The sequence below is a fragment of the Lipophrys pholis genome (genome assembly GCF_963383615.2).
Source record: "Lipophrys pholis genome assembly, chromosome: 2".
Classification (NCBI taxonomy): domain Eukaryota; kingdom Metazoa; phylum Chordata; class Actinopteri; order Blenniiformes; family Blenniidae; genus Lipophrys; species Lipophrys pholis.
Genome location: NC_137636.1, coordinates 31,250,035 through 31,322,123, shown reverse-complemented (window position 1 = coordinate 31,322,123; position 72,089 = coordinate 31,250,035). Strand labels below are relative to the sequence as shown.

Sequence of the window (72,089 nt, the reverse complement as noted above, 5' to 3'; positions counted from 1 at the left end):
CTGACATGTTTTTCCCTGTGTTCACCCTTTGCACCGTACACTGTGTAATTTCTGTAATCTGTGTTTCCACTGTGCATTCATTGTGTCCATTGACCTGGTTGTAACAACCTTAATACATTAGAGACGCTTTGTGATATACTGCAGGCCATCCTTTCTTCCTGGAATTCATATTTCCAGTGACTCGGAATGAGCTTAAAAGTGAAGCGTGACACACACAAACTCCAGGATGACTTGGAGGAGCTCGATAACCCCTCAACCATAATGATTGGATATGGAAGCATCTGTCACTGATAAGTCTGATTCCTCTTTCTCTATCGCTTTTGTATGTGCAGAGGAGCTGGACTTTTCCCAGATGCAAGTGTTTATAGTTCTTCTTAGAACTCTTTTCTCCCAACAGAACTCGGTCTGAGGATTGAAAGAGCTCAGCAACTCTAAACAATTCCAGTGCAAAGCGAAAGCATCAAAACAAGCTGAGTAATTAAGAGTTGCCATTGTGCATGTTCTCCCTGCTCTCTTGCTTTTAATTGGAGGGGAGGAGAAGAAGGAAAAAAGAGCAGGGGTAGGGGCTGTATATAAACTTTGAGGTTTCAGAACACAAACTTTGCCAGGCATTCTTCGTTTGGCCAAGTCTGAATCAAAGCGAGCGGACAATCTTCCCTTTCATCTCTCAGAAGCCGTGAAGGAACGGACTGTGTCCTGCCATGGCTGTGAACTTGTTCAGCTTAGCACTGCGAGGGCCGTGGTGTTTTTTCTTTCTTTTTTTTTTTTTCTGAGGGTCGTCCTTTGAGTGTACCCCCACACACCCCCCCCACACCCCCCCACCCCAACCTTTTGATCTAAATCTTCTTAACTTTAAATGAAGTGCTTCACCATCTTGAAGATTCTGAGCTTTCATGTCACTGTTCGTCTTGAGATGTAAATCCTCTTGGAGACGTGATGACTTGACCACAGTGATGAAGTGCGGTTAAAACTTTAAGATTGGACATTTTCAATCTCTGCTTTTGTTCTGTCCCGTCTTACAGAGAGAAAACATAACATAATGGTTGGGTTTTCAGCAAAAAGCCACATTTAAATGACTGTATTCAGTCTCTCAACACTGCAATAATATGGTCTGATGGCAAAATGTGATGTTATACAACACTTGAGGATTATATTTGCCATACATCTCCAACATGGCTTGATGGAGAAAGAAAAAGCAAGAAACACTGCAATAACTAATTCCACTCTTTTTTTTGTTTGTTTGAGGAAGATTTAATATTGAATTCCATTTGACTATAATGCAAACTTGGGTAAAATGCTTGTCAGTGAGCGGTTCAAAATTGAAAATACAACCCAGCTTCCTTTTGGTTGAAATTATTTCCAATACTTGTAGGATCTACTCATTTGAATGTCAATGTATATTATGAAAATAATCCACAATATTTACCTGCAAAAAACTGTGAAGGAACATTCCTTAGAGAAACCTAATAAAAGCATTATAAAAACAAGGTAAGATTTAGTTCTAAAAGGCAGAACTGTTGACTCTGTTAGAATAACGCCCACACCTTAATCACCCAGGGAATGTATTTCTTATTGACTCACACCTACTTGTCCATTTTCTACTATCTTGTTGCACTTTGCATGCTGGTGAGACGAACGTGAGCTCAGTGGGAAACACTGCAGGTTTTCAGATTACCAGTACGACAAACAGTCGTCCTCAAGTAGCCAATCTGTTGGACAGTGGACCATGTTAACATGAACATATTATGTCTAGTGGGCCCAGGACTGAGCTGTAGGAAAAAAAAAAAGATTGAAATGCTAAAATCAATTTTGAGCAAATGAGACCTGAAAGCGACCAAACAAAAATAAATATGTCTCACATACTCACATACTTTACCTCATTGACAGTTCAAGTACTGGACAACAGCTTCATGATCATTCCGTTGTGGTAAAGAGTATAGTCCATGACGTGTTAGATGGGATATATGAAAACTGAAATATAGAAGTGCACCGTAGATGAATATTTCTCTTAACGCATTTCCTTTAATGCAGTGTCCTTTGAGAACATGCATCAGTACTTATAAACAAAAGAACCTAAGCTGATCATCAAGGTGGACAGGGACGAATCAGCTCAATCCCACCATTTAACAATCCAAACCTGTGTTTCTGGTAACAGCAACGTTTCCTTTATAACTTCAGATTAAATTTAGTACCTGCACATTGACGAGGTGGAGAGAAAACAGGTTAATAACCGATTACTACTATAACATTTCCGATGCAGTCACAAACATTCGTGGGCTCGTTGCTCATTATTCTTTTGTTCTGCATGAGATGAGTTTTGAGAACTGAAGAGCTGCTGTCTCGCTCTGTCCAGGCCAACGAGCTTATTGAACTCACCCAGTCCCCATGACAGAAACATAAAAAGAAAACTCTTTTTCTTTCAAGAAGTGCTGATGTTGCTCTCCCAAAAAGGCTCGACTCCCTTTTCTTTGTTTGGCAACTTTATTTGCCCTGGAACTGGATATTTTTTTGAATTTCTTTCCACATCAGTGGATGTGACTTTAATGCTTTACAAACCACGTTCCACACACGACAACTTTCGACTACCGTAAAACACATTAATGTTGTGCTGTCGCACTCAGAATAATATTTTTACAATTATTTTTAACCTAAGCCATTAAAGAAACACAAAAATATTTCTGTAATACATGTCTGTTAATACAAAATAAATACTAACATTTCCTATTAGATTTCCAGGTTGCAACGCTAACCGCTATATTACACAACATCTTCTTCCCAATAACTCATGCAATATTGGCTGAATCTGATAAATAAATCTATCATTCAATTGGTTCACACTCAGTAACAATACAATAGTACAGCTATATATGTATATACATAGGACTAATAAAGAGTTTAAAAGTAACATTAAAGTTACTTTCTCAAATAACTACTTACTTTTATATTTTTGGTAACATTTGAAGTGACTCCACTTAGTACTTACAGTAACTGCAATAAGGTAGATCTATTAATTTCTCCAAAACGAAAGTGTGCGCAGATCCCTCTCTTTCATCCTTCCACCATGCTTCCTGCACAGAACAGTGAGAAACAGACATTCCTGTACCCGGACCTATCCCGACCCGACCGTGCCAGTGTTTGTCCAGGCGGCCTGTGGAATAAAAGGAATCCCTGGTGCTCTGTGCTTAGTGCTGCTAAACAGGCTTTTGTATGTGCTCTGCACAATGCACCACCACTGGCACTCTGGACAGGGTGACAGCTCCGCTGCCAAGGGAGCTCCTCGCTGTTGTTCTTTTCATCTAAGTTAAGCCACTTGGCCCGCAGCAGAATGGACACAGGGAAGAAAAGATGAACAGAGAGGCTTGTGGGAGATGGCAGGATTCCTCCCTGTCTCTCTCTGGGACACATTTCCCCTACATTTCATCCTCGCACCCTTGGTCTGATTCACCATGAATTCTTTGGAACACTTTGGTACCGCTTAATTTACATGTATGCCAACAGGCTTTTAATGTATTTAAAACTTGGATGATGTTCAAAGGATGCTATAATTCCTCTGAAATAGGCCTTTTGAAGGCTTTATCTTGTTCTTTCTCTTCTGGCTAATCTTGGAGCCCCTCAGTATGCCAGAGCAATTTTTCTAATGCCAATTAAGCTTGACATTAGCATAAAACAGCTTTTAAAGTTTTTTTTCTCTCCTTTTTTTTCATTTGAATGAAAGACTAATGTTAAAGGGACACTTATTTACACTCCAGTCGTCTGTTTGTGGAGTTTCAACACTGAGTCATTTCGGTGAAATAAAGGACGCTTTTCCTTTTTGTCATGATATTAACAGATGGGAATATAAAGGCCCAGAATATAATAACAACAGAACGCATTTTTCTTTTGCAAATTACCGGTCCCTGTGGTACGACATCACACATTTCACTTTGTGTCCAAATGAAGGTTATGCCATTAATGCAGAGCATGTTGGCAGTCTCTCCCATTCCTCCCAAGAACTGGATAATTGCTACAGAGTGCTAGGAATCAATTAATTACCATTAAGGCTTCTTTCCAGAGAACTGCGAACCACACGGCAAACGGTTGTTCATTAGGCACAAATGTGCAAATGTGACCCAGAGGAGAAACATAAAATTCTTTGCAGATTTCTTGCATTTTTGAGTGGAAGTTAAAAGGCTTGTTCTTTCCACACATAGAGAGCTGGGACACATTCCACTCCCGGGGAAAAAGTGCAGGTCCCACTCAGGGGTTCGCTGTGGGGAAACTCAAGCTGTTGTCTTGCCGGGATCTTGTTTTTTTGGGGGGGGTTTTTCCACCCTGAGAACAATGGAACCAAATAAATATGCAGTGTCTCTTCTGTTACTTTGTGTAGATTGTTTAAATTATGATAAATGACTTCATTAACCAATCTCTTTGAAGAGAAACTGTTTACTTAGTAGACTTTCCAGAAGAGGCAACTGGAGTGGACAAGGCCACCGAAGACAGTAACTCAGAGTGAAAATCAAAGCTGCAGGCTCATACACGTCTGTGAACACTTTCTGCATGTTCATCTTGTTTTCTTATATGATACGAGTTCATTTTTTTCGATTATCTCTCTGTGTTTAATCCATCTCATCCATAATGTGACAGTAATGACTACAAATTAACTACCATAGGCGCCGGTATGTAACAACCTACCCGACGGACTCTAACTAGCACACCTTCAGCAAAGCTTCTATTGCCTTTGCGTCCCAACAGCTGCGACCAACACAATATTTTAAAGAGAAATTATTTGGTCAACCAACATCAACCGAAATATTCTGCTAATTCGCTACTTTAAAATATAAATATTTAATGAGTGTTGTCCAGTAAGTTTTTTAAAGAAGCTTTATTTACGGTAAGAAGCCGATCGATTTTATTCATCTCAAGAGAATGTCTTGATCAGGCATGAGCAGCCTCATTCCCACGCGAAAATCACAGTAACTCCATGTAAGATATTGTATTTTTAGGTATGCTTGGAGGACTTAAATGAATCCCCTTTTTACCCAAAACGTTTTATTGTAAATGATCCAACTATTATATCTTTTTTTTCTTCAACTCTTACTATATCTACTCAGCTTTCACTCACATTTCTTATTGTCAAGGATATTTCATGTTCAACTCTTGTAGGATGAAGAAAATTATAAGCTGCACATTCTACCCTGTAACTTCTTTTATCCCCGAATCTTCTCAGGCTTCACAGCAGTGTATTTATAGACTGGAGAAGCAATTTTATAATCTGTTTTGTTTAAGTTTTAGAAGGTTTTTTTTTCTTTTCTTTTTTTTTTAAATGATAATCTCTTCAAAGTCATGTGAACATGTAACTTGTATATTGTGGTGGAGGTAAAACTGGACATGAAACTGCAGCACCACTGCTTAAATCCTCCGGTAGTTAGTGGTTAAGTCATAAATGTATGTTTAGCTATTTATATTTGAATGCATTTCCTTAAACACTTAAGGAACAATTTCAAATCATTATAGTATTTCAGATTTAAATGAACGTTAGCTTGGTATATTTTTATGTGGTTTTCAGAGACACCGATGACCCATTTGATTGATTTAAGGCACAAGTGTGATATTTGATCAATTCTGGAAAACATATTAGCTCCTCTTGGTGGAGACACACAAGTCATAATGGTTAACAATCTGAAGAATCCCAACAAAGACTTGAAGGGGTCATATTATACAAAATTCTCTTTCTAATGGTTTTCCAACCGTAATAATTGTCCCCATACCTGGAATGATGTCCCAGAAGTGAACAAAGTCTGTCCTCTCTCTCGTTGGCTTGTTTCCTTTTTTTTTTCTTTTTTTTTGTTTTAAAGTCTGTGCTCCAACGAGCAAATCAGAAATCAAACCCTATACAATGTAGTGTTATTGGGGTTTAGCCAATCGCAATCAAGGTAGGCTCTCCCTTTGACCCTCCCACAATTAGGCAGATGTACAGTACGTCCAAATTGTCCCTCCTATCTCCTTATCTATCGACTTTTCTTTCACCCCGGAAGTGTTTTGTGTGGGGGCCATGATAAGGACTGTCGGAATTCTCAATAAGCAAAGGAAAGGAGGCTTGTTGCTTCCTTTTGAGCCTCCTTTAGCTGAGGAACCACCGATGCATCCTTTATCAAAGGAGGCAAGGTCAGGCTGCCCCACAATTCCTTGCGGCGACAACATTTAAAGGGACCCGCTCATCTGAGCGTTCAGGGAAACTCAGGATGTCAGAAAAAGGGAGCAGATCATGTAAGTTACCAAAGCAATAATCTGCCTTGAACAACTTTAAATAATCTAAAAACCAAATGCGCTTTTTGTAGTCCATTTTTCGGAAACTTGTAGTTCTTTCCCCCACCATGGCGGACGTCACTAACTTGTGTCGCCGTCGGATTATTATGACGTCACTAAGTGTTACTGCGGTCTGACTGCCACACCACCGTGATCGCCTTTCACTAACTCCTTCAAGAAGCCTCCGAACACCTTTCCGTTGCCCTGTGACGTCATCCACGGGGTTAAGGTAAAGTTGATAGATAAGGAGATAGGAGGGACAATTCAGACGTACCCGTACTCTGGCACATGGCACCACGAGAGGAAGTACTCCCTCCACTTCTCAAGATGTGCATGTGTGGGCGGAGCCAGTCCAGCTCACACCACATTCTGAATGCAGCTCCTATGATCCAATATTCAAATGGAGGAAAATCCAGGAAAAGCTGGATTAGGGGCAATAAACTTTGAATACAATGTTTTTTGACCAACGAGGCCCTAATGAAATCTGTATAATGTGACCCCTTTAAGATTCTCTAAATGTGTTAATGATATTATGTACTAGAGATTGTTGGATCATCAAATACAAACTGTGTAGTTACTATTTTAGTTGTGTATAACAACTCAGTGAAGATGGCCTTACAGCTGCAAGAAGTTGTATTGCATTATTTTGCCATCAGCTTAAACAAAAGAGACCACAAAGCTTCAAAATAAAATTGAAAGAAACAACATAACTGACAATTTATCTTTTCTTGTGCAGTTTCTCCAGTCGGTGGCATTTACTGAAAATGTGCTCCCTCTTACAAACCAGCCTCTTATACCTGAATAATAGTTGTTAACGGAAACTTTGAATAGTTCGTGATTTTGAATACTAATCATCTATTGGTCATCATAATCTACTAATGGTCATCATATTGACTGCTGTTGGACTTTGTACAGGTGGTTTCAGAGAGTAGGATATGGTTCAAACTGAAGTCTTGAGCAGTGACCCCCTCCATGCTGGAGCGCCTGCAGCTACTGACTCATTTTATATAGATGCACTGCAAATTGTCATATTGGATCCTACTTTCCTGTGGCAATCAAACTATATAACTTTATGTAAATATTGTCAAGCCCTTCTCTGCATACATATTATAGTTATTTATTTACAGTCAAACTTTAAGTGGTACATCATGTTTTTTACTTCACATTTTATTCCATCTTCTTATTCATTATGGTAAAATGTATTGATAGTTTATTGTGTTTACAGCAACAACAGAGTGCAAACTGCACTTTCTTTTTATCTGTTTATCTGTCTGGTCATGTGACTTACAAGAAATGACTTATATATCAAAATATATTGGTATATACCACCATGGACCACTAGAGGGTACTGTATGACAATAGCATGCCGCTACTCAACCAGTAAAAAACATCCGTTACTGCTTTAGTACATGTGGTACAGTCCAGACAAAATGTCAACAAGAAGAGAAAACTGAAAGAATAGAATTGAAACAAAAAGTAGAAAATACTGTACAGTAAATCATACTCTGTTTGGAGCAATGTGGTTAAGAATTTTGCCCGAGGACTAATAAAGTATTTCTTCTCTTCTCTTCTCTTCTCTTCTCTTCTCTTCTCTTCTCTTCTCTTCTCTTCTCTTCTCTTCTCTTCTCTTCTCTTCTCTTCTCTTCTCTTCTCTTCTCTTCTCTTCTCTTCTCTTCTCTTCTCTTCTCTTAGCCCTTTTCACTTCTTGGTTTATCTGGTTTGCCCACCTGCATGGATTCTCCCCACTGACAAACACATGGGAGGAAAATGCATTGGCTTGTTGTTTGTTAGAAGAGAATATTGACAAGTGCTGGTCCGGCTTGGAGGCCAAGAAACACAGATAAATTGTCAGCGTGTGGAGAAACCCTGCAGGCTCTGACTATATGTTAGAAACGTGGGCCTGTCAGTGTTTTCTGCTGTTTTCCCTGCCCTCCTTTTCACTGGCTTGTTGCTGACCTGATCTTGACAAACTCAAACTGCCTTTAAACTCTACCTGGAGTGTATTTTTCTGTGGCTGCCTGTTGTGTTACCTGCTGCCAGACAGACAGTTTGATCGTGCAGTATTGATCACACCGGCCTTCCAAATCATTTTTGAAGACTTGATGTGTTGATTTAGACAAAGACAGTGATGCAAAACTGTTGCAACCTTTGCATATTTTACGTCAGCTGAACGGCTGCTGCAGCGGGAAGCTGCTGTGCGAGGGATGAGTGTGTATGAGGTCTCATGCCAATGCAGCAGTTTCCTGCCAGACGTTTCCACAGCAAGTACAATGGCTTCATAAGCCGAAGCAGCCACTTTAGTGATTTCAGCAAAGTGGGGAAAAAGTGACCAATCCATCATCAACAAAGGATAAAAATATGAGTCAACTGCAGAGAGGAGCTGAAGTCGAAAGCTTTTATCCCCCTGGTTTTCTGAGCTAAGTAAACTCAGACAGAGAGCTGCTCGCACATCCCTGAAAGAAAGTTGTAGAAGGGAGCAGCGCTGACAGGGAACAGGTCTCCAAGTAAAGAGGCTTTGAGATCACTTCTGAAGAGTCCATGAACACGTCCCTCAACACTCTCTTGTGTTTCTGTCTCGTTATCTGATTCTTTAATCACGTTGCCGCTTCTTTGTGACGCCGCCGCGACAGTGCTTTGCCGCTGTCACCTCTCAGCTGCCGTGGGGTACCGTCTCGAATCCGAGCCGATTTAGTGCCTCCGAGCAGAGCAGCTGGAATCAGAGTAAAAGAGACTTAAAAAGCAGAGTCACATAAAGCAGGCTGTCATTCTGTCTCAGCAACAAACTGAAGAATACAAGAGCAAACAAGGTAATTTGCAGACTCTGTGAATCTCTTGAAAAGAAATAAAGGACCGCTGCCGCCCGTAAGTATCAGACAGACCACTGCCCCCCTCCCGAACCCCTCACCCCCCCCAAAAAAAAATGGGAGTGCAACCCATTAGCAGCAAGTCACTCGCACTGAACGTCAGCATTAGAAAGCGCTTTCAACTCTGCTGGCTGTCAGGAACTCTGGCAGCTTCGAAGAGCTTTAGCTCCGACTCAGAATCTCGGCGAAGGGGGCTGTGGTCGGCGGTGACAAAATCAGTTTGAACTTGTGCGCAGAGGATCTGTTAAAAGGGGTTTTGGATCAAAGCAGCCTAAGTGGGTCAAAATTACCTTGACCATCTGAGAACAGTCACATTTCGAAGGGGGGCGGAGGTAATCTGCAATGTAGAGGGTAGATTAACATTTCGCCGAGAAGATTCCTCCCGAAGACGTCAGATCAAAGGCGAGCGAAGCTTTTATTTCTCCTCTGCCGATGTTCCACTGCCTCCGTGTTAATTTGGTAATTTGGCTGCTGCTTCACTGCGCTTGCAGCAGGGCAAAAACAAAAAATGTGTTTACCTTTTCAGTGTTTGGAGAAATGTCTGGGGGCCTTTTTCGCTTCGCTTTTCATATGAAATACAACAAAGAAACCTACATCTGTTTGGGTCTTTAAGAACATGAATGTGTTCAATAACACCTCCAGCATGTGATGGTGTACACTTTTTAGAGTCAGAAATGTTTTATTGTATACATTAGGGAAAAATGAGGCCAGAGGGAACACAGTCTACTCTCTTTTGGAAACACAATTCGGATAAACATAATTAGACACAGGCCAGACCAAAGACAGATGGGTACAATTGATGCACTAAAGGCTTGAAAAGGAATTTTTATGTACTTTATGTTTTATTTCTTTATTTTCTTGGACTGAGTTCCGTGGTAACTCTCGGTTATTTGGAAGGTTTCATCACACTGTTCTCGACAGAAATATCTCAACTATACTCTGAGAAACTGACATTCAATTTTATTAAAACATTCATAAAGCACAATGGACTTTTTTTTTTAGATTCAGCCATGAGGTTAACTTCTCTATTTTGGAGGAGATGTGGAAGTCAGGCCTCCGGCTAGCTCAGTTGGTAGAGCATGAGACTCACAATCTCAGGGTAGTGGGTTCGTGTTCCCGTGGGCTCACCACCTGCAGGAAGGTTCTTAATCGGTGCATTGTGATCTGGGTGACGGTGCTCAGACTGTCACCCCCACGACCTGGAAACGGATAAGCGGAAGAAAATGAATGAATGGATGAATGTGGAAGTCAGAGTCAACCCATCAGGAGGCCAAATCCAGTCAGCAGGATAATCTGTCAATGTATGAAAATGACGAAGAAGACAATAACTTTGTTAGCAGTTTGTTGAAGAAGGTCACACGTTCTGTAAAGACTTTTTAAAACCCACTAATCTTAGTGTGAACCTGTTTAATCAGCACAGGGAGCCGACTCCGCCGAACTGTTTACCTTCCAGCAGTCAGTATAGGTCGTACTGTGAACAGTAGCTGGATGAACAGTGGATGCCGTCAATGTCAACTGTCATGTCAAAAGGTCAAAAGGAACCAAAAAATTGTGTTATAAAGAAAGAATGTGAAAAGTGGAAATTATGAGATTTAGTGGCGATTGCTTGACTGTTATAAACCTGCTGTCTTCTCTGGTGATGATGTCTCGAACATGATGCCGTCCAAACTTTTGCGCCAGGGGGACGTTGAGGGAAGCAAAGAGGTCCCTCTCTTGTAATTTGAACCCAGTTTAGCAAAATAATTGTCAAACGAAATGTGACACAAACAGGATCTGTTTCAAAAATTGTCTGAATTGAGCAGTTTCAGTGGAAAAATGTTATAATCTGGGATCCAAATTGAAACATCCGCTGGCAGAGAAGACAGAAGACCATACAGTTAGCAAAGGTACTTAAGCAAAAAATTCAAATTGTGACAGATCACCAACAGAACAGTGTCTTAGAACACTGTGGCAGACAAGATTTCAGATTGCACTTTTTATTTCACTTTGCATTTTGTTGTTGTTACAGCTTTATTTCCCTAAAGCTTAAACTTGGCTGTGTGTGTTCCCAGAACCAGGTCTATCTTTGACAACCCTGGTATGTTCAGCAACCTCTGGGTGAAATGTCATGATAAACTGTGACCTCCTGGCTTTCTGTCATTAGATGTCAAAAATGTAAATGAAATACTGTGATCAGGCTGATGCCATGGTTAACGAAGTTAACGAAGTTGGCGGAGAAGGTTATGACTTTGTTTGCGTGTATTTATTTATTGGTATGTATGTGTGTATGTATGTATTTTACCAACTTTTTGCAAAAAACTCCTCACCCGAATTGCATGAAATTTTCCAGGACGATTTGTCATCATCCGAGGACCAATGAATTAGATTTTGGCATTTTAACAGCTAACCTTTTCCGAGAACAGCATCTGTTGCCATGGAGACGCTCCCTGCTCAGAGTTTCACACAGTGATGTTCCTACCTGACGAGCCTAGTTAGCATCGATATGCGCTAACTGCTATCATGCTTGGTTCCACAAACGAATGTGGCGTTAGCGAAGGTCTGCTCTCTATCGAGTGTAGTTCTAGTTTTCTTTATTTTATCTCTCTTCTCTTGAGTTTGAGTGAAGGGAGATTACACCACTGCCAGGTAACCAGTTCACGACAGAACAATAGAAACAGACACTCAAATTCACACCTATGTGCAATTTGCATGAAAATTGTTAACAAATTATCCTCAAATGCATAGGTCTGGACCATTTAGAGAAAAACACACAATCACAGGGGAAACATGCAAACTTCACAGGAATTCCACCACATCGAACTCAATCTGGTGACACGGTCACTGTGAGGCAACAAGTCTGTCCACTGCACCACTGGACGGGACACAAGTGTCCCATCAGCTATGACATACTGATTCCAACCTGCAGGATGGCGTTTGCATGTTTTCCCTGTGCTTGTGTGTTGTTTTTTTTAATCCTCGGTTCACAAGTCTTTTTCTCCCACAAGCTTCTTTCCGCAATCCAAACCTGAGCTTGTAAGATAATTTGATGACTTAAATGTGTTTGTAGCTAATGTGCATGTAGGTAACGCTGTCGCTTTCGGTCCAGTAATGTGACATTTGTTTCCCATTTTCACTCCAACAAACCGTAATATCAAATGAAAAGGAAGTAAAGGGAGTAAGTAGGAAGCAAGCAGGACTCACCAAGATTTTCACAAATACTTCTAAGTGAAATATCTCCACAAAATATTTTGGATTCAATATCCAACTGGAATTTCTTATTTACCATAGTTTTTTTTTTTTAATCTTCCATAAACATTCTGGAGATTGTTTTGTGTTTCCATGTTTTATTGTCAATGAGAGTTTGTTTCTATATTTGGAATCGTGTGTGAATAAAGAACAGTGTTTCATTATATAGATAAAAGTTATCAGTGTGTGTCAATGTATTTATCTCACCCATACGTTCACATTAGCGGTGCTTTGCTGTTGCTGAGGATTCACCGGATGCTTTCTTAATTCTCTGTAATCCTGAACACTGAACAGTTTCAATGCCGCCTCTGAAGGATGCACCTTAATAAAAAATAAAAACACTTTGTGTTGAATTCCGGCCTCACTGAGCCTTTTGCCACTTTCCATGTTCTCATTTGAGTTGATGCAGTCATTCTTGTTGGGATTAAAAGGAGACTGTCATCCTTTTATTTCATTTTCTCTCGCCTCACTTTTTCCAGAGGTCAAGTGCATCCCTGGCTCTCACACTGCCGGCGTGAGCTGTGTCGAACAGACACGAGATCATCAGGAAAACCTAATGCAGCCTGCACAGGCAAAAAAAAAAAAAAAAAAGCATTGTGTTGAGGCAGTAATGAGCCATGGCAGTTACTCAATGGGAGCTCTGTATGAGCAAATGGACAAGAGTAGAGGAGCCATGATAGATTAAAATCAGACAAAAAAAAAGGCTATATTGACAAATCACGGCAACTCTTCCTGTGTTATTTTTAGCAAGAGGGAACAAATACCTGCTTACCTCCCCCTAAGGACCCGTCTAATCTGCTTTACTGTCTTCATCTATACTGTGGCTGTGAAACTTTGTTTTGAATTACGACGTCTAAAATCCATTCACTCATTTCTATTCTTTCATCCACATACATTTCTTTTCCCAAATACGGTCACAGAAAGCTGGAATCCCTCCCAGCTCATATTGGATAAAAGGAAGTGTACACTGTGGACAGGTTCCCTGTCCATCAGTAGGTGAGCAAACTCCATGTGGAGTTGGTGGTTAACTAGTTAAAGTCCTTTTATCTGGATTATTACAAACTGAACAACTTGCTTGTTGCAGACCACCTGGGGGCAAATCCATTTATGGTTTTATTAGTGAAATTATGGAGCACATACACATTCAACTGTAGCCTACTACAACCGGTGTTGGGAATAACACATCTCAAAGCAATGCATTATGGTTCAGAGGTATAGCACTGGTAATTTAGGGAGAAATTATCAGAAATACTCAGATTACTCAAATTACTTATGCATTTAATATATTCAAAGTATGTTTCCTCTGTGTGGGTATGACAAACTGGTCAAATGAGGACATTCTATAAAGACACAGATACTAGTTTAGAAAGACACAAAAACAAATAAATTGGTAAAACAAGCACTTTGGCATCTTGAAGCGCATATTAGAAGCAGTGCTGCTTCTAAGGCAACTTTCTGAACATTAGATTAACTATTTGTTAAATGGAGGTCACTTATCTAGCATTTTACCCCTCCTGATTTGACAGCCCCCACATTCACACATTCACACATATGAAGGTGGTTGTCATGCAAGATGCTCAGTCCATCCACTGAGAGCAGTGTTTTGATCAAAGACACTCCGACATGTGAACAGATGTGGGGATCCAACCTTCAACCTTCTGATTGAGAGACAACCCACTCTACTAATGGATCCATAACCGGCCTTGATGTCCACAATTCAGGCATCTGGGTACGACATCAGATGCAAGTAATTACTTATTGAATTAACCATGCACATTCTGGAAATGCATCAGTCGATGTCGTAGACATATCTCTTAAAAATGTGAAAAGTTTACAGTCCTATGCAGTCACCCTGAGAAGTCAATACTAATGCTCATGTAAAATTAATGCATTGACAATAACTGAAATTAGTTTATTAATCATTACTTGTGTAATACATAAAGCAGCACTGGAGCTACTGTCTGTCTCTCTCTTGTTCCTTGTGTCAGCTGAACCTTCACAGCAACAGTTCTGAAGTGACCCGCAGGTTTTGACAGGTAATATCAACAATAGCCTGTCGCACCACTACCTGTGTAAGACCTGTCTACATGTTGGCCGTTTATCTGTATTGTTGCTGCTTCTTTCACGAACAGGTGCTTTGCCAAGGTTTCCACCGCTGCCTCAATGTGGGACTCCCTTCGCGTGTGTGTGTGAATGCTCTGGAGTGGACGTACGGAGGGAATCAGTCATCAGACTGAACGACACAGTGCTGACAGTTCGGTTAATGCCACACAACAACACTGCAATGCAACCATATCCACATTATTAAGACATCCTAAAAAAGATAGGATAAGAAAGTGAAACATGAGATCTTTTTCATAGATTTATATTTTCAAGTTAGTAAATCAATGAGTTTTTTTTAATTGAAGTGGTTAGTAACTGTAATAAATAGGAGTTTTCTGTAATTTAGACAACACGTGTTACAGATAATGAACAGTATCTTGTAAAGATGTTTTAAATACAACGCATTGTCTTTGTTATGTTAAAATAGAAAAATAAGCAACTTGATATGAGTGTGCCATTGCCTCAAGCTTTCATACTGGACAGAATAATAATTCCACACATGTTTTTCCCGATAGAAAGTCAGAGGCAGTGCCTTCATTAACTGGGTTTTCTCTACCCTCACCAGTCATCTCTCCTCTTACTTTTCTTCAAGGAAATAATGCGGGGGGAAAAAAAGTAAAATAATTCAGCACACAAATGCTAAAAGGCATAGTTGCATGTTCACATCAGAACTTAACTCTTGCAGACTTGTTGTGGCTGTAAACTTTAACCGTCTCTAAGCACTGCATGTTACCATGGAAGACACTCATTTTCTTCTTGTTTAGATATATATGCTGTGTTACAATAACAAATAAACTATCTGAAAATGCTTTAATTTCCTCTCTTGACTAAGAAGGAATAAATGACACAGTTAAAATCTTTTGCTTTCAGAGGACTCGCTGAAATCATCTTTCATCTGGGTTCATTAGCAGAGGTAATTTCTGTTTTAACAGAGGCCGTGCTAATTCCAGCCTGGCCTTTGGTACGCGCGAGGCAGCCCTTTAAAGACGGCTCGCGTTTGAAGCCTGCTGGTCGAGCTGTTCAAAGCTGCAGCTGTTTTTGGTGGTGTTTGACAGCTTTAATTGATGTTTATTTTGGCATCGAGTTTCATTCCTTTCATGCAAATGTCCTGCATGCAGCGAAATGGGTCAGGGCAGCACTAGGTGGGCACAGTTTGTGTGTACTAGGATAAGAGCAAAGTGCTTAACGAATTTACATTTTAGATCACAGAATCTCAACAAGCGCAGCACAACAAAAAGCCGCCACACTAATGCCCGAAATGGGGAGGAAAAGCTTCACAAGTCTGCCTTTGATTAGATAATGGATGGCGTGAACACAGGAACGCATTTTGAATATGTCTTGCATTACAAAGACGCCTTCCAGCGCCAGATAACAGGACTGTAATCTTCACTTTCACCTTAATGTTTTCCTAGAAAATTAAATCCATCCTATTACTTTTGCTCAGGGGATGCTTTTGATTAAAAGATTTCTTGTTCAATCGAATTGCATGTTTGATATCAGTGGGAGCGGCTTGGCTCCGTTTTTTTTTGTCTGCCCACCTGTAGACCTTGCAGAGTCTGCTGCTTCTCAGACATTCTGGCTCACCACACGTAGCGACTACACCCCCTTCACCCACCCACACCCCTTCAACTCCCCCCCCCCACCCCCACTCCCCTTCCCCTCCACCAGGGCTGACATCACCACGGAGGCACGCAGGGGCCTCCTCATCTGCTCCCAATTACAGCCTCGCAAACCCCTCCGCAGCAAACACTCTGGAGCTGTTATGAAACCGAGAGGAACAACCTGAGGCCTCGGGGAAAGCCGATCGGTGACAAGGCTCGCCAGCAGCTGACAATGTGCAGACCCGCGCGGCAGCGTCCAGCGACACTCGGCTTCAAATTAAGGCATCGGCGGGGTCTAGAGAGTACTATTAGTGGCTGCTTGATGGCTGAAAGAATAGCTGATAGTTTAGTCTGTCCTCCCGCTCGCTTTCAATTCGTGTGAGAACAGACAGTCGGACTGACTTGAGTTTGAACCGCCTGCCTGTCCTGCGCTGTGCCAAGTGTGGGAGCCAATAAACTCCACAGAGGTCAGAAATGAAACGTCACAAATGGCCCTTTTCATATTTGTTGCTGTTTTTGGTTCCGCGTCAACATCTCTTTATCCTCCCAGACTTGCCCTGAGCCATTTCTCAATTTTTTTCAAAGGCATGTCGGCTTTGATAGATGGACCCAGATTTGTACTTCGAACTGAGAAAACATCTCTAATCTTGGATTAAGCTGCACTACCATTTTAAGGTCAGGAGGTCTGCTCGCAGTCACCATGCATCAAAGTCATGTACAGTAGCACAGAAACGACAGATAAAACAGCCACTCCTTTTCAGAGAGCTGTGGTCATTGTGATAAAAATAAAGGATGATAATGGATTTCAAAGCCAGTTCCCACCAAGTTTCGGCCATAAACGGTTCTTGGACACTCACTTGTCTCACATTAGTTAAAGAGTTAAATCACGTTGCTGTCAGAGACGGTTTGTCGGTATTTTTAACTCACTAAAACTCAAAGCCGTGGCAAAGCAGCTTTTTTCATGTAGTGCACGTCATACATAAGCAAATGAAACCTAGAACAGAGAGCCAGAAAATAAAGTACTATTAGTGTGAAATAAAAATAAAAAGTTAACTAATATGCATAATAAGAAGGGTTTTGGGCTCAGTCAAGTTCTGTTGGTACTCTATAGTTGTTACCTGACCTGAGCCTGTAGATCTCAGAGTCCTATTAGGTTAATATTTAATTATCATTTCAATAGTTTCTCATAAGCCTAAACCATCCAGTGATTTGTAGACCGGTAGCAAAAATAAGAGGTTATTTTATCTTTACTGCATTTCTGCAATATAAACATTAGAATCAATAAAAACTTTCAAACTTATTTGTATATTTCTTCTCATTCCTTAGTCGTCGGCTGTCTCAATAGAAAACTGTGCATTAAATAGTCTCCCTTGTATCAGCCGAGAATGCAACAAACTCAAGTTTTACCATTAAAATGCCAATAAAGTCATATTATGAAGAATCACAGAGCAAAACGTCACAGCAGCATAAGATCATTGTTGATGTCAGGAATTTAAATGCTTCTTCTTGTGGTTGTTTTAGATTTGTCCATGAAATGCTGCTTTTTTGTATTATTGTGAAAGGATCTGATTACAGTTATGAAAATACTGAAACTCTTACAAGTGTAAGTCATCACCTTTGTCTTATGTAGAAAGCTGTGAGAGCTGCTGTCTCACAATGTGTTACTATTTCACTAAACTCCTGTTTCCTGGCTGGAAGGGAAGTTCTTTGAATATATGTTTACATGACCTGTTGACTGCAGATGTTTATAGCATCTTCCCCCAACTAATTCTTGGAACTTGTGTCAAATCAGACATTAAACCGATAATGTAATGTGTTACAGCGACTGCACGTTAATGCTCTTATGAACACATTATTAGGACAGGCCTCTCTGAAGGAGACAGTTCGAAGTAACATTTACCTTCTCAAATGTTTTATTTGTAAAGTGTAAAACGTAACTAAAACAATTTCTCATTTTCACTAACTTGCACAACACTGGTGTTTACCCATTTTCTTCTCTGTGTGTCTGTATCATCATAGACCAAGGAGCAATGTGCACACTGATGTGCACAGCGGGGGGTTTTGGTGCTTTCATTGCAAGTGAAACCAAACGAGTGAAGCAGAGCCAGTGAGCGTGCAAGGTTTCAGTGCTGATGAGACTTACTGAGGCAATGAGCATACATCAAGCAGCTACTACACAAAGTTTAAACAGGTGATTATGATAGTGACACTGAATTTCAGACTCTTAGATGTGGTGATCGCTCACAAAGAGACATAGACCTGACCATGCACCATTTTACTTATTTCAGACAAGTAGAAATCACTCGTGGGGTGCATGGATTCACTCCAAATGTATTTTTAGGAGTATAATAATTATCTTACCCAGGAGAAAGCCATTATGATTTATGATGTCATGCCACGGTGTCAACACTACATGTAAATTAGTGTTATTTTATGAAATCCGATGGAATAAAAGCTGGTGTTTTCTCTCTTTGGCAATAATTACCCAAATACATCAATTAGTATTCATTAGTTTTCCTATTTCCTACTGTATGTGAAAAAGAAGTGAGAACCCAAATGAAACTGAAAATGATTTGAAGGTAATAAGTTAATAACCAATGGAAAGATCCTAGTTCCTGCTTCTCTGTTGAGTTTCTCCACCTCCCGTGAACAAAAGGCTCAACCTCCAGCAGAATGACATCAGCCCACAATGGACCTCCAAACACACCCATCCCCACTCCCCCATACCTTCATCCCCACCCCCACCTCCAGGGTCGGTCGATGGACCGTCAGCCGCCCAACCGACCAGCCTTTCTCCCTCTTTGGGAACAAGACTTCATTATGAAGAAGAATTGTCTTATTGTGAGGACCCTACTGCCCCCTCTCCCGGGAGAGGGTGGAGCATTTGCTGGACACTGGGGCATCATGGGGTGACCTGGCTTCAGGGGTCAGTTCACTCACTGTTTGGAAAGCATCTCACGTAACGCATCAGTGGGTGACTGCCCCCTCCTTTCAGCCCTGGGCCCTCTCACAACCACAAGTACCAGCACTCTGAAAATCAGTGCATATCTTACCCTAACCCATTTATGTGTCCCTCATGTATGTACCGTTTTATTACATGTCATCTTTTGTCTTTTTGGTGGTGTTTGGGGCCTTTGTGTAGGAAGGAGGACCATTTCTGCTAGAAAGACTGACCGCCGCTATACCTACTGTGATGGAGAACATTTTTTTTTAAGCTTTTCACAGAGTCGGCTTCAGACATGCAAACCCTCGGAGGCAAACATCTGTGGGGTGAGTTCTGAAGAGTCAAATTGGTTAGGGAGCGTTTTATCAGCTCACAGAGGAAGCAGCAGTTTCCTTCTGTAGAGGTCACAGTCCAGGTTTGCCACTGTAAACTGGACAAGCTGGAACATGCACGTCTCAGCAGGTCAACGTAATGCAATTCAAATCAAATACAAAGTCACAACACTACTACCTCTGCTTGAAATGAAATATCTGCCCCCCCCCCCCCCCCCCCCTTCCCTGCCAAAAAAAACAAACCCTATGAAAATTATCATATTGAGAAGATTCAGGCTTTAAATAAGGAACTGCACAATGGGAAACACTGTGGGAAGTGGAATCTAGCAATGAGATTATACTATGATATCACTGCTGGGAAGAAATCGCATACAAATATGTCTCCATCCATCCATCCATCCATCCATCCATCCATCCATCCATCCATCCATCCATCCATCCATGCATCAAATCAGAAAATACATTATAGGAGGCTAAAAACATGCAATATGACTGTTAATCTGCCTTGCAGGTGATGTTGCATTAACTGTTGGTCACTCTACTCCGGCCATCATGAGGTTGTCATTTGGCAGTATTCTGGCTTTAACTTGCCCTTCATAAAGTAGTCTGGGTACCAGTTTGTGTATAACACTCTTAAACTTTTTATTTTTAGCGTATTGTTTGATATAGCATAGGCTTATTCATACATCCCTGTGCTCCCATTCTGAAGTTGAGTGGCATCACCCCAGTTGAATAGCTGTCTGCTCTTAAGTCAATTAGTCAGGGATGTTTTTTCATTACATGTATCACTCATATCTATAGGACTGATGACTGGTGACCATTTAAATTGGTGAACATTTAAGTTGGCTAATGATACATTTTTTATTTTATTTTTTTAATCAAAATTGAGTATAGACATTCCTAATTGAGTAATCAAAACTGGATTATTTTTACTGAAGAAAACCTGCTTGAGGTTGACAACTTAAACTTTGTTCCATCATTACAGTCTTACCATATAAGACTGGTTTGCTTTGACATAGAAATGGAGTTACAAGATTTATTAAGGATTTATATTGTGTTTGCACACTGGAATGTACAGTGGTTGAAGCATTTTACATCAGCAGCTACCAGCCAGTGAAGAATTAATGTTGCTTTTATAGCTTTTCTCCTGAAATGGCAATGCTGCTCTCTCGCTGAGCATCTACAGGGTGAATTCTTTAGGGTTGGCCTTGAGCCAGCTCAGAAATGTTTTATTGTTGTGGAAAAATTTGTTTAAGTACTTGCTTTACGATGCTGCTTGAGGCATGCCCCTTTCTGCTGACAGCACTCTGCAGCTTTTGTCTGGTTAAATGCTATGCTTTACAAGATTTTCATAAGTAAACACCCAGAAAGAGTACAGAAGTCAAGAATTGTTTCTTTTGGAATATGTCCTCACAGTCAGCTTCTTGTAATTCCCTGAGGATCCATAAATGTATGAACCTTTGACTGCACCTGATCACTCCTGTGCAAAGTGCATTAATCTGGAACTTTTTATTTATAAATCTTTAAATTGATTACAGTGTACTGTATATTGACTTGTCTTCTCAGGGGCAGCTTCTTGTCATTAGTTGCTTGCTTCCAAATAATACATACACAAAATATTTAGCCTTCGCATTGAACCCATTCGTCTCATTTTTTCCAACATTTTACATATTTGTTATGCTGTGGTGGGATCGTGGATCTTTAGGTGAAAGGTCATAGGCCTGTGGACAGGAAGTGTTCTGACAACAAGAGCCTCGCTGTGCTACACCCGCAGCCTCTTCACTGGGGAAAGTGCTGCAAAATATTTGGGTAATAGCCTGCCATTGTTTTCCTGCACTCGCTCCTCGAGTCCAACGTCCCAGAGATGATATAGTCCTCAACTCAGTGCAATTTAATCATGGTCTCTGTGGCTGAACCTAAGCGGAGAGGGCAATTTCAAAGCTTGCTAAAACTATTCAAAACACCAGCCGCCCGTAAACGGCCCGGGATAATGAATTCCATGGTACTGAGGGGCTCTATGTGTGGGGAGACTTGGAGCTTAGTTAAATAAACCTTGTCTGGGTGAGTGGCCCCACTGGTGCCCGGCCCTATGGGGACGAGAGTGGCCTGGTCTCTCACAGGTCACTGGACGGGCTCAGTGTAATGACAGTCTCATTTACCCTAAACTCACCGTGACATCCACTCGCAACATCCCACAAGTCACACCTCTTCTCTGTCACAATGGATAGGCTACTGTTGGCAAGGGCATTGTTAGTGGCTCAGCTTGAAATGACAAACTGCGTCTACGGACGGTTCATAGGAGTTGTGCTGGTTGAAGCTGATAGCGGAGATCACTCGTCTTCCCCGTAGTGGCAGTGACAGGCTCTGATTTTTTTTCCCCCCTTCTCTCTTCATTAACTATTCACATTTGCACCTTATGCGCAGATCACCATCGCCACTCGACATGAGTCCAAGCAGTTCAAAGGCAGAGTTGCTTGGAAGTGTGTGTGCCACCCCGGGAGTCACCGGGCCCTGGACGCCCGCAGAGTGGTGGGTGCTGAGAGCTTGGGCGTGTTTGGATCAGGGACTGAATTTTCCTCTGAAGATGAGGAAAAGGTTTATGGCACGCTCCCATGAGAGTGTCTCCTGCTCTTTGAAGCTCCTGTCTTGGTGGCTGCTCTTATCTTTGGGAAAGGATTATTTTATCACCCCCTGTTCCTTTCTTTTTCTTCGTCTTCTCCATCTTCCTCTCCTCTCTCTTGCTTTCCATCAGCTCAGGGTTTTTTTGTGTGTGTGTGTGTGTGTGTGTGAATCTCTTAGGAGATCTTCTCCTTGCCCTTGCTCTTTCACTCCACTCATTTCCAATTTCCCCTTTTCAGAGCACACCCACCCTTCTTCCCACCACCTCCAACCCCCAACCTCTTCTTTTTCACTTCCTCTGTTGCACCCCACTCTCTTTTTCTTTCTCCCTATCTCCCCATTCTACCCTTGGAACACATGACAGACTGTGTAATTAATGAGCATCATAAACCTCTCTTTCTATTAGCTACCCATTAGTAAACCTGGCAAGCCTGTCATTTTGGACAAAAACACACAGCTCCTTCATTTGATCCCCACATCAAAGGGGGAACCCCACTGTTTTCGGCTGAATACACTAATTGTGTCCTCGTTCTGGATGGGGCTACACCCCCACTGCTTCAAAAAAGCAGCCAGTGCTGGGTGCAGATAGTAAAGAGAAGTACAGAAGCAGAAAGTATTGATTATAAAGGCCTAAATTTGGAGAGCTTTTGACATTGGAAAAATTACCAGTCATTCAGTGGCGCGCCGGAAAGTCTGCACGTGCGTGTTTGTTTGCACACCATGCCAGCGCTCTTCATCCACTGCCTCATTGTGGACACTTTTGGCAAAAAAAGAAAAAAAAGGAAAAAAAAAAAAAAGGAAAAGCTATGTCAGTGGGCTACAGGCTCTGTTAGAGGTATTTTATATGCTGCTGTTAAGATAAAAGGAATTTTTAAGCAGGATGGTAAGGATTCCCCTATTTTACACTACAAACCAATGATGGAAAGTACGAGATCAGCAATCTTAAAAAGATAAGTCTTAGAAGATTCCATTCTGAAGATTTTTTTTCCCAACATAACTTGTATGTTTGTGTATGGTGTTTCACTACTTTCTGTATTTCTTTTTCACAGTTCCATAAATATTTTATGCCGTGTTGATAAAACTAAATCAGCCTGTTCACCTTTTTAATGCCAGTGCTTCAGGTTTTTTGGGGGTTTCTTTTGGAATACGTGTGCATCTGTTTGAAACCTCATGGATTAGCAGGAGTGGAGAGTACTGAACATTTGCACTCAAGTACCACTGCTGTTACATTTCCTGATTTCTACTCAAGTGCAAGTAAACATACAGTTGTTAAAAATATGCTCGTGAAAGTATGAACTATTCCTTTGAAAAGTGACCCATATGAATACTTTCAGATATACAGTTGATTGCATATACAGTTGGTGACAATGGCCATGTTTCTGGCTTAGCTATCTCCATACAAACACTTTTGTCAGAAAATGAAGGATGATGAAAAATAAAAATTGAGTCTAAATTCGAATTGTGAGCATCACTTATTAGTTGATAAGTGGTGAAGTAAATTACATGGTGTAAATTGCACTTAACTAATAGTACTAGTTGATGCTTACCCCGAAATAATACTTAATTGTACTTACAGCAGTGGAGTCATGGTACCCGCACCTCATAATGAGAACTTCCTGGTCCAAGTCATGGGGTGTTTTTGTGAGGTGTTGGCATGTTCTGATACTCCCACAGCCCAAAAACATGTGTTTATGCTTACGTGGAGACTAAGTTGTCTGTCGGTGTGAATTTGATTATGTGCGACTGTCTGTCTCTCTGTGTTTGCCCTGTATTGGACTGATGACCCGTTCAGAGCGTCCACTAGAATCAGTTTCAATGCCTCCTGAGCCGGATAAAGCACCACAGAAGATGGATGGAGGATTTGGGATTTGTAAAATTTGCTTAAACTTACAACAAGGTCTCACATTGTCAAAAAATAAGATTTAGAGTCATTAACTGGAACGGGGTCTATAAATTGTGTGTACATACCAAGATACTGTATTTGATGTCTTTGTTCGCGGACAAGGCATGTTTAAATTCTTTGGGATGTTACAACCACACCCCAGTTTTAGTTTCTGTCCTCAGAACCATCCGAGACAAGACAGATCTTTGTTCGTGCATCTTGGAAGCCACACAACAGATAAAAATGTTGAGGAATCTGTGCAAAGTTGTCAGATGTCAGAAAACAAGTTTGTCATTGAGCCTTAAAGAGACAGACACCAAAGAGCGTGTTTTCAATGGAGCTCCAGGAAGAAACTCCAGAGATTTAAAACTACATTTTGATGTTTTCTATACAGTAAAAACTATGAAAATGTCTTATAAATATCAAGTCTGCAAATAAAACATCAAGAACAGTTTTATGTAGAACCGTTAATATACAATATATGTTTTTAGTGCTTTTTTGTTTTGTTTGCTAAAATGTTTTCGTATATTTGTGACAAATCTTTGTTCCACTTGCCATAGAATCTCGGAGTGTGCAGCTGCAGTCTACTCTTATGTCTGGGTTATTTGCATTACTTCCAGGTTGCAGAAAGGCAAACACATGCGAGGCTGTATTTCCCTCCCTACAGACTCTTTGCCTGACACATCACACGCTGGGCCGCCACAATGGGCTAAGTCACCAGCGCCGCAGGAATCAACACTGTACTTCAGTCCCGATTGTCTTCTGCCCTTCACAACATCTACGGCCTTTTGTTGCTCAAGATAAAGGCAACAGTCACATGTTTGAGCTTTAAGCGGCCAGCAGCTGCTCCCCTCTGCCTCTATATGATTCACATCCCCCTCTTCACCACCAGGCAGTATTCCCTCCGGTGGGCTCTCCAGGCATCAGGCCCCTAACATTGTTACAAGGACATAAACACAGACAAACCATTAGATCTCCCTGAATTTGGCTGTTTGAATGCCCCCCATTATGCCTGTTTCCAAGGAGAATGCCCAGTTTTATGGTGGAATGAGCCAGTACTGGCCACCAAGGTAGGCGCTCCCTCAGGCCAGTAAATACCTTAATCAATCAGACAGTTGTCTAAAGAATTTAGCTTTGTTCTAAGAGGCTGTTTCCCTATAACAAAGGACAATAGATGATTTTCCGATGAATTCGATGAATGCCTCAATAAAATCCAAATATTTACTTCATTCATAACCAGATATGATAAAATGTCAGGCTAAAACAACTTCATCCTACGCTAATGGGGATTGATTGGAGGTTTGGGGGTTCATGTCCATGGAATGGCTTTAAACCCCCGCCACCTCCTCTCTCACTGGCATCAAAGAAGAAGCTTGGAAATAGGGCCCGCAAAGCCATCTCTCCGTTGGCCTCTTCAAAGGACAGGAAGTGTGTCAGAGGGACAGGCCTTCTTTTCCCAGCAAATTCAGGCGAGTTGCTATAATAACAAGCTCATCTGTGTGTCTGTGGCAGACTAGTTCAAAGAGGAGCCTGATTCCTCTTGGTAAAACATGTGATGATAGAGTCAGGATGCAGAAACCACTGACTAGTAGAAATATAACCGGAGGACTGCTGTGGGGACATGTGTCCAGCATCGAGAGTCATCCCCAAAGATGTCCCTGATCTTTCCCAGAAAATTGAGGTCAAATATAGATTTTTGAACTTAGTATTGCTGCATAGCATCCTAACCCAGATATCTTGTCTGCAGATAGTGCATGTGACTATTCGCTGCTCAACCACAGATTTTAATGGACCTTTTTTTTTTGGTTAACCAGTTTTTATATTAAACTCCCACATTGCTAAAGATAAAAAAAATAATGTCTGTGTGCTGAAGTGTTGTTCTCAAAAACTGAAATGACTTAGGATAATTCAACTTTCATTTAACCAGGTCGGTCAATTAAGACCCTGTTTTTATGGGAAATTGCAACCTGGCACAAACTGGAATGAGTCAAGACAGGCTACAAGGTTAAAAACTAGACTCATAATCTATGACATGGAAAACTGACCAATAATATAACGAGAGACACAACACATGAAATAATGAGGGACCTAGACAGTAGAGAAACACCAACGGAAAAGCATAAAAATTAATGCAAGATAAACAAAACCTTTACCATGACAGTGGTGTGGAAATTGTGAAGGTCCAATTTTAAGAAACCCTGCAAAGTGAACCAAACAGAATAGCTCACTTTTTAAGAATTCCTGATGAGCATGAAAGAATGGCATCACAAAGAGAACGTTGTTTCAGCCTTTTTGATGCCACCGAAGATGACGCATGTCCGTTTTTTCTTCCCACAAATACTCTGAATACTAGTGGTGACATTTTGCTGTAACGTCGTCATTAGGAACCGGAGCCCCTCCAGCAGTGACTGAGTGCAGTGCCTTGGTATTTAACCCCACATGGCATCACTCATCCCATCATGTTCCCACTCAAGCAAACCAGAGAAACTCATTATAACATGCACGTTCTAGTTTATTCTGAAATAGTCACAGAAGGGGGATCAACTAAATTAGGGCGTGTTCACATCCCCCAGTTTGATCCGGACCAGAGTCTCTTCAGGAAAAAAACTTTCATTTGGGCAATGTGAACACGCCCATGAACTCTGAACCGGAGCAAACAAGAGATCTCTGGTCCCCTTGAAAACCTGGGTCTCAGTTCGTTTACAAACGATCGTTCTAGTGGGCGGGGTGAGAAGACGTGACCTAGTGCGCAATGCATTCTGGGTAGTAAATAAGCTAAGCTAGCCACGCAAATCAGAAGAACCAGATGCAGAAAGAAAAAATTCTAGAAAAATATGTCGCGGGCAGACGTGGAGTAGTGAGCAAGAATTAGTGAGGAAGAAGACTGTATATGGCTACATGTTAGGCACGCGATAATTAGCCAAGCCATCACGGGCTTGGCGGCAGAACCCTCCGAGTCCCAGACTATCCCAATGTGAAAGGCCCCTTAGCAGTACTTTTGAGGACCATTTTCATCATTACTATAAAGTCTACAGGTGAAGGGAAGATGAAACAAAGTGCTTTAATTTAGTTTAGTTTGATTTGATCAATCAAACACAGTAGCATTGATAATGAAGTAGCATTAATAATAAAATAGGTAAAGAGCAAATGATCTTTTCCAGAAAGTTACCAAATAATTTAGGTGCCTTTGCCAAAGACATTAGAGTCCTCTGTGCTTACAAAGAGTTGATGGTGGTCCTCATTGCCCAATATCTATTGTACAAATCAGTGCTGACATCTTCCATTTCTTTGACAATGATGTTATTGGAAGTGAGGGCTGTTTAACGGTCATACAATGCTGTCATTGTGAATGGAGTCGACTGATACCGAAGACAACAGGGAAGCAATTGTTGTTTAATCATTAACTAGGAAAGAAGGAATCCTTTTTTTTTTTTTTGCTTTTTTTATTTATTATTAAGGACCACAGTTTTAAAGCTTTAAAAACGACAACAAGACATATAAATTGAAAATAACAGAACAGTCACTGATGGAGATAAATGATGGTGTATCAGAAAGAAAAGAAGAGGAGCCAAAAATTATATTTCTCAAACAAGACAGAAGCAGGAAGTCATAAAGAAAAAGAAAAAAAAGATTGTAAGCTACGATAACAAATCGGGAGTTTCCAGAGAAACTTACTGTGAGTCTCACAACATTAATTGGCATTAAACGTCACATTAAAGTATGGTGAGCAAATACAGGAAAAGGGAGAGGTGCAATGTCCTATATCATTTCCTCTCCTACAAACAACAGCCATTTCAACCATTACTTCTCGGCTTTATGACCATGGATTTTCAGGGAGAAGGTCAGCCTTTCCAGTTTGTATAATTCTTTCACCATGGCTGTCCATTCTCTCAAGGTGGTTCCTTGTTAAGCCATCACCTGGTTATGGATTTCTTGTTGGCTATCGGCAGGATTTTCAAACCCTATCCTGGGGGCTGAGGTCAGATGGAAGGTTACAGAAGGAATCTAAAATCCAAAATTCTGCTTGTGATGAAAAACAGATATTTATATGATGGGACTCAAGTTTCGAAAAGTACAAGCATTGCTATTGCGCTCAGCGAAAAAATACAAACGATCAAGAAACAAATGTATTAGCATGAACAAGTAAGGTCGAACAGGTGGGGAGTCGAGGGAGTGGTCAACAATGCAAGAATGTTAATTGCTCAGACTTGCAGCCTTTCTCTGTACAGTGTGCATGTTCTTCCTCTGCATAGGTGGTCTTATTGTTTAATGGAATGCATGTTGGAGAAATGTGTGACTCTAAATTGTTCATAGGTGCAAGTATGTCGGACTGGGTACTGCATACAGAGCTCGATGTCATTTTACGGTATTGGTTTGCCTTTGGGCACTTCCAGCGAGTGATGTTAAATTATAAAGTGAAGAGTGATTAACACTGTCACTTCTAGCAGTAATGGACTAGTTAGTTATTATTTACTACTATGCAACACAAAAGATTAAAACGCAGTTTCAATTACTGACGTTTAGTGGCCTTACAATCAGTCAAGACATTATTTCAACACAGTTCCTGTGATGTATTTGTGACCCTAAATAATTGTGAGCTGCTTACCTTAATAAACCTCGTCTGCATACTTCCTGTTATAGTTTATCTCAACAGTCTTTAAATTGTCAGTTGCGTTGTTGTTTAGTGTATTTTTGTATTCTGTTTGCATTTTAGGAATCCAGGTGATGAATTTAATAGGTAATTACTGATGTTAATGATAATGTTACTCTTTTTACTGTAGGTTATATTCATAATGTGTATTGTGATGTTCTATTTCCGCTTGTTGTGTTGTTTATATACTGTATTGCGCAATATTCTTGTATTCTGTATGAATTTTGTCAAACCATATGCAAGATTTTAATGGTTATTGCCAATGTTATTAATTTTCATTGTAAGTTATACTTGTAATAGAGATTATAATGTTGTGTTCCTGATCGGGGACTGCAGATGGAAACTAGCCACGGCTAAATCTGGAACAAACCATCTTTTCTTTTCTTAAAGATTAATGTTTTCTGTACATGGTCCCTGAAAAATAAACAACTAAACTAAACTAAACTAAACTAAACTAAACTAAACTAAGCTAAGCTGCTTATCGTTTTCCTGGTTTTTCCTGTTATACATAAAGAAATGTGTTTCTGACAAGGACAGGTGTAATGCTCAGTTCTGCATGAATCCTCAAAATCGCATCCCCGGACTTTAATAAAAACTGATTAACTCAAAAAGACAAAAATCAAAGTGTGTGCACCATAATCTTCCTTCAAAGTACGTGATAATTGAAGCAGTGTTTATTACTGTAATGTGTTGCAGCAACACGACTCTGATGGCTGTTTCGTTTCCTTGTTTTCACATTGTTTCCCTCCTGCTTCCTCATATTTCAGGTCCGTGTTGCAGCTTCGTGTTCCATGTCCGCGTTATTGTTTCCTGATCAATGGTTCTGTCTTTACATTCTCTCCTCCTGTAACGCCTGTCACTTCCCATTCTCTTGTAGATACTTTGCCCACCCTTCCTGTTGATTAGCCACACCTCTGATTGTTGTCAGCTATGCTTTGTTCTGGACTCACAGTGTAGACTTATGCGTCGTGCTCGGCCTTCTCGGTGTCGGATTCATCTCTGTGTTTCGTGAGCCGTGCTGCGATCTTCGTGTTCAGTTTATCTGTTGCTCTTAATGTTCATCAGTGTTCCCACCTTGATTTTGGTATCAGTCTTTTATGTTTTGGAATGACATTGCGATTAAAGATTGCCTTTTTTCCTCGAACTCCCCTTCAGCATCTTGGAATCTGCCTACACTCAAAAAAATCAACTAAGCGGTTTTTCAGTTTACATATCAGAAATATGTTTGATTAACATGAGCATATTGAGTTTCTGGTTGTGAAATGGTTCATTCTAATACATGTTGTTCAGATAATATGAACGAAGCAGATCCAATCTACTTCATATGAATAGATGGAAATGTGTGACATGATTAAATTACATTAACTCAACAAATCCTTTTTGTGGGAGTGGAAATGACTGAGAATGATCAAACATCACACATCTACAATAGTACGACTATTTGCGCACTGTTAGAATTGACTTGATTCAGAGGGACAGTTTAAATGAATTATTGAGTTACTTTTCAAAGAAGTTAATTTCATTTTCACGCATTTATAAAGTAGAATAAAGAAGTTACTGGAGTTGAGTCCTATTTCTGAAAAAATACCCCAAAAAATACGAAAGAAAAAGAAAGAAGTTGGATATGCTGATAAAGCGTGACACTGAGGCTGTACTTTACGTCTCTCTTGTTTTGTTTCACCAGTTTTCAAAAGGTATCACTCTGACTCGGCTTCAACTCTTGTGTGACGTTTTATTTTCTGTTCTAGCGTCTTTGTTTCTGCCACAGTTTTAGAAATCCTGTAAAATTCTCAGTTGGGTTAAAGAAGACAGACTAAGATGTCTGCACAAAGCAAAACGGTGTTGTCTTCTTTGCTGTGCCATCTAAATGAATGAACTACTACTTCTGTGCACCCTGCTTGTTAATTTGCTGCAGACATATTTGTACAATGAAAACCTGAACTGTAGACTTAAACATAGTTTCGACTTCCTGACAGCAGGGGCCAGTGGTAATTTAGAGCACATTGAGAACATTTCAGCTTCAAGGTACATCTCATTTTAACACTATGTCTTAAAATTAAACAGAGCTCCCCCTGTTTTAGACTTAAAAGGGAAAATGCACCATGACACAGAAATGACAAGCAAAGACTAAATATAGAAATCCCGTATTCGAATAAACATGACACACACACACACACACACACACACACACGCACACACGCACGCACGCACGCACGCACGCACGCACGCACACACACACACACACACACAACCCTTTTAATTCAGAGTGTGTATTATTCATATGTATGTAAGTGCAGGGTGTCAGGTGAAACATTCATTCATAAAACTGAATTATAGCACATCACCCACTTGCTTCTTGTCATTATTTCCTCCCACATAACTCATCCGGTTACATTTCAATGCACACTAGTTTTGTAAAAACAAGCACATGTCTGTATTTAAACCCAAGCAGGTATAATTGAACCTTAATTGCACCACATGTGTTATAGGTTTGTGTATTTATGTGTTTTATAGGATGTGTAAACTTAATCCATGACATTATCGGTTGTCCCTTCTCATAGAGCTAGCTGATGCAAGAAGAAAGCTTGCTTCAAGTCTTTTTTTGAAAAAGAACAATTTTTCATCAACAAATAAACACTTATAACATCACTGGACAGGTTCAGTTTTGATTCACTCCAGAGAAAAAGAAGGATGTTGCCAATTACACAGCTCTCATTATACAGTATATGGGTTTAATTAAGAGAGAATACATTACTGTTTCAAAAAAATGTTGATGATTGGTGTCAGTTTGGTTTTGCAATGATAAGAATTTCTGGACTCCAGAGAATTTCTGGACTTTTACTGTTGCTTTCTCACAAGATGTCACCCACTGTGTGTTATATTACTGTCACAGTGAGCTACTGGCAGCCAAATAGCGCAGTGGCTTCTGTTTGAAGACATCAAAAGAATCTTAGCTCGCCTTCATCTGCTGCCTCTGTCCAATGAGACCCTTTTTCTTATGACAGAAACCCCAAACAGGCAAGCAGAGCTACATACAGCATGATTTTGCCTTGATGAGGAAGCACATATTAGGGGACAACTGCAGGTTTATTATTAAAATGAGCAGGGAGTTGTTGATCAAGAGGGAATACAAACACTCACTTCATGCTGTGACAAAGATGTTCCTTCTAAATTATGGAAACGATCTTTTAGTTGCTGCTTAGTGATGTTGGATGGAGATATGCATTGAGTCCTGTTAACCCAGCTACCAGTTTTTAAAAACTTAATATATTGCTTATTCTTATCTCACTCAAATAGAACATTATACAAACTGCACATAGTGTATTTCCAATAATTTGCCTCTGATATGTACTCTAAATTTTAATTGCTAACTTTAAATAAACCATAGGTATGAACGTGTGTGGCTGTTGTCTTGATTTATTTGTTTTCTTCATTAGCAGGTAACCTGTTTGCAGTGTTCATTGCCTTTTATTCCATATTAGACCGGGGAAACTCCTATTAAGGCTGTTTATACACAACAGATTCTTCATGGTCAGAACACAGGATAAATTCATGAATGATTATAATAATCAGCTTAATTTTCTGAAATACTACAGCTATCATCTACACATTCTAAATATTTAATTCTTCACGTTTGCTATTCATAACAAATAACCCTTGAATCGCAATGTGAAGAAAAACATCAGCTGGGCTTTTTGTAGTTACAAATTCAGAATTTTAAAAATATAATTGCCATCTTAAAAAGTTATAATAAAAAATATCCTTTTTTCCCCATATTTCCTCTCCAAACTCTCTTATTCAAACTGTGGAACTTCAGTGTGTGTTTGATTCATTACACATACACTGAGAAATTTCCATTTATGTTTTCATCAACTGCACTATGTAGAAGTCATGGAAATCTAAAATACAGTATCTGAAAGCATTACACTGTTCTGCTAGATCAGAGGCTCTTTCCTGTTTATTTATTCTTTCCAGAGGAAGTGATGACAATAATTAAGAACCATAATGGCATTAATTTCTTACATTCAATTCATTAGACAAAAACATTGAAATAGCATCTTTATAGTTTTGATCAGCTAAAATGTGGTAATTGTGACACTTTTTGACAGGAGCGGGAAAGCGAGAGTTGTCAAGCGTTCTAAAGTGAGTAAACTTCCTGTGGAGATTATCAAATTGGTTTCTCTAATTAAAACGACTCGAGAATGTTAGTTGCTTTCGGCTTATAAGAGGTAAATGTTTGCATTATTTGACGAGTTTTTAAAACAACTATACAAATATGTTCAGCCATTTATTTTTGGTAGTTTGATTCCTTCGCTCTCTCTCTTTTCTTAACATTGCAGTTGGTCGTCTAAGGGTCTGTTGAAAACTTTCCAATTAAATAAATGTCGAGTAGGTTTATGGTTTATGGTCTTAGGAGGACGTTTTCCCAAAGCATACGGTAGGTATTTTTTGAAAACGTGTGTTTTCACACACTTTTCTCGACGGGACCGCTCCGGCTGTGCTCTTATTGTGAGGGAGCAGACAGGAAGTTGCTGCGGCCGTGTTTTTTGCGTCTTGACGTCGCGCTCGCGATCAAAGGGCTCCACCGCTCCCCGGTCTGTCGCGCGGTGCCGCTCGCACGGAGAGCAGTCAGTCAATCTGCTCTCAGTCTCCACGGACGCTGCTCTGTCTGGATACCGCCGTCCCTTCCTCTCTGGATTACACTCGTCGGATGGTTTTTAACTCCAACTCGATGCATAGAAATGGGTAAACTCCACTCGAAACATGGTAAGCGTTCTGACTCCCGAGAGTAAAGAGAGTAGAAGAAATAAAATCACAGCTGTAGTTGTTCCGCCGCTGCGACACTTTCGAGTAACAGATTCATTGTGTGTTTTTCTCTCCCTCTCAAGCCGCTATTTGTAAACCGAGGGAGAGTCCAGAAGGTAGGCGCACTTTCTCCTTCCTCCTCCTCAGATGTATTTGTGCTTATTTTGATTGATTGATTGATTGATTTTCTCAGTCCGTGGAGCCACTCCACGGACTCTTTGATTGACGGGAAAAGTTGAATGAGAAATGCGTCGCCGCTCCGCCGCTTATCGCGTCGTGGTTTTGTTGTTTCAGGCGACAGTTTTGTAGTCAACGCTTGCTTGGCGAGGAAGGGACTCGACGACTGGCTCGTCAAGCAGAAGTACTACTGCACGAGCTCCCGCCTCGAGCAGCGGGACTGTCACCACAAGAATAACTGCGGCTTGTCTGCCCGGGTGAGTGTCTGACCGCCGCCTCCTCTCCTTTTATAGGGACGGCGAGGCTCGTTAAAACCCAGTTTCTTCTCTCTTCCAAGCTTTCTTCTGACACGTTTCACAACAATCCTCGAAAGTGACTCACACACGTCTTGTCAAACTTCCTTGTCGGTGTACGAACTTCTTTGGACAAAGATGTTTAGATTTTTTGTCAGACTGGAAATCTGCTCTTAAAATGTCCCTCTAAGATAAGATATCCCTTTATTTATCTCGCATGTGGAGAAATTTGCAGTGGTACAGCAGGATAGTACAGAGAAAGAAGCACACATAGCAGGAACAAAAAAAAAAAGCAGATAAAAATACAATATAATAGAAAAATATGCACACGGTGCCTATAAGTGTGGACATGTACCACACTCTACCATGCTGATGTATTTGTTTGAGTCCCTCTGTGACCACATGAAACACTATATATGTTTACATGCCTCGCGTCTCTTCAATCCGGTCAGATCATGAAGTCCACGATCACCAAGCGGTTCATCGGTTTAAACTATTTTGAGTTGAGATAGCAGGGATCAATAGTTTTGCTGGCTCCTTCAGCTTGTGCAAGTTGGTGTTTCTAATCTGACGACCATAACAATGCTTAACGGTCCTGGAATGTTTCAGATTGCCAAATGATAAAGTTGTATTTGCTGGGAAACCAGTTCAGATTTGGCCGGGCCATTGTCCAGACGGCTGCCTGCAGCAGGTGTAGTAACGTGTCACATAGGTGTAGTTAGACATGTGGCTGGAAGCTCAACTTGATCCCAACCAGAGAAACACGGACGACGGCATAGTGATCTCCATGGGCCGCTCCTTTGGACTTGTAAATTTCTCTCCGAATCATCTCAGCAGGTTTCAGAACCTTTCAGCCGACGTGTTATCCGTGTCCACGTCAACAGCGACTGCTGACGCTGCCTCACCTGCTCGCTTGGGGAGCGAATATTGTTATCAGCCCGTGAACTGATCCGACGATCGGTTGTCTTTGTCCTCACGTGGGGGCGGTGGCAGTGCATCAGGCCTCGAGTTGAGAGCGTCGCCGTGTGACAGTCTGGCGACGAGTGTGGATCGTATAAGCCGAGGAGAGATGTTGGGGAGGTCACGCTTGTTTTGTATTTTGGCAGTGTCATAAACGCAGCCTGTTGTTGTCGAGTGGGGAAATCCTTTGGAATTGCTTTAGAGGAGCCTTAAGCCCCTTCGGTTAGCGATGCCTTCCTCAAAGGCGGCATGTTTGAGGAACTGGAGCCCAACAAGGGAGAGAGAGACACAGAGAGAGAGAGAGAGAGAATCACTTCCTCCACCCACCATCCAGACACTTTGAGCAGAAAAACAAAAAAAACCCACTGTTCTATTGAACGCAGCCCAAAATACAGGATCTGCCACATTCCGGAGCACCGACTGTAGGATGAGGTTGTTCTGATCTGCGGTGCGAATTTCCTTCTGAAATACGGGAGCAGCTGACAAACCCTCATCCTCCCATCAGTGACATGAAGCTGCCTGGTGTCGTAAACGGTCCCTCTCATTTCCCCTCCTCGTTGCTGTTCTTCTGCCCCTTATCCAGGAACTCACGCTCCATTAGCACTCCTGCTTCTCGTGTGCAGAGTTCACGTTGTTGTGCCGGGTCTTCAAACCAAAGACACAACCACATTCTGGGGGGGGGGGGGGCTCTGTATGAGGAGCCGTCCACACATGGGTTAGCAGTAGGCAAACAGAAAAAAAAAAAAAATCAAGGGAGTCTTCGGCAAAAATATCTGCTGCTTCCCGCTTTTTTCGCCGGGTCTAAAGTCCACCATTGTTTTCACGTCTGCCGGACAAATGTTTTCGATGGCGTTGTATTGCAGGATGGCTTATTTATGGTGGCGAGCCGAGAGCAGGGGTAGAAATGTGAGTGCTTGGACAACCGCCTACATGTTGCTAATCCCGACATGACGGTGAAGGCAGCAAACACGGGGCACGTCTTGGCGAGGTCACGGGACGATACCGCCCCCCCCCCCCCCCACAAGATGTTTGTTGGGGAGCGGCTTTACGAGCAATACCTGCATCCATGTTTTTTTTTTTTTTCTTTTCGACATCGCCAAGTCGCGGCAGAAAATCCAACCAATTTGCATGCTTGCCCATGTGCTGAGTGGGGCGCAAGCGCTTTGGGCAATTTGAGCATTTAAAACCACATCATTACCATGCAATTACCATAAATTATTACCACCAAAACAAACATTCATTACTTTGTTCCTCGAAATCTTCGCTCGCTCCTTCTTCCCAGCGATGGCGGTGTGTGTGTGTGTGTGAAGGTTTGGCCGTGGTTGGAAGGGAGCCCCCTGCTTTGGATGTTTTTGAACAATTTGGGTTTAGCAGGGTTCAGCTTGTATAAATAATTCAAGTCCGGGCGCTTAATATCTTCTAATAACTCAGAAGAGAGGGGGGGAGAAGGACAACGGGGGAAAGGCGTTTTCACATCAGTTTTTATAATAATGGATAGTTTTCCCTTTTAGTTTTCAAGATTTGTATTTAGAAAAGGAATTTGTGCGACAGCGTTGCTCTTATTTCTACACGTTCATATCGTAATTTCACAACCATCTTCAATGTAACCCAAGCAGATTGAACGTGTCTTCGACAGAAACGGTACAAGGTTCCAACCTTTCCGCTGCGCTCACAGAATAACACTGTGTGAAAGTACATTTTACACAGTCGCAATGATTAATGATCAAAATGGATCTCAAAGGAGAAATTTATGAATCATCCCTCGTTTAGGCTTTATTGGTATTTAGTGAATCACACGATCAAACATATTTGTGGTTTGAGAAAGTCGCTCCCGTACTGCGTCCACATAAAATCCTCAACATGAGAGAATCTTTGCTCTAAAAGTTGCTTATATTGCACAGGATACCTGGTGAGATAGTTATTTATAGCCTTTTAAAGCCCCCCCCCCCCCCCCCCCCCCCAGCTGAACCAGGGCCCAGGATAATGTGGGTCGGGTGTCAACAGTGGGGAGTCCACGCTTGGAATTCTTTTCATCTAATCTTTGCCGAACCATATTCCTTGTGGTAACACTGGGGATTTTAAAGAAGTCATTGTATTACAGAAGTTCTCACATCAGTAGTTACTTTTAATTGCTGCTGTTTTTATCTACGATAATGCTTGAGTTTGTATTGTGGGACGGAGGCGTGAGGAGGGACTCCGGGGACTTAGTGATGTCCCTCATGTGGACTCTGCACTCATTCATTTGTGTTTTGGATGCAAGGTGAGCGAGTGACTGAGTGAGTGGTGTGGGCAGGTGGACCTGTGCGTCTCAACATTTGAGATCCAGGTCATGTGACCCCCCCCCACCACCACCAGTGTACGGCACGGTGTCTACACCCAGCCGTAAATCTGCTCTGTTATGTGGAGCCTGCAGGATTCTGCCGCTGACACACACACACAGACACCGACCGGGCCAAAGATTTTCACAACTTGGGACTTGGAAGTTCAAGTTCCTGGTGGCGGCTTTATCGGGTTGCTTCCCTTGGAGCGGATGGCCGCATGTCGGGAGTGACTTCGAGAGTGATCTCTATTAATGGCTTCCATCACAAGTTGCCTCTTTTCTAGTCCTAAAATCCCCCTCCCCCGCTCTTGTTTGGTGCCCCCCCCACCCCACCCTTCCTATTCTCCATCTGTTTGCTGCGTTTACCCCGTGGCCTTGTGGTGGTTGTGGCTGATGAAATGAGTACTGCATTTGAAGTGGGCCACGCAGGGAGGTGTTTTTGTCATGACACTAATGGCTCCTCCCCCCTGTGAAGCCCTTCCCTGTCTGTAGTATATATATATGTGTGTATATATATATATATATAAATAAAATAACAGACCCCCTCCAAGTCCAGGCCAGTCCACGCTGCCACTCTTACATTTCCAAAAAGCTTTAGATTTTTCTTTTCCTTTAACCGAGCCTCCATCAGTTACTGTGCAACGTAGACAAAAAGCAAAGGTACATCTGACGACAGAACAACTCAAAAGTGAATCACAGTGGAACGCCGGCCCCCAACCCCCTTGTCTCACAGTTGGTTGCGAGGTCTTTGATTTATTTTTTTTTCTTCCCATTTTTTTTAAAGTAGAAACGTTTTTTTCGTGGGGGGGGCGCAGAAATAGGCCTAAAGCTTTTAAACGCATTCCCTCAGCCTCCGAGTCTGATAAAAGACGTGGCAGGTTTTGCGCCCCCTTCGTCTTCGCTTGTGCTGTTGTGCTTTTTCTTTCCTCGTCGTTTCCTACAAAGCGAAGGCTCTTGTCTGGGAGCTGAAAGCACCTTTCAGATGCAGACTCCTCTTCCTCTTTCTCTCGCCTCTTTCTGGCTTCTCCGTGTGCGTTTTTCTTTTCCCACCGGCTGGCCTCTTGTGCGTGCCGCGGTGTGACGTATGCCCCCTCTCCCATCAGGCTCTACCCCCTCTGTGCTCCCGAGGGACCAAGGGCCTGTTGTTGCTCTTTGAGGAGGCTGGGAGAAAAAGTTTGGAGCCACACTCTAAAGAGAAGAAAAGCCCCTCGTCTCTGGGAGGAGGGGCAGCACCTGGCCATAGAGGGGCTCTGTGATTTTGTCCTTTTTTTTTTTTTTTTTTTTGTTCCCATGAGAAGATGCGGTTCAAGTCTTAGGCTGACATCAGCGTAGCTGGGGGACTGGGAGGTGGCTTTAATGTCACATCGGGCTTCGTATGTCACATGAAGCTGTAGGAGTTTCTCCCGGGTGACAAAAGCAGAGCGGGCAGCTGAATTGTTAAGAACGGTGCCTTCGGTGAAAGAATGATAGTGTTTTTGGAGTAAAGGGAAAAGGTCCAGTGTCATGCAAATATTGGATTAGGTTTATTTAGTGCTGGGCGATTTGGCCTAAAACCCCCCAAAAATCTATAATTTTCGGTTAAATTTGTTTTTCTCAATGTACTTAAAAAATTACTCCAGACATCAGATATATTGTCAAAAGTGCATCTTTGTTGCTGTTATTGTCCTCAGAGCTAAAATGCATTTAAACAATCCCAAAGTAAAAAGTAATTGAGGCTCAGTCATTCAACAAATTCAAGCTTTAACCCAGGTTTAAGCAAAAGTGCAAAAGCCGAAAAGCTGTGGGCTGGAAAAAAAAACGTGAATTTACAAAATAAAAATCTTTTTTTAGCTACAAATTCGATAAATCGATAAAATCCATTTTTTTTGCTCAGCCTTAGGTTTAACCTAGTTTAATTTTATGGTTTAAGCTAAAACATCTTTTTTTATTTTTTTTATTTCTGTATTTTCCCCCTTGGCTTGTCTCTATCACGTACCAGTAGTATCAGCAATGATCACTGGCAACTGCGGGTGTCATTAGAAATCAAGCAGCGCGCTTTGGCAAATTAATAAGCCTGAATGAAACGCTCATGTGTGTGCATACCCGCCCATGCGTGTGCATGCAAGTGTGCAGAACGTCTGGAGTCAGCTGTCCGGATGCACTCCAGAGATCAAAGGCTTCCACGGGAATGCGCTCTGAATCTCAGGGGATTAGCAGCTGAGATTGTGCTTTGTTTCCCCAAATATATGCTCCGTTTGGAGCAGCGGATAGCTGTTGATCAAAGTGTCTCGCGGGCTGCAGGGTTTTGTTCCCCACTCGAGGGTGGCATTCGTGTTGCGACTCTAAAGAATGGGGAGATTGAGAGGATGCTCACCTTCTTCTTTTTTTCCCCATTGTTTCAAAACGGGACTGGATTGAAGTGATAAACAGATGCTTTGCTTAAAAGTAAAGACGACGTGAGACTCTGGGCTGAGAGCCATCTAAATATAGAGCTTTTTCTTCCTTTCTTTTTTTTTTACTGACATCATCATCCTTGTGGTAATGGGCTTACATCTTTCGACAAACCGTTTGATGCTTCGGTATGCCTTGCACATACTAATGCCTTTTAAAACCACCATAAACATTTTTCTTGTTTTTCACTCAGAGGAGAGCAATTAAGTGTAAATATTGTAGTTGGTAGATAATTGCAGGCTGCACACAGCCGATATGGAGGAGCAAAGACTTGCGAGTGAGAGAAAAAGAAAGCATTTTCCATCAGTTTATATTAGTCCTACAGGACAGTGTTCTCCATTGCGCTGTGCTGTCATGGCTGGTAGGATGTTAGTGGCTCTGAGAGAAACGCAAAGGTGACTGGGTGGTGTTGGTTCTGCGCTTTCCTTCGAGGCTCGCCGCCTTCTTTTAATCACCCGCTCTAAAGACGCTACTGAAGTGGGTGTTTAAGTGTTTAAGCCCGGAATAATTCTCTGTTGTTTGTTTATCGCCCCCCCCCCCCCCCCGCGCGGGTTGTGCTTTGGCCCATGCAGTAAGTGCTGAATAATTTGACTGAGCACTCGACAGTGGCTCTCAAATAGCACAAGATCAACATCTGCATAACACTGCTATCAAGCTCTCATGAGAAGCACATGCATGGGAGCGTACACACACACACACACACACACACACACACACACACACACACACACACACACACACAGTAACTCACAAATGCACATTACCCATGCGTTCACTCGAATATGTGAATTCATTTACCGTCCCAGCGTGCTTCCCTTCCCCTTGTTTGTCTTACAAACTGGATCTCGGGGAAACGCCGGTGATGGACTCCGCAGCCTCCGCAGGCCCCGCTGCCGTGTTCATCCCCCTTGTGTTTGCGTTCTCGGGTGACCAGGGCTCTAAGGCCACGTGAGGTGTGGAGAAGGGAGGAAGTAGATTTAGGTAAACAGAGGTGGGAGAGCATTGTGCCTCTCACCGACGTAGGTTCCAGGGCTCTTCAGCTCTTCCTGTGGCGCCAGGGCTGAAGGAGGTCTGGATTGTCTGTTAGGGGATGTTTTTAGTGGAAGGAAAGCTAAACAGAAGATCGGCCGCGCTGAAAGGAAAGCTGTCCTACCCCGGTGTGTTTATGCTCCACAGGTGCCAGAACCTTAAAGAGGACCTCACCCTGTAGGTTTTCAGCAGAGCAGACCAAACCCTCTGCTCCCCATTTGGCCCGTCTGTCAAACACATCACTCCCCCTCCCCATTACATACCCACTTTATTCAGGTTTGAGGAAAAGCTTGCACATGGGCTTTGTAAAGTTTGACGTGGCATTATAACTTCTTTAGGTTCACAACCCTGTCTGGAGATATTTTCTGTTGAGTCGGTGAGGATTGGATCACAAGCCTATATGATATGTATGTAGGCATACTATTATCAAAACTGTACATTTTAAAGCTTTAATCATATTGTTGCTTATTTCAATAAAATATTTAAAAAGTTGTACTACACCTGGCTTAACCCTTTGAAATCTATGAAAGTGATGCATATAAATAAGAATTTATTCTTGTAATTAAAACGGAAAGGGTCAATTAATAATGTGTCTTCATTAGACTTCAACACCCTCATTACCCATAATCTACTATCACCATCGGCTGTTTTATAACATACTTAACTCTCAAAACGGCTTTGTATGTTCAAAGAATGATCATTTTAGAAATTAACAGTGGGAGCAAAATTGTACAGAACCTTTGTAAGTTCATGTAATTGCAAATAGCTATTCATGTGATCACACGCCAACAACACTGCGGGCTGATCTGAATGCTTTGCGGCTATATCACTGCAAAGATTTATGAATCCAGTTCGTTCTTCATGTATGCAGTTATTTGACACGTTACTGAGCTGCCCAGAAAGTACAAAGTTGATAACTTGTTGACTCGTTCGGAGTGCTTAGGTCAAGTGGATTGTATGTGTATGTACTTCTGACTTCAGATGAGCTGATGTTCGTATCACTTTTTGAGTAGTTTAACCTGGTCCAATGCAAGGTCGTCATGGTGAGCAGTGACACAAGCCACTAATTCCCGTCAGCTATGAATAGAAACCTGCCTCTGGCACCAGTGCACTTGTATATAGTCGTTGAAGTGTCTATTTCTGCTGCTATGTTTACTTGCAAAGTTGAAACACTCTCTGTAATTACCGAGATTTTAAGTCCACAGTTAAAAGGTCAGATTTGAGGGATGTTTTGAGGTGGTGGCTTGTGGCTTGTAGGATGTCTGCTGCAAACAAGCTGTGCGTCTGTGTGTCTGTGTGTGTGTGTGCGTGCGTGCGTGCGTGCATGCGTGCGTGCGTGTGTGTGTGTGTGGGTGTCACGGTGTATGGCTACATGTGTGCACTAGCAGAAAAGAAGAATGCGGCCACCTTGGTGTTGAGGTCTCTCCCATCTGGTCAACATGCACACGTAAGAGGTTTTCATAGCAGCCACCTACCACATCGCCATACTCTACTGATTGCGGCAACAAAGTCTGAGTCAGCATCTGGACAAATTGCAGTAATCTATTTCTCGAGATGAGATTTCAGGAGTTCCCCTCATCTAGAGATTTGCTTTCAGTTGTATATTAGGGACGAGCACGACTAGACAGCAATACGGATAAATGTCTGGCGCCCTCTTAAGTAGGTTGCTATTTTCTTCACGTACAACGCACTGCTTAACTGTCCTGAAGTTGTGCGTCAAAATGCAGTCCCTTTCTCCGTGGCGGTGCTTGAGTGGACTTCAGTTTTAAAAGGGCAGAGTGGGACTCCAGCACGGTTTGCCTCTACGTTCATGAAGAAAACACCAGCCGGCAGGTAGTTTGTGGCAGAAAACCCCCCCCAGCATAGAACGACTCCACTGTGATAACGCACGAACATTTTCAAGTCAAGTATTTGTTCGTGGAACGTGTGCCAACCGCTCTCAGTGCGCTCGTCTCCCAATCAGAAGGTTGCATGTTCAATTCCCATCTCCACATGTCAAAGTGTCCTTGAGCAAGAAACTGAACCCCCACTAACTGCTCCCCATGGAGGGATTAGACGCCTTGCATGTCGGCAGCCGCCTCCATTAGTGTGTGAATGGGTGAAAGTGACTAACCCTGTAAAGTGCTTTGGGACTGCTGAAGGTATATAAGTGAAATCCGTTTACCATTTGTTTAAGTTATTACTCTTACGGCCTGAGAAGGTACGGGTTCAATGTGCCTACAAAATCTGCTGCCACTCATTCAGCCTCGTGCAAAGTGCCTCCTACTTGGTTCTTCAAAGTTGTTGAAGAATGAAGGATTAAAGGATTTAAATGTTTCTTAATAAATACAATATATTGTGGAAACGGTGTTTAAAAGACTACAGCATAAATACGATGTATAAATCCCTTGTGTGAAATAGCTGGACTGACCTCATGTTGTGCTTAGAGTACACATTACAACTTTGAAAACCTCGTTGGGAAGATTGAAAGAAAAACAGTTTCCTGTATAGAGCATTCCCCTTTTTAATGTATTAAGTGGTTCAGAGTTGTTTTTTTTTTTTTAATGCATCAAAGACAAAATTGTTATTTGAAACAGCTCACTACCTTTTTTTTTAGTAAATTTTGCTATTAATTGGGCAGTTTGTTCAGCAAATGTTATCGTTTAGATTTTCAACGCACTTCCCTCCGTTGTGGGAACCGGCAGGATGAGTGGTTTCACCGTGGCTGTATGCTCCTCTGTGAGTGCGACACGACAGGAGGCGTTTCTTCTCATTTAGCTCTGGAAAAAAGGCTGAAGTGCCTGTCACTTTCCTGCTCCCCTCAGGGTAGACTTCCCGACTAAAAACCCTGTCCCTCCTACACTTTGCGGCACTTGAGACTGGCGTCTGAAGCCACCCAGACGACTGAAGCACTGTCTTTCCTCAAAGAGAGCGTTGACTAATTACCAAGAACCTCCAGACACGGCATAGCACGCCGACTGTGGCACTTAAGCATGGAAGCAGGCACGTTGCCAACCGCTTGTCTTTGGTACTCCTGAGGCCACGAGGGTCTGGGAGTGATGATTGACACACGTGCAGACGCTCCGTAAGCTCATGTCACCCCAGCGGGGCTGCTCTGCCTCGTTTGCCAAGGAAGTTCCAGGTTCCAGAGCAAACTCATTCCCTTCGGCGAGGGCGATATCCAATTGCCATTCTAACCACACAAGCTTTTTGGAGATGAGGTGTGTCGGTCTGCGTAGGACACCATCTCCTCTCATGCTCTCCCTTTCCTCTCGTTTATTTATTAATTTTTTTTTCCTTGTTCTTTTGGAACCTGGCTTTGCTCTGAATTCTGAGAGCCATAATGTTGTGATTTGTTACTCTTGGCAGGCAGGGACCACCTGTAAATCAAGGCCAAGCGACAGGCTGTCTCCATTCCCTTCCAAACCATAGCTTCCATTTGGGAAAGCAAGTTCCCATAGTGAAGTTATGTTGACTGGTGTGGAGCATGTTTTTTTTGTTTTTTTTTAAAGCGGGGGGGGGAGGTTTCACCTCTCGCTCTTCGGCGACTCACAAGAAAAGTTAAGGACTAAAAACAAAGGCTGGATGGCTCATGTCTTCTTCACTTGATGCCCGAGTGGAACTGTTTATGAGGGCTGTTATCTACGTGTTGAACTGCAGTCATTTCGACTCGGCGTGACAATAATTAACACGTAGTGAGAATAGTAGCATTGTTCTTCAGCTGCTTAATGCCGCGCGTTCGCAGCAAGCGGATGGAAATCCTGTCTTTCACATTCATTCTGTGTGTCAACAAAACGAATGCGTTTCCTGTTTTTCTCACTCGGGTTTCTCAACTTAATTTTGAGAGAAAGAGAGAGGAACTTTTGAACGCGGCCTAGTGTTTTTGTAGTTGTAGAAAATGAAATGAAAGCACTCTCAGGGATGGGTTTCTGGAAATCGCTGGAGGGGCGATCGCGCCGTTAGACTCTTGATCTTGACACCTTGTATCCTCCCTCCCGCTCCTCTCTGGTGAGATACGGCTTTGATAAACAGTGTGATAAATGTTAATTGCTGTGGTTACATATTTTTCAAAAGCTAATAAAGTCGGGTACCTTGAGTAACAGGTAGAACTTTAGTGCCCGAGGGGGCTGGCTGAGTTGTAAAAGCTTATCTTCGCAGGTGTAAAAGTTTTGTAAATGGGTCATTAAAGTGTTGGCCAACTTCACACATAGAGCACAAAAAGAGGAGAGTGGGGGAGGGAGATTACTTCAGATCAGCATGTTTCTGAAGCATAGAGATGAGGGCTGTAAATCTCTGCTAATATTCCACTGAGCCTTTCAGGAGGCAGCCTTTGATGTGGGTGAGGTAATGTGACCAGCAGTGTTTGCAATGTTAATCTGACGTGGAGAAATGACTGGTGGCTGTGCACTATCTCTCTACAAAGGGGAAGGCGGGCAATCGCTGCACTTGTTTGTCCTGTAAGAAGTGTTTAAAAAAAAAAAAAAAAAAAAAAAGAGCAGCCAAATGATTACAGAGATAAAGCAGCATGCACAGCCTTTTATCCAGCATTCCTCCCATACATGGGATTTAACTTAATTTGCAGTTGTTTGTTTTTTTCAGCTAAGGTGTTTCTGGTGTGTGTGTGTGTGTGATGCTAAAGTTAACGCGTTAACCCTCTGGCTTGTGCAGCCTCCTTGCAGCTTTGTGTGTTTGCTGACCACGCACACTTTAATCATAGAGCTGCTTCCTCCAACCTGCCTGCCGATGGATCCCCACTCCATGGTTATAATTTCTTTCCCGGGGTGCAGAAAGAGGGAGAGAGAGAGAGATTGGTGGGTGTGTCGTGACCGAAGGGGTGTCGAGCGGGAGGGGCCGCCGAGTCTGCAGCAAAGGTGTCTGTCTTCAAAGCTCTCTCTCGCTCTCTCAAGATGTCAAATTACACGTTGGCACTATTTTTAGGGACTTGTAATTGTCCAGTTTTTCATCTTGTTTGTTTTCCACCCAACTCTAGAGGGTGTTTTATTGAGCAATGTTTCCACTGAATGATTAAATGTTTATCCTAAATGTGCAGTTGGGTATTTCAGAGAAAAAGTACCCACAGGACGCACTTGGAAGGCTCAACATCAAAAGCTTTACAGCGGGTGACCTCTGGAAAAGCATTGAGTTCCTTATCAAAGGCATAAAATTGCGTTGTAAAACAGCAGATAGGACGTCCTCCTCAACGCTCGGGAGATGAGTTTTGTGCATTTGTTTAGCTTGTTAAAGAATTTTTTTAGACGGATCAAGCATCTGCTCTGCTGGAGGAAAGTCAAACTACTCCCTGAGTGCGTCATATAATGATGAGCCCTGATAGACGCTCGGTTCAAACAAAACAGACCTGTCTGGTTGAGCTGGACAGGAACGCGGAGACGTTCATTTTCCATGGCTCTCTGTGTTCTAGGTGTCGTCTGAAATTGGCCCCATCTACCCCCGTCCTCCATAAACGGGACCGTCTCGCATTAGCTCTGCTGTGCCATATGATTATCTGAGATCTTTATTTCATGTGTGAAAACCGATCCCCTTTGAAGCCTCGCTCAGAGGCAGCGCGGCGCTTCACTACCTCACATCAACACCCCTCTATCTTGGCTCCATCTTGGGGGCGTCGTGTTTTACTGCTACGTGGTGCTTTGAATGAGGCCGTTAAATGCTGCTGGAAGGTGGAGAGCACTCCCAGCACAAAAAAAAAACTGGAAGTGAAACTCGGACCTGAGTCTAAGCTGCTGTTTGATGATGAGTGGTGATCGTTTTTTTTTTTTTTTCTCTCTCTCGTCAAGCTGCACCTCATACACTTCACACTCATCGCAGGATAGGTGCTGCTCCAGATTCCAAGAGTTGTGCAGCTCAGTCCTTTGAAACTGCCTCCGGTGTATCTCAGTTTACTCTTTGGCATGGTGACGGGGGATGGGTATTTCCTCTCTTGTGGTCTTCTGCGAGTAACACTACACCTATAAGCTAATTTGCAGCTCTAAAACTAATAGGACTTTTTTTTTGTTGTTGTTTTAATTCCTGGTTTTTAGCTTTAGAGCTGTGTGTGTGTGTGTGTGTGTGTGTGTGTGTGTGTGTGTGTGTGTGTGTGTGTGTGTGTGTGTGTGTGTGTGTGTGTGTGTGTGTGTGTGTGTGTGTGTGTGTGTGTGTGTGTGTGTGTGTGTGTGTGTGTGTGTGTGTGTGTGTGTGTGTGTGTGTGTGTGTGTGTGTGCGCCATGGATTTTTTTATTTTTTTATTTCCCAGCTTTACAGCTGTTTCCACTATCAGTTATTCCTAAACTTTTGCTGATGGCTTCAGTCCAGGTTAGATGCAATCAGTCAAAATCATTTCATTTGCCAAGTGCACCAGATGTATGGGACAAAGTGCAAATACGTGATGACAGCTTTGGTCTGTCTAAACACAGTTGGTTTGAAAGCACTCATGTGTCACATGTTTTGCATTGGTCTTGTGTTTTCTGAAGATCCCTGCGGTTTCCAAATCCAGCGAAGACTACTGCATTTTAGAGATAATATGTCGCACCTGAGTAGAAGTTGCAGCCGGCAAAAAAAAGAAATCGTGCCAAGACAAAGGAAAATAGAAGGTCACACTGGTTTTAAAAGACGCATTTATTTATCTCTGCGTTGGCGTAACTGCAGCATCGCTAAACCTCGGCCAGCAGCTGCTGTGAGTTAACTCGCCTGTAAATGTGTTCCTCCAGCTCTGGCCACTGTGCTTTTTGCCCACGATTAGCCTTTGTTGTTTTCTTCATCACGCAACAGTTTCTGTGCTTTACTCCCGTCCGTCACAAAGTCAAACTTCTTCTGCTGCTCTGGTTATAACGTTTAGTTCAAATTCTGTTGTTTGCCTCGTTCTTTTTGGTGACATTTTATTTATGCTGTCAGTCAAACATGGCAGTTATGGAAGTTTTTCTCTTGTAGTGTAGCAGCTTTCTGTTGTAATACAGTGCCATCTAGTGGTCTCAAATGGTAGAGACTGGTATATTTTAATATATACGTTTGTTGTCAATATAGGCAGCATGACCATCAAACAACGGAAATAAATATAGTTTGCAAATTTGCCAGGATTCCCCAGTTCGTGCCCAGTTTATTACAAGCTTGGCTTGATCAGAAAAATCTCTGCCGCTACATCGTTCATAGTGGCACTAACGTGGCACCACCTGTTACCAACAACAAGGTGGAGACCTTTTCCTCCTTCTCCTGCTCTGTCAGACCCATTCCTGTGTCGCGGCGATGGCATGGCTGAATACCTCTGCCATGTAGAAAACAGGGACTGAATGATGGGAGTTGATAGGCTAATAAAATTTAATCAACTGCACGCATCATATTATCGGCGCTCTGATGACAGGATGAGCTCAGACAAAAAACAATTCTGCATCAGAACACGGGACCTTGTCTGACAAACTTTCAGAGGAGACACTGATGGTTTACAACTCAGATAAAAGTGCTTAGAACAACTTTTCCACCTCTGTAATGGTTCTGCAGAATTGCTATTATGTGAGCATCCACCTCCTGTTTGAAAGGGCCGTTTCGTCCCAGTGAGAGCAGACATACTTGGTTCCCACACTGCATCGTCTCCTCCGCTCTGCCCGTCTCGCCCTTGTGGTTAAACGACTGTTCCTGTGTCGCTGTTCGCTGTCACGCCGGCACCACCGCGCCGGGTCCTGCCATCCCCAAGGTGTTTCCTCACAGCGGGCGGGGGACGGGACGGAGCAGGAGGCACCCAGCCACAGTTCTAATGAGATTTTTCCTCGGTTTTGATGGAGTGCCAGTAGTGCAGCCATCGCTCCAGAGGCCTGCCTCCGCTGAGCTCTGGCGTGCGATCAGGGAAGGCTGTCGTCAGCCGCATAAATTGTCAGCCTGTGTGGTGGGTCATGGAGGCAGACAGCACAGAGACCAAGAGGCCTTGTGGGACTTCCCCACAATCACATACAAGTGCGTATTACTTGCACTCTAATGTACCCTTTTGCTTCAAACACAGACTCGCTTTAAAAAAAGAAAAAGAAAAAAAGAATACAACCCAGTGGGTCTACTGTATGTGTAAGGATGACGCTTCAGGCAACTTTCTGTCTCAGCTCACCGAGTCGCTTCAGTGCCAGCATGTGCTCCAAATCGCTCTTACTCTGACGCCGTCTCCTGTCTTCAGGAGAATGAGACAAAAACACAACAATATATTCTAAATTGATTGTCAAAAACTCTGTCAGACCTTCTTAAGCACAATGCCTCAGTGGTTACCTTCACTGAGTGGAACACTGTGTTTCAGAGCTGATGATTTCATGATCCACGCCTATCAGATGGACTATTTAAGGTTTTTTTCCCACAATTGCACTGTGTTGTTTGGGTGTCTAGTTTTCAGGGTGATCCAAGATGAAAATGTGACAATGGATGAATGTGCTCTGATGGGGGAACTCCTTGCCTGTGTGACACTGACGCTAAAGGTGGAGGCCGTATCGTGCATAGTTGTATGTATTTAACGGTCTCTTCCCTGAAGCTTTATTGTGAAAGCAGAACTCAGAATTCCAAAACGTGCAGGACAGATGTCTTCCTTATGACTTGTGATATTGCAATAAATGGATAACGCGTCAACTTAATAAGTTAATAAACAGTATGGACATGTCCAATAAAACTATTTATACTTTAGCTGTTTCAGCATATAAATAACCACATTAAGCCAAATTTCATTCAAGAACAATGTAACTTCACAAGCACAGGCAACACAGTAGAAGATTTGTATGTATTGAATGACTGAAAACGGTGGGAAAACGTGTCCATGCTGTGAAAACAACAATATTCCAATGTGTCACAGTATTACTTCCACCCCATGACATTGAATTTTAGCATCGAAGGGGCAAGCGACACTGCATTTTTTTCATTCATCAAGAACTAGTGTTTGATTTACTCGACTTTACTCGAATTGCTCGAATGACTAAGATTCCTTTAATATCATGTCATTGAGTGGATATTTTTGTGAAGAAGTACACTACTTTTAACAGGAGTTGACTGGCTGCAATTCTTAAAGAAAACATGCTGTATTTATCCAATAAATGTTATTATTGTTAAATGTGCACATCTGAATCCATATTTCCAAATTCACCATTGATGAGGTTTGCCGAACGGCTCCCATGGCCAAACTAAACAAGCCTTCAGGCTGGCGAGTCGTGTCGATGGGATCTTGTAATGAGGCCAGCACACTATGTTCTGTGTTACAGTCTGGTAATAAATCACTTTCCGTGAAGGGGATTGAACAACTTTAAAACACACAGGGGCCGCGCAATTCCTTGTCCCGAAGGCCCGTCGAAGAAGCTCTAAAGGGTCTGGCTGCGATTTAAAGCGAAAACGCTTCATGCTTTGGTTTCCACAGAACATTTAACATCATGTCTGGAAAATTATTTTAGCCGGTCCCGAGTTAAGGAGAGAGGTGGCTGTGTGTGCCTGGAGGCCTGCACCCCTGACCGGATCCTGCAGAGCCGCGGGGAAGTGGCTCCTCACTGTAGCTTTCAGCAGGTCGGGCCTCAAGCTGCGGGGGCAAAGAACAAAATGACCAAACTGTGCAGCCCACAGTGGAGAGTGGAGTTAATCAGCAGTACATCTCTGTCACAAAGGGTTGCTTTTATAGTCGCAGTATTGTCTCCACGTTTGCCACCACACAAGATGCGGTGGAATCAGTGGGGGTAGGAGGCCGAGGTGGCCTCTCCTCCTTCACGAGCTCTCCCACAGTCACCTCTGAACTTTGCATTAGCTGGAGTCACATAGAAACCCCTCAGCGACTCTTGCGGGGTGGAAAAAAACCCCAAAACAAAGAAAAGCTGGATGGCTCTTTTGTGGTTGCCGTTTTACACGCACATAGTTCTGAGGCTCACTGTGGACACGTACCCTGTGTGCGAGACTTTAATGAGAGGCGGGTTTTTCTCATTTCTCTCCCTCTCGAAGCTAAGTGTTTGTAAATGTTGCGTCAGTCCAGCCTCGTCTCCACTCATTAGTCGAGGAATGACTTTAGACGGGGATGACCAGCCACACAGTTTTGGGCAAGTCCATGCTGCGCGTTTCCTTTTCAAGCTAAACTAAAGGGAACGATAACAAGGCTTTTATTCTCTGCGGCTCAACGATCTGGACTGGTTTCCTTTGGTGTCTAAGATCAGCCACAACCGCCTCTTGTGCTGCTTCGTCCTTAATATGATGTCCTGAAGACTTTCCCTCGTTTGATGTCTTAGTTGATTGTAAATCACGTTGCGTCTTTCAAACATTTTTATTTGAAACGTAATTGCTTAACGTAACTAATCTGTTTCTTTCCTGTTAAGCATGTTGTCTTCAAAGAATCCACGTTTACAGTGCGTTAGTGGAGTTATTCCTTCAGATCACGAATAAAAAGTGGATCTTACAGGAGGTCAGTTACTGAACGAAACACAGAATTAATCGAGTGGGTCTTTTATTTTTGAGGCAGGATCGAAGAAATTCACATTTTTCTTGTAGGCGTGACTAGTAAATCCAAAAATATTGTTTTCGTTATTTGAAATTATTATTCTTCACCATCGCACACAAAAACATTTGCTTCATTGTTTTGGACCAATTGACTGGTGGGAAAAGCAGGAACCTGCTTATTTTTAGAACCTCTGCAGGGTGTTTTGTTGATCTGATCAATCACTGCCAAAGCATGAAACAAGAACGCTGTGCTGGAAAGTGTGTTTGACATATTACATGGCGAGGAAAAGTGCATTTACAAGAAATGCTGAGAAATACTTTGTTTTGTTTTCCAGCGTGAGAACAAGTCCACCGGCCTTTTTTTCTTTGTCTTTTTTCCTTTTTCTGTTGTGTATGTCTATTACCGTGTAGCGGTCAGAGGATTTTCATCAGGGGAGGAAGTGTGTGTGTGTGTGTGTTTTTGTGTGAAATGAAAGAAAGAAGAAAAAAAAAAGAAGCATGGGATACTTTCTTCATAACACTGACCAGAGCAAATCCCAGAGTAACTCCGGCGTGCTAATAATACGGTTCTCATCCATCACCACAGACAACAACCAATTAGTACATTCCTCTTCCCCCTTTTTTCTCATGTTCTTGGCTAACCTCTCAATAATTTTGGACCATTCATCAAAAACTGAAACACGCTCAAGATGCTGTGTGTGTGTGTGTGTGTGTGTGTGTGTGTGTGTGTGTGTGTGTGTGTGTGTGTGTGTGTGTGTGTGTGTGTGTGTGTGTGTGTGTGTGTGTGTGTGTGTGTGTGTGTGTGTGTGTGTGTGTGTGTGTGTGTGTGTGTGTGTGTGTGTGTGTGTGTGTGTGTGTGTGTGTGTGTGTGTGTGTGTGTGTGTGTGTGTGTGTGTGTGTGTGTGTGTGTGTGTGTGTGTGTGTGTGTGTGTGTGTGTGGAATCAAAGGAATGTTTATTGTGGAGTGATTGTGTTTTCTGCTGGGCTCAGTGGAAAGAGAGCGAGGCCAGTGTCGGCGTTACCAGGGTTTAATTTACACACTGATGGATGATGTCCGGGATGTGTTGGAACGGGTCAGCACCCGGCAGCAGACGACTCACCTCCGTGACTTTCTTTCTGATCCGGCGTGGAAAGAAAAGTGAGCGTATTGACAGGAAAGGGAAGACGCCGAGATGAAACTTTGAGTAACTTTATCCAATAATTACGCCATGTTCTTCTATGTAATTCTTGGGTTTACAGTATCAGTGGAGACAACTAGTGATTAACCTGTGACAGCTGCCTCGGACAAGAATCTAAACTATGCATCAGCGAAGCCTTTTCCCAAGAATACAATATTTTTCAAAGCTTATATTTGCTTTCTTTCATCACAGTTTCCATCACAAATGTGGTTTTTATTTAAAAGAAAGCTGCTGAAAGTTTTCACCACTATGCATCAACACGGTCAGGACCATTACAGGGGCTTGTGAAAGCAGCCGTCTTCTGTTTAGGAGTCAGGCCGGTAAATGAAGTCCCACTGGAGCTTGGAGGTGCATTGTCAAAAGAAATCTTCTTAGCGGAGGTCTTGAGGTTAGTGTAGCAAGGTTGTGTGGTTTGACGAGTCAGCACTGTGAGTCCCCGAACAAAGACCCTTCCGCCCCTGGCTGCTCACGTTGCATCATGAAAAGCATAAACCTGTGAGTCACATGATCTGCTGTGGTGATTCCTGAAATATTACAGTACGCGTTTAATTTCACCGACTGTATAATGAAGACGTTTTTTATGTTATCACACCTTTGTTTTCTGTTTTAACTGACGCCTTTATTGCTTGAATTCCGAGCAATTTTAAAATGCATCTGGTCAACACGGTACCTGAACATCTGTAAACACATAGATGGAGCACTGATATACCTGGTCAACGGCACCGAAACGTGGTTCCGGCTCTCAGCTGAATAATTCAGCATCTTTCCTGCTCAGATGAGTAAACTCTTGAATGGAGTGAAGCACAGATTATATCACGTTTGTTGTATTATGTTTGGCCGCCTCGAGCCGTGCTTATCGCTGCTGTTACACCGAGTAACCCGTCGATGTTATCATGTCGACAAATGGGAAGATTTACATTGAGGCCATATTAGAAATCAGACCGGCATTTGTAGGACAAATGTGACATGGTGGGTTATATAGCTCTATGTATAGCTCTTCTTTTCTTTGTACGCTCGTGGTTCTGGTATCTCTTTACTTTTGTCTCTTCCTGAGCCGCTCTCACCTGTTGGTGACCCTTTGATCACTCCGAAGCAGAGCAGTGTCAGACCTGCATTAACGGCCCAGGAGCGGAATCATTAGGCCATATTGGAATGTGTATTGACCCGCTGACACCAACAGCAAACACAGGTTTATCTCAGGGTCCCTGTTTTGTGGATATCAGTCTCGCGGTTTGCCGTATTCTCTTCCCGGGGCCACCCACAGCGGTGCAGCCGGGCCGGCACTAGCCCAACGAGGGAACTATCGTACCATCTGACCTTCCACCTCTGTGGATTACACTAAAACGGCCCCTCGTGCTTTCAGAGCCCCGCTTCTGACACATTCATGACCACACTTACGTGCACGTGTAATAAAAACATATGGACTCCACTCAGCCATCCTGAAGGAGATGTTCTGTGAAGTTAACCGTCACTAGTAATATGTTCTGTCCCTGCAGGATCTGTGCTGTTTGACTTGTTGTGGACTCTTGGAAATTTTTCTCTCAGTATTTAGCGTGCAGTGGAAAAGTTGTGGGCGGGTCTATGAGTGCGTGTGTATGTCTTGGACCGTGTGTGCGCGTGCGGATGTGTGCATGTATGTGTGATTGTCAGCCTGTGAGTAATGGTTTTTTTCAGCCAGATGAATGTCATGCCACATGGATACCTGAGCCAGACTTTTTCCGTAGCGAAGCTGGGGATCACATGTCCCTGCAGTCTCTGTGGTATGCACTAACAGACAGGGCTGCCAGGAGAGGGGGTCCCGGGTCAAAACGGCCTGGGATTTTAAAAAAAAAAGAAAAAGAAAGAAAAAAGACAACGTGCCTCTGGGTGTGGAGCTTCAGCGACAGTCCTGCCACAGAAATAGCGCCACGACACAAACCGTCTTTTCCCGAACCTGGTGCTCGCTCGGCTGGGGGCAGTGATTTAGATTCTCTTTTCATAGTCTCAAATCTTACCGTCTGTCGTCTGCTTAGTGTGTCACAATCCTGCAATTACAGCCCCCTTAAACTTTCCGCTGCAGTTTAAGCTCAGCGCACAGTTGTCAAACTTCATATATAGATGTATAAACACTGTAATTTCAACTCCAGCTTGTCACTCTGCGCTGCACAGCAATGGTGTGGATTTGCATCGTTAAACATGTTTGTTTTTATGTGACAAAAATACGACGGTCTCGCTCAAATATGATATACTGTATTTGACTTATTTTCTCTCTGTTTTTCTCTGCTTGCAGGACTCTATGGATGACACATGTGCTCAGGGGATCGGAGCAGAGCATTACCGCTTACAAGGTAGACCCTGTGCCTTCTTATCCATCTTCCTTTTTGATGAAACGATCCGATCTATTGCTTGATTTGAAAAGCATTTGGACTCTATCTTAATGTGGATTTGTGGCTCTTTGATTTAGTGGTTCATCCTTTCCCCTTCAGTTCCACTCCCACTCTAAGCCCCAGCAATGGGCTGATGAGGTCCCCTTTACCTTCCCTCCCACATCTCTGCCTTCTTCATCTCTCATCCGCCCCTCCCCAGCGGTGCTCTGCAAAGTGCCTCCATTCCCCCATGTTTTCCCCCCAATGTGATGTGATCCTGGATTAAGAGCTCTGGAACGAGAAAGTCTCTCCCTCCCTTTTAAAGACAGGATTGGACGTGAGGTGCAGGCAGAAATAGGGAGTGAAACGAGATCAGCCAAGAATTTAGGAGGAAAAATGACTTATTTAACTTATTTTTTATTTATTTATTTTTGCTTGAACAGATAATATCGGAGTAATGTGAGTGGAGTTGATGATCAGTCCCTGAGCTGAACCAAAGTCTGTGCCAAGTGTTTGCTAAGCAGACTGATTTTCTATGTTGATTCTTTATGATAAACTGGCAGTGGCTTAAATAACTTGCTTCAATAGGAGATTTATCGATGAATGAGTGACGAGTAGGACAATTCCCAAAGCTGCTTTTTGATATGTTTGGCCTAAGGGTAGCCACATGCGAGTGTGTGTTAACCAGCTCAAGTTGTTTTGTTATTTATTTATTTATTTTTCTTAAGGATGTTGCTACGGTCATGTCTCCGTGAGATAATACAGATTCTTCACTCAGGAAGGCATTTTGTACGTCCTCAGGCAAACTCTGTCCCAAATGAAGACAGCTGTGGGGGATTTATGACGTCCCCTGGCATCGGCTGCACTCAGCTCACTGATCAGATCTGCTGTCCACAGATCCCCACAAATGGAGGAAAAATATCCGAGAGGAAACAGGAAGGGGCAAACAAAGTAGCACAGCCAACACGGATGAAAGACGCGTTTTCGCCCGTGCTCTCAAAGACACACGTCCAAATATGTTCGCGCAGGATTAAAAGTCACTTTAACTGCAAATGTTTTGGAAACATAAAGAAGAGCTTGATGATGAAGGACAGTTAGTGTAAATGTGGAAGTAATCTGTAACACAACAGCTTTACCATCAATGCCTCGTGTGTGGATGCAATGATTGGGCAATAACGGTGACTGCTGCTCTGCTAACTACTAACTCCCCTCCGCTCATTGTACTGGTCAAACTGTTCGATGACAGCAGCCCTCAGGTCAATCTGGGAAAGCCTTTTCACGCTCCCAGCGGGCAGTTGTTTTCTTTCCACAAGTGTAGTTCGAGCTGAAAATGTGTCTGTAGAGTGGTCGCTTCACTTTTATTGATTATTTTAGATACATGTGCTGTTTGTGAGTGAAGATATTTAATGTTGAAGCAGGAAAAAAACCCCAAAAAACATTACCTCCATCCACAAAGAACGTCCCAACCTGAAATCACTTGGGCATCCGGCGTTTTGTTGTGAAGAGGAGACGGGCCCAGTTATGTGTAATACAGTATCCTCGCTAAGCCGGGTGTGATTGCTCACAGTGTGTGGCAGCGTTCCCAACCTGTGTGTGTGTGTGTGTGTGTGTGTGTGTGTGTGTGTGTGTGTGTGTGTGTGTGTGTGTGTGTGTGTGTGTGTGTGTGTGTGTGTGTGTGTGTGTGTGTGTGTGTGTGTGTGTGTGTGTGTGTGTGTGTGTGTGTGTGTGTGTGTGTGTGTGTGTGTGTGTGTGTGTGTGTGTGTGTGTGTGTGTGTGTGTGTGTGTGTGTGTGTGTGTGTGTGTGTGTATATAAAGTGTGTGTAGCGAGGCTGCTGGAACAGGCCTGACATGAAGGGTGCCAGCCTCGGCTGCCCTCGTCTTGCCCCTCAGATCTGATGTGCAGCCAAGCCCCTGGCGGCAGCTTCACTCATAAAGAGCCGGCTTATGTCTGCGATGGGGAGGGGGGGGGTCAGAGGGAGAGGAGGGTGATAGCAGATTACTGTTACTCCTCCCGGCATTTCATTAGCTCCGAGATAAGCATCTCCCCACCATATTGAGCCTGCTACGGAACAGATTTGCCCTCGCACACAATGTTCCCTTTGAGCACCTCAGATGATCAAACAGCGGGACCCCGAATGCTGCTCCTCTCCAAAAAGTTGGTAAAAGCTCCCTGGGATGATGCCTTTCATTTCTGGCATTTTCCCCTGCCCAGGGATGAGACAGGTCCGCTTTGATCTGCTTTGGATCGGGAGGAAAGAAATTGGGCTGTTGTGTCTGCTCCGTTGGCGAGCAAACAAACACTGTTTCAGATTTGACTTGGCTTAATTAATTAGTGATTCTGTTTTACAGCCGGTCTGATCCTCTTCCAAAAGGTTTGAGAATGGAACTTCAAAGTGTGGCGGGAGGAGAGCGGCGCAAGAGGGGGAGGGGGGGAGAAGAGAAAAAAGAGGGGTGTGGTCTGCGTGGCTTTGTGGGTGTGTGCAGCCTGCAGGACTTTGATTGGATTTGGGGTGGAGTGGAGGGATACCGACCAAAGCTAAACTACCAGAGGTGAAACATGGAAGGGGTGGGGGAATGCTGCAGCGTGCAAACCAAAAGGCAAGAAGATGCTCCAGCGAAAAAAAAAGGAATTCACAAGCGGCGACGTGTCGGGGTGACTGTAACTCACCGTGGCTTGTGAAGGAGCCGACTCGAACACCTCCCAAAGCTCAGACGCATGTCTGCGTGTATCTGCGGTCTCGAGTGTCAAACAAATGCTGGATTTCAAAGCAGAGAAGGATTTCCGCTGGCATTAGATCTGGGCCCGCATCCAGCACTGAAACTGAAACATCCAACTAGACAGCGACAGTCGTGCTATTTATGTCCTGGAGGGTGGGCAGCCGCTTGAAATGGCGTAATCCAAAAAATACACCACTTTTAGCTGCGACTTCAAACACGTGAATTCAACAATAACTAATACATAAAAAAATAAAAGATACATACATTCTAACTTGTATTTTTCTTACTAAAAACAAGCAGTGCATACTTGTTTTATCTACATCATTTGTAGAAATATTAAAGGTATGTTTGCCTCGATACGTACCGAAGTCTGTTATTGAAAATGATACGATGAAACTATAGAGAAGAAAATCCACCTGTGAATAAAACCTGTTGGTAACTTATAGTTATAGTAGTCCAAAAACGTGTATCGGACCTTAATATGTGAGCCTAAATTGCCTGTAAGTATGAATGTGAGTATGTGTGACTGATGTCCTTTCCCCATTGTCCGCTGGGACCAGCTTCTGTCCCCCTGGACTGGATACAGCAGTGTAGGATATAGACAGACATTAGTATCTTCTGGCTGCATGGCGGGTGATTGGCCGCACGCCAGTCCAAGTTGGACTTCCCAAGGAAGTGACGCCTCTTCTGATTGAAAATATTTTGATTTCTGAGACCAGTGATATATAAGATGTATGATGTATATATATATATATATATATATATTTCATCCTCACTAAATCAGAGCCTTAATAGCAAAGAGGAGCAAATGGACACTTCTCATCAGCCATGTTTAAACTGAAAGTGTCACCAGTGTCGACACCAGACACATTCAGGTACAATAATTAGAGTGGATTACTATGTTGTGGAAGTACTCAGAGCTCAGTACCTGTCATACATGAATAATGTGTAGACCTCCAGCGTTTGAGAGCACCAACAACAACTGTGATTGATATAATCAGTTTTACAAATATAATTCTTTGTATGCTGAAGTGCAAGTTGTTAGGACGTCAGTCTCACTTTGAACCTTGTTTTGTAAAACCTGTGTTCAGTTTATTGTAACTTATCGGACGAATGAAATCCACAGGAGTGGATGTGGCCGTCAGTTTAACGGGGTAAAAAGTGCACGTGGCAGAACAGGCCTCCCCGCGGACTTCCTGGCGGCGCTGTACGTCTGGATGGTAATGTACGGCGAATGTCATTCCAATAAAATGATGAGCTCTGCTGCACCGAGTCGCAGGCTCGGGGGCCTCCTATAGACCTTTTGATGTTCACATGCTGTTTCAGTTCCACCATTTATATCCGAAAGCCATTTGCCATATTCTGTCATGTTTTAGGCGTGTTAAGCCTTTCAGATTCCTGTTTGACATCCCCTCTCTGTGCGAGCCCATTGGGATGGATACACAGGAGCTTTGAGCTCAAAACCACTACTATGGAGGAGCTTTTGTCATTAGAGAATTAGTGCTGTCACAGATTCAGAGCCATTTTTCTACACTGGATTGACACCTTGATTTCAGTTTCAGCCTTGATGTTTGCTGGTTTGATTCTGTTCTCTGTAACAATGTGAAGAGTTTCATTGGGAAAAGCCTAAAGCCTTTGAAAGGCCACACTGATTAACGTGCACATTTTCTCGTGATTGAAGTTCTCAGTTAAAAATAGGATGAATACCTCAAGGTTCTCATAGTTTAGACAAAACGAGAATTTTGAGAAAACTTTTATCTATTCCTACCCCTTTCTCACTTCACCATCAAGCCATCAATCAAACCATCTTCTAACCAGCTCTGCCAAACTCGGGGTTTAGGAAGGCCGCAACCGAACTCATCTCACGATAGTAATCCCGCACGCAGGCACGCACACAGGGACAACATGACTTCAGACTTCATACAGAAAGAAAATAAAGAAGATATTCATTGTCACTGTGAAGCATCAGTGTCTTTGTGGGACAGACACAATGTGTCGTTACATTAAAGGGTCAAATCGTTAATCGGAAAAACGATGAACAAATGATTAAATAAATGAAAGATATTAAATGTTTGTTGCATATAGAGAAAGGGGCTGAATTGCCATTCGTAAGGAAATGAACAATCTCCAGTTGTGACAGCAGAAGTTGGTGCGTGTTCAGTTGTCATATGGGTTGAAGTGTGGGAGTCCGTCACCATGTTCACCCTCTGTACTCCCGGGCTCTTGATCACTGTCGATTGGTGGAGATTATTTTAGACAAATGTTTTTCAACAAGAAATTAATCACCTTTTTTTTTTTAATATATGTTGTGAGTCGATTCTACATAATCAGTTTGGTTTGTTCGCTCAAGCAAAATGTTCCAAAGACCATTTGTGAGCTGTAATAACTAAACCATCTGCAACTTCCTTTAATCGCATTTCCTGTGAATCCAAAATGTAAATTATGACCTCGGATGTGCAAAGCAGTGACACTCTTATCACTTATACTGAACTCACCAGCCCTTGTGTGATCATATATTGTGTTATTAATAATTCCAGATCTGCAATTTCAGAGTTAGAAAAAAACTAGGGACTACGATCATTTCCACCCAGAACCACTAGGATGTGTAACATGTCTTAATTGCTTCTACCAAACTCGGAAGTCAGAGGGCTTACAAGAAACACTTATCCTCAGGTTATGACTGCACCCAGCGTATCCATCCTCAGGCTCTCTCTTTTCTCTTTGTGTGTGTGCGTGTGCGTGTGCGTGTGCGTGTGCGTGTGTGTGTGTGTGTGTGTGTGTGTGTGTCTCGCTGCAGTGGCTTTACCCCCAGAGAAGACAGACAGCTGCTGTGTGGAGGAGAAGATGCAGGAGAGGGGCAGCCAATCCCCCGCAGGGCCGCAGAAACAGCTCCAGTTTGAAGTGAGTGTCAACACAGAACGGGTCGTTTATCACACACCCACACACACACACACCCACACACACACACACACACACACACACACACACACACACACACACACACACACACACACACACACACACACACACACACACTGGATGAAAGTAGGGCAGTGGTCGGATAAGCAGGAGATACACACACTCTCCTACACGCGGTGTGAAAAACCGGGATCAACGTGCCGTTTCAGGAGCTGGAGTGCGCCGTGTCCATGGAGGAGGACAACAGACAGGAGTGGACCTTCACCCTCTACGACTTCGACAACAACGGAAAAGTCACCAGAGAGGTAATCATCATCTCCTGCCGAGCAGGGAGGAGTCGTGCAGAAATAACCGAGAAAAGTGAATGAGTAAACAATAGAATATATGTATAACAGAAAGCAGTCACCACAGTTTGTTTTATATCAGGTTTGTCATCAAGACCTAACATAAATGTAGAAAATAGAATGGAAATATGACTAACTGCTCACGTGTGAACAGAGACGGTTTATTACGACAACAGTCCATCTCAACATAAGAAGACACAAGTTGCTCAAACACAACAAATAATGAAGAATGAATTTTTATGGATGGATTCTTCCGGTCATATGGGTCAGTGGATTTAAAGCATGGCTTTCCAGATGCTTTGCTTGACACGATGGAGTCTGAAAGAGCTGAACGGTAGTTTAAAACTGTAGTACGTGTGATTGATGCTCATAAGGAGGATAACTGAAGTGTATGCGTACTAGAGTCCTATGATTTCCTCAATAAGATGGAATCATGCTGTCGAGGTGCATGGAAGAATTTTCTTTCACTTCTTATGTGAGAAAATGTTAAATTTCACACAGATATTTTTACATTCATGATATATATATATATATATATTTATTTATTTATTTTTTATTTGTAGTGAAATATTTTCATATTTTGTGATTGTCCAGTGAAAAGTTCAGACCCTGACATAAACAAATCGACCTAAATGTTGCAACAAAAAAAAATAGAATAAATCAACACATTGGCTGTGTTTCAACGTTGCAGGTTCGATCTCTGTCTACTTGTCAAAGTGTCCTTCGAAATCTAGAATTTCTCACAAAGGTTGGATTGGCCAACTTCCATGTCGACTGTGTGAGAAAAGCTGAATGTGGCCATTTAAAGCCGTTTTGGTGTTGCTGATATAGTGAAATCCACTTATCATGCTGATGAACTTGTCAGCTGAATACAATTAGTCTAAGTAGCATGTTGTAATGGATTCTCCTTCGTTAACTTTCTCCGCTATAAATTGGTTAAAAATTAAGCAAATCCAAAACATTTGAATTATTAAGTTGCTTAAGAATAAACCCAAGTAAGTGTGTGTTTTTGAGTGTTTGATGTGCACTGCACATTGTAAACAGGAAAAAAAAGACACTAAACATCCTCCCATCATCTGGAAAAGAATCCAGAACTTTTCCTGGTTTCACCACACCCAGAAGAGGCGCAGAGGAGCAAAAGCTTGCCACCCGATCTCGCTCGTTCAGAACCGAATCCAGCAGCGCCGGTGCATTTCCGCTCCTGCGAGGCACCTTGTGGCTTGTGTCTGCCTGGTACAGATCTGAGGAAACATCCAGTGTTTTTTTGAGAACAACTTGAAACGGGCGAAAAGACTCTGGAGCTGTCCTCTGTGTGGTTGGCAGTGCAAGTTTTTTCGGCGTTGCCTGCGGCTCCGCGGCTCATGAGACGGCAGGCGGCGGTGGCTTGGAGGGGGGGGGGAGAAAAGCTTTCTTCTCCAACTCCTTTTTTTTTTTTTTTTTTTTTTTAGAAATCCCTTCTCACAAATAAAAAGAGGGAAACCAAAAGTGACACAGGAAGCTTTTATTTTATTTTATTTTTTTATTTATTCCCCTCCCTTACTGTTCGTCTACGTCTAAAAGCGGTATGTGGAACCAGTCCCCGAAGAATTCATAATAGTTCCCTTTTATGAGTCAGAGTGGTAAAAGTGTGTAAAAAAAAAAAAAAAAAAAGAAATCCTGCTGTTGCATTTGTGTGGCTCGGCCTTAATTCTTCTGTCAAAGGAGCTCTTATGGCGAGGCTGTGCTCCTTCCAGAGGTAAACCACTGAGGACATTTGAGATACAGTACATGACATGAGTCAGTGCTTTCCACTTCCATACCTGCTGAACTTTTTATGGGCAATTCGAGTTTGATTTGTTATGAAAAGGCCCAGAGCATTAGCTCGCAGTCACGAGGGGCTCGTAAGCTTGGTACGGTGCAGAAAAACACTCCATCGGTGCAAAATGAGGCTTCGAAAACGGCCTCGGGAGACGACACAGAGGCTGCCCCTCACCGATTAGAGGTTGAGATCATAAACCTGAACTATTCAACAGAATACACACTCCATTCTTTGCTCCCGTCCGTTTATTGACTGTGTGGTTTCAGATATTCAATAGCGATTGTTCGGAGAAAGTTCAGAGCCGACCGCGATGTAAATTTGACTCCTGTCAGGCCTGACGGCTCCGTCGTCTTCCTGTGCTGCTGCACAGACGTTTGTTTTTATGAATTTATAACTTTACACCCTGTCTGATGGCTTCCCACTGCAGTGACTGATGTTGTTGCTCTGTTCACTGTAGTCTGTCACTTCTCTAAATTCCTCACTCGCATTCAATATGCATGGATTTAATGCATAAAACGACAGATACTAGGACTCTTAGAGCGTGCTCATCACTATAGTCTCCTTTTCTTTTCTTTTTTTCAGCTACGATGTCACTGGATATCTAAAGAGCTGTGGTACTTTGTCAACACACCAGATAATGGACCTTTTTAAACACTGAGATAATGAGAGTTACTCTTCCATAATTCATTAAATACAAATCTGCTAATGTGTTAAACTTTGAATGAATAAGGTCTCTCAAGAATGAGGAGGTCTTTAAATTAGCGGTACTATCTCAATGTATAAGTCTGAAGAAGTAATGTGAAGCAGGGATCTGCTGCTCAGCCCCAATTCAGTCTTTACTAAACCAGTCTAGGAATGGACTGCGCCAGTATACTTCAGTTCATCCTTAATGTCTTCCTTTGCATTTTTGCAGTAACGTGCAGTAAGTCTCTTACTTGGAGAAAATTCCACTAGAAGTGATTATTTTAATGTTAACTGAGTAAAACCTGAGGTTTTACAGTCTTACCAAGCGTCTATTCAAAAGCTCAAATTGATCTTGGAAACCTAAAACAGGGAGTCACAACTTCTTCTTTTTTTTTTTTTTACATTTCTTTTCTGTACACAGACCGAAAAGTAAAAATCAAGTGAGCTAAAAAACATAAAAAAAAAATGTAGTATGGCTCCAACATTGTGGCTGAAATATTGCATTGGCCTCAGGGTGGCTTTTTTTTTTTTTTTTTCTCATAATGATGTTTTCCACTCAATTATGTTTCTTTTCTGCCAAAATTGAGTAAATGCCACACAGGCCTTTGCACGACCGACTGGATGGCACTGAGTTTGCGGTGATAGGCATTCCTTTGTTAGAATAGTTTTTTGGTTTTTTTCTTCCTTTTCTTCGGGGTGGAGGAATGGACCCGAATGACTTTTCACATTTCTGCTGCACGCAGAAACATTCTGAGTCATTTTCCATTTGCGAGTTGAAATTGAGTAAACGTATAATGCAAGGATCTCGTGCAACTTAACATGACACGTCCGTAAAACTTACTGAGATCTTCAAGGTGCATACGAGTTCAGTCAAATCCATGCAGCTCATTGAACTCGTAACGTTTCATGTGACTAAGTCTTCCTCTCCTCACCGCCTCTGTCCTGCAGGACATCACCAGCCTGCTCCACACCATCTACGAGGTGGTGGACGCCTCCGTCAACCACTCCCCCAGCAGCAGCAAGACACTGAGGGTCAAGCTCTCGGTGGCGCCCGACTCCAGCCAGCGGTGGAGGAGTTGCACGCAGGGCGCTGCAGGTAAAGCCCGGCGTCATCGCTGTGGGTGGGAGCGGAGCGGAGGAGGGGAGCGGGGGCACTCGGGGGGTCCCCCTTGTGTTGCCTGCTGTCAGCTCACCCAGAGATGTGTTTGTTGTCATGGAGAAAGGCGCCTGCTTCAGGCCTGTCACAGCTTTGTTCCTCGCCGTCTCGGCGTCGCTCCATCTCTCCCACTCAATGGGGTTCATTTTTAATGATCGGGGGGGGGGGGGGGGTAGGAGGTTGCGCGACAGAGCCAGAAAGGGGCCCTCCACCCTCTTCCTCAGCGCCTTCAAATACTCTGAAAGAAACCTTAAGAGATGTGCCGAGTCTTTTTGATAACCACAGCCATTTTTCTTTTCTCCAAAGTCCCCCACCCCACACACACACACACACACACACTTCACCCCCACCTTCTCAGAGCTGCCGGGAGAATATAGCTGCGTTCAACTTAACTTTTCTCACTGACGACTTGGTAAACAAGTAGTCAGGGAGAAATATCTCAAAAAATATATATTCCTGCGTGTTTGCATCCTATTGTTTTGGCTATAAATATCTGTCAGGAGATTCAGACAGAGCAGGCTTTGAAAACATTGCTGGTTGCCTTCATGCTAATTTCAAACTGCATCAGATCTCACGTCCTTAATGAACTATTTCTGAAGTCTGCATGGTTTTTTTTTTTTTTTTTGGTTTCATTCTGCTCCTTATAAGAGGCTGAGAGTTGAAAATAGAATAAATGAAGCATTGTTGTTTTTCTTTTTCTATAGATCTTCAAAGTAAAGCCCCAAAAACAAAGGTTGCTTTCTTCTGAGGCTGGTGCGACTGTTGTCGTGCGTGCCTGCGTGCCTGCGTGCACGGGTGTGTGTGTGCATGTGTGACTCCTCTGTGTTGCTCTCTTTGATAATAGCCTCCTGTCTTTCGCACATACACAGACGTGCCCCACCCCAGGGAGAAAAATGACAAGTGCATCGAAGACCTCAAGAGTGCAGACAAGAAGTCTCGAGCACTCCTAAGGTAAACCTGCCTCCTCTGCACACTCCGGTCTTTGTTGTGTGTGGTGCATGCACGCAAAAGCCAGCTTTTTTTTTTTTTTTTTTACGTCACATTCACTCTTTTAAGCAGGAAAAAAACCAGAAACTTGCTCTTAAAGTGTGTCAGCGGCGGCGGCGGCAGTTGTTTAAGGAAGAATTCACACTTGGGTTCTGTAATCGTCGCTCGGTCTTTAATTAGCTTCGACCAGCTTGACCTCCGCAGCACTCAGGAGGAGTAAACACCAGGGAGAGTCTGATCTCTCACGGGCTCGCTGTGCTGCAGGAGCACTCCCGACCAGGCGTTCAAACCTGTGATTTTCCAATCACGCTCTCACTCCTCCAACAATTACTCGGCCACTGCGTGATCATAAGGAACACTTGTTTTACTTTCTTCAAACGCTGCTGTAGCGAACCTCGCTGGCCTGGGCTGCTACCTAATGAGAGGTGCCGCTTGTGTCCACAGGCGCCACCACAGTGACCACCACACCCAGCCTGGCTGCCAGCGCCACTGTGTGGATGAGAACCTGGAACGCAGGAACCACTACTTGGACCTGGCAGGGATCGAGAACTACAGTTCCCGCTTCGGAGCCGGTGAGTGGACCGGGGCCAGCGGGGTGGGAGACGTGCGGACCGGGGCCCCTTTGAAGCTGCATCCAGGGGCCCTCATTACTGCGGCACCTGCTCGTAGCCCATTAGGTGGAAATACCGGCCCACTGCGGCGCTTGCCAGTACAAACATCTGGGCTCTGGCGAGCACAATGCATCAAGTGTTCCAAGCTAAAGCTCCATCAACAGAACAGCCTGTTGTGAAGTGAAATATTAGGTCTAATAAGCAGCAGCCTTGATCTGGTGCTCCGTGATGACATGTGGTGGTTTTAATGTTGTTTTTGTCAGGAAAGTGCGAACAGAGATCCGCTATCTGGGTTATCTGCCTCAGAGAAAGATGCTAAAATGAGTCTGCTTGGTGTCATCACATCCCAGTTTTGAATAGGGACTTTATTAAGGAGCCGTTGGTATACTAGTTTAATGAAGCAGTCTTATCTTCTATACCACCTTATCCAGGTGCTCGAGTCAGTCCCAGTTAACTATTGGCGCTTTTCCACTAGTACCTACTCAGCCCTACTTAACTCGCCTTGGCTCAGCTCAGCCTCGGTCATTTCCAATTACAATATAGCACGACCACGGTGTGGGCGGAGTCATCTGAGCTTTTGGAGAGTAATCGCCCCGATATGATGCATAGCGAACCTGCATTGGATATCAGCTGAAATGTTAAAAGTATATATTTTTATACATTCAGTAATATTATTAGAAATGTGGATCATTACAGTCATGCTTCACTGTCCAGTGTTTCGGTCTCACTGGTGCCCCTGTTAACTGGTGACTTCTGCCACCAGCCCTTAGCAGCAACTGATGTTAAAATAAGACAAACAAACGGTACGATATTTTAAACTTTAATGTCGATGCTCGAGGAAGCCGGTCACCAGTTAATCCAAAACACAGCAGCTCAGAGACCCCTCGATACTCGTAGCGGGTCGCTTCGTCGAGCTCCCTCTGAATCCTCTGGTCGCCACCAGACAAAGAAACTCTTGCACCTCTGTGCTGCTCTACGGGTTTGTTTCTGTGCGTCGATCTCTGTCTGTCAGCGTTTTTGTCGTGATCGGGTTTAAAAAATGGCGGGCCTTCTGACTCATCGGTGTCGTGACGGTCCGGTCAGTCAGCGTCCTGACGTCTGCTGACATCACATTGTCTACTCGCCTTAGTACCTGGTAGCGGGGGCTAACGATAGTGAGTAGAGTCAAGTCGACTGGGGCTGAGGAGGAATTAGTGGAACAGTACCATATGATGACAGAAGAACCACATACAGTCACATCTACAGACAATAAAGAGTGTTTTAGAGTGTGATAATAGAGTTCCTCATGAGAGACCTCATGCATGATTAACCTCACACACTCGGAGACACAATTTAACACTTTTTTTTTTATCTATATGATGAATTTCTTTAGGAGATACAAGTTTTAAAATAACTTTGCATGTTTGATTGGATGTTGGATGTAGCTGTACACACACAAAAAGAAAACTGTTCAAAATACACAAAAACACACAATTTAAATAAAAAAACTCTAAATGCAGCACTTACACTAGCTTTATGTTACAATGAATGTCTATCTCAAGTGTTAGTAATAGTATGTGTTATAGTTATTAATGATATTTTATTCATCAAACAATTATCTTGACTCTTTGACCACATGGTGGATAAAACAAACCTCCACATTGCCGCCTTCAGTTGTTTTAAATGGGAACCTGTGTCTCTTCTTCACAGCCACGACAGCCGAGCCGGCGAAAGCGGAGCCTCAGACGCGGTCGTCCAACCAGACGCGTTCTCGCTCCCACGAACCGGAAAACGGTCACTCCCATTCCCACCACCGCCGCCTGCCGACCGCCGTGGACGTCGGCGCCACCGACAGCCACCACCCCGTCCGGCTACGAGGCCAAGACTCGGGGAAACACGGCCTGCGCTCTCCCAAGAACCACAGCCGCACGCCTCCCGTGCAGATCAGCAGCCGGGTGATGAGGAGTCGAGGCGCGCCGCCGCCCCCCGCGCTTCCCAGCCAGACCCCGCCCCATCAGTCTGCCGCCCCCTACCGCAAGCACAAGCAGCGCTCCAAGGAGAGCCAGGGCTACCGGGCCTTAAGCTCCCTGGCTGCTGCAGGACCCGTGGTAGAGAAAGAGCAGGTGAAGGACCTGCCTAGCCTGCTGCTCTACGAGGGGGGGCTGGCGCAGGTGGTGCAGCGGCACGAGCACCACCATCACCACGAACACCATCACCACTACCACCACTTCTACCAGTCCTGAATGTTCCACCGCGCCCGGGACCGCCCCCGGCACTGCTGCAGCCCCACACACACCCACTGCAGGAGAATTGTGGTGGACACCGGGAGGATTAGTGGGGGGGGGGGGGGGGGGGGGGGGGGAACCAGTGTTATGAAGAGGTTGGTCAGACACGCAGCAGGGCTGAGGATCGCAGTGGCACTGGAGAGGAGGCACAGAGAGATTAATACTGCAGATCTTCTTCCCCTGGTTGACTCTGTGATCCTCCGCCTGACGAACTCCACAGCTCCAAACAACCCCTCCCACACCGCTCAGCCAAAAGGACGGACCCAAGGAAGAAGACTGTGATGTGCAGAATTATAAACAATATGAAGGAATATGGACGATAGAAGAGCAGCGTGCGATGTGTATGTTAAAAACAACAAAAAAAAACAAGCCAACTAAAAAGGTGTGAATGTGCGAGCGTGTAGCAAAGGAGTGCGAGTGTCACGACACTGGTGTCTGTGGAAAACCACTTGAAGTGCGCTCATGGGTGCGTGAGTATTTAAAGCAGGATGCCAGGCGGGTTTTTGAAGACGAAAATGAAGATTCAAGCACACGATACCCCATCAGCAAAAATGGGGAAAATGTTAGGAAAGTAAATGAAACGAGAAAAAAAATCTAAACAAAAGGAAGAGAGATCCGAAATCCGCTGCTACCTCTAATTTTATCCTAATCGTTTGTTGTAATAGTGACTTTGACTGAGAGGTTATTTTGAAATGACTTGTACTTCTGCAGTACATCGAAAAGCTCCGTAGACATTTATTAACTAAGGTTTTCTGTACATAAGGTATATATTGTTATCAATTTTATAAGCTTTATTGATAATGTGATATCTTTGTATTCACTATCTGGAAGCAGTTCTGTTTGTTTTTCCTCACGAAGACCACTAGGACCACACACACACACACACACACACACACACACACACACACACACACACACACACACACACACACACACACACACACACACACACACACGCTCCTTCATCTCTCATGTCAGTGTGATGGACTAACCTAATGACTGAATGAATCCCAACCCTCTGCTGTGCTGCTCAGTGGGTCGACTTCAATCACGAGGAGCACAAAACTGCGTTGATTGTACTTTTTTTTTTTTAAAGCGTGGGTTCATTTGCTTCATGCGACAGAGTTGAGCTTCGAGAGGGCGTCCGGTTTTGAAGCTCTTTTATTCCCCTGAATCCTGCCAGGGTTTGGCAGGATTCACACCGTAGCTTTTCTCTTTCAATCCATCTTCCGGCTCTTAACCAGTCAGGCAGGTTGTTGGTGTCAGTCAGGGAGCCTTGCCTCATCCTTTCAGGAATCATGTGTACTTCTACATGAAGGAGGATTTACCAATTGGTAGAAAAAGGCTTTTCTAAAAGGAAAACTACAACCCAGCTTCAGCTGCTCGTGAGCCCCAAGAGAAATCAACCTACCTGTTTTTAGTCAGTTCATAATGTGTCACAATGGCAGTTTGCCAGATGTGCTAACACATCATGTATTTGTGTCCATCTTGGTGAGACTTGCATAGATACTTTGATTGGTTGTGAGATGAAGACATTAGAGCGGAGAGGATTAGATCTTTCAGATGTCGCCTGGTTGAGGTTGCTGTAATCGTCCATCATAAATACAGTTTGGCCTTTTCTTTCTCTGTAATTTACTTTGGGGGATGTTTTGCTGAGCGTGCAGGTGATTTCAGCCTCCGAGCATTTACTCACGCTGAGGTGCTTTTGTTTCGCTCGTAGCCACTCCGTTGGCCTGGCGTAGCATCAGAGGGTTGCTCCCTCTGTTTCCATGGCACCCCACCCCCCCACACCTTCCCCACCACCCCCCAGCCTGTCAGCAGGTCTTTCACCGTGCCGCCATGTGGCCTCTGCGCTCAGCCAACAAGGCTCTGTCTGTGGTGCGGCAGGGGCGAGGGCTCTTTTCAGCTGTCTCATTCCTATGGTGCTGGATGACACTAGGCACGGCCTGAAGTCTCCACTGGAACCATAACTCAACCCCCCCCCCCCCTCTGCTCTGCTGCCAGCCACCTTGTGTCCGTCCGGGGCAGCAGAGGTCAACATGAGAACCTTGTTGGTTGCATAAAGCAGAAGAGCGGTGTGGCGTCACTTCTACCTGCAGCTGTAGTCTTCTCCAAGTGCCTTGCTCAAGGGCAGTCTATCCAGAGGAAGTGAGCTGTCAACATGTGTGAATGGGACCCCAGCCCCCCCCCCACCATCCAATCCATCCTGTGTGTTTGATTGTGTTGGTCCCTGATGAGGAGGAATGCAGCGTATGTCCCGCGCCGTCCCCCTTCACAGCTGCAGGCACCAGTCAGTCGGGACAAAACGTTGCAGGACCCGGCGGGGAACACGCCGTCGTTCCCGGGGGGGGGGGGGGAGTGAGAGGAGAGGGGAGGAGAGTTCACAGCTGTGCTCCATACCACGACTTCCTCGCTCCTCTCCGCCTCTCCCCCGGACGCGACACCGAGGGCCCTCAGGGCGCCTTTCGAGGCGGCGCAGAGAGCGTCCTGCGAGCATTCGCGCCGTGTGGGGGAAAAGGCCGTGTCGTTGTGTCGGCGGACGGCGAGCAAAGTCCCCGCCGGTCCTGTGCGGGGTGGTCTCATTCGATACGGGCGTCTGAAAGAATCTGAGCGAGTTTCATGAACACCTCAGCCTGAGTGAGATTCTCAAACTTCTTCACTCTCCAGACAGTTTTTTTTTTTTAAAACAGTTAAAATTCATAATATCTTTCCAGACTCCCCTGAAATTCCCAACGCAAACCTCAAACATGCTCCATCGAGGAAACCTCCGCAGCGTCAGCTGAGGGTTGGGAAAGCAGTTCCTGTTCAATTTTGTTTCAGACTCTTTTTTTTTTTAAGGAGCACGTCTCATTCAAAAACCTTCATCCTGTTTCCGCCGTATCTCGTCTATCTTTCACCACACTAATAATCCCTTTTTTTTTTTTTTGGGAGCAGAAAAAAACTCCTTTTTCAGAGCTTCTTTTTGTCACTTTCACAGCAGCACATTCATCAATAATCCCTCTAATTGCACCAGAATTTATTTTTGTATTTGTCTGTCTGGCAGGTTATTATGTGAGCAGAAGTATGACCTCCTAACACCTTCAAACTTTCATCCTCTGTCCTGTTGTATAGGATCATCAGTATTCACCTCTCCATGTTATTTCAGTATCTAATGCACCACTAATTTGCTGTATAAAACCCATTTATTATCATGTTTTTTTTTTTTGTTTGTTTTTTTAATCTAATGTATATAGTGGACTGCAGAAAGATTAAACCAGCATCATGTAGAAAGAATATAAGGCTTATTTATAATGAAATAACTCGTCGAGCTATCTAACTTTGCCTACTGTCAGCTAGTATTCGCCACGCCGGTCCCACCTGAGCAGGGAGGGGTAATTATCGGTCTCTTCACACATGCAGACACACTCTCACTCAGTGTTTGTTGTGAACTTGTTTAGCCCGAAGTGTTCTCCTCCTTATCCTGCTCCCACTCCCTCCTAATGTTTTGTTTCCATGACTTTTGTTTAGTTTATATTAGATTGTATTTGATTAATTGCTTTATTTATTTGATAGCAGATCTGTGCCAAGGGGAAAATACCCTTTTATTAAAGTATGAACCTGTTCCTTATAAACTGCTTTGTGGGGTCATTATTCGACAACTGTTAAAGGACATTTGCTGCAAATTTTTTATTGAATTATGGTGAAATTTTTTTATCTTTGAAGTTAAGAAAAAAGCAACTTCACATCTATTTTTCGATGCACATTACACACAGGGCCGAACGTCACATCATAATGAATTAAAAACTGCTCTAACGTGTCGCGCACCACATACATGCAAATGAAGCCCACAAATCACTCGAGTTGAAATTATGTGTCAAACAAATACTAATGTTTAAATTCTCAGTTATAGTGTTAGAAAGAAAAAGTTGCTCGCTCATTTCGCATTTGATGATCTCAGGAAAAAGTAGTGGCCGTCTTAAGAAAACCCCGGACAAGTCACCACTGGTGAAATAAGATTTTGCAGCAAGTGCAAAGAGGATAATATCAGAGTAGATGAAGAACAATTAAGCAAGGCAGAAAAGGTAAGAGGTCTTTTTTTTTTCATGAGGTGTTATTTATTCTGTAATAATGAAATGCAAGTGAATCATATTCACAAATCGCGGCACCCTTTTGTTTATTCACATTTT

At 43.2% G+C, this 72,089-nt stretch overlaps 1 protein-coding gene across 1 annotated transcript; it reads left to right on the top strand.

Moving 5' to 3' along the window:
* The first annotated feature begins 33,096 nt into the window (after positions 1-33,096).
* On the top strand, positions 33,097-68,501 carry nkd1 (NKD inhibitor of WNT signaling pathway 1). The gene is made up of 10 exons (XM_080458761.1): positions 33,097-33,273; positions 33,396-33,428; positions 33,607-33,746; positions 54,367-54,424; positions 59,958-60,061; positions 60,289-60,384; positions 63,854-64,001; positions 64,931-65,012; positions 65,493-65,620; positions 67,349-68,501. The coding sequence occupies exons 1-10, from the start codon at positions 33,249-33,251 to the stop codon at positions 67,879-67,881; spliced, it is 1,347 nt and encodes a 448-aa protein (XP_080314887.1). The 5' UTR covers positions 33,097-33,248; the 3' UTR covers positions 67,882-68,501.
* Positions 68,502-72,089: the final 3,588 nt, after the last annotated feature.

What these genes read in the sequence shown, in the direction of transcription:
- nkd1 (XM_080458761.1), top strand. Translation starts at nt 33,249, where the DNA reads ATGGGTAAACTCCACTCGAAACATG. An exon ending in AGAAACAGCTCCAGTTTGAA is followed by an intron (nt 60,062 to 60,288) that starts GTGAGTGTCAAC and finishes GTGCCGTTTCAG; the next exon opens with GAGCTGGAGTGCGCCGTGTC. An exon ending in TTGCACGCAGGGCGCTGCAG is followed by an intron (nt 64,002 to 64,930) that starts GTAAAGCCCGGC and finishes GCACATACACAG; the next exon opens with ACGTGCCCCACCCCAGGGAG.